The 72,089-nt window shown below is 45.6% G+C and overlaps 2 protein-coding genes across 2 annotated transcripts; one reads left to right on the plus strand and one right to left on the minus strand.

The window, feature by feature from the left end:
• The first annotated feature begins 17,379 nt into the window (after window positions 1-17,379).
• Window positions 17,380-20,507, plus strand: LOC127189381 (macrophage-expressed gene 1 protein). The gene has a single exon (XM_051146177.1). It carries the CDS (start codon window positions 17,383-17,385, stop codon window positions 19,522-19,524), a length of 2,142 nt encoding a protein of 713 aa, XP_051002134.1. The 5' UTR covers window positions 17,380-17,382; the 3' UTR covers window positions 19,525-20,507.
• A 3,941-nt stretch (window positions 20,508-24,448) lies between these two features.
• Window positions 24,449-57,237, minus strand: Dtx4 (deltex E3 ubiquitin ligase 4). Its single transcript, XM_051146179.1, has 9 exons — window positions 56,906-57,237; window positions 47,947-48,670; window positions 42,055-42,116; window positions 41,530-41,691; window positions 39,407-39,468; window positions 38,420-38,572; window positions 33,838-33,999; window positions 29,082-29,171; window positions 24,449-25,704 (listed from the first exon to the last, which is right to left on the minus strand). The coding sequence occupies exons 1-9, from the start codon at window positions 57,114-57,116 to the stop codon at window positions 25,471-25,473; spliced, it is 1,860 nt and encodes a 619-aa protein (XP_051002136.1). The 5' UTR covers window positions 57,117-57,237; the 3' UTR covers window positions 24,449-25,470.
• Window positions 57,238-72,089: the final 14,852 nt, after the last annotated feature.

Genomic DNA, 72,089 nt, shown 5'->3' on the forward strand with positions numbered 1-72,089 from the left:
AGGCATCAACATCTCACAAGGCGTGGCTCCAATCCCATTTGTCATCCCTGGAGTCTCAGGGAGGGAGAACATGGCTGCTGCTGTTGAGACTGTGATAGGAGAAGCGCAGAGTCCCCTGCTTGCCCCAGGAGAGCACATCAGGGCTTCTCTTGGGGGGAAAAAGTAGTTAGTGCCCAGTGTTTGACCTTCTTAAAAATCTGTGACTTCACTTTTATGGGTTGGCATAAGAGAAGGGGCAAGAGATTTCCTCCTGACCCCAAGTGGCTTTCTTAGCCAGGTTAGGATACCCGGAGCCTTAAAAGATGTGGGAGGGACACAGATCACTGATCTTGTGTTCAGTGTTCCAGGGGTTAAGAATTGTCCCAGCAGTCAAGAAGCTGAACCAACACAGATGTGAGTCTAGTTCCTGTTAACTCAAACCAAGAAATTAGCATAAGCACAGTGTGAGTGTCTTAGGTCTCTCAGCAAGAAGCAAAGATACAAGCTCAAGGACCAAGGATGGATGCCACCGCCAGATGACACCGCCAGATGGGCAAACCACTTCACCACAAACTGTTCTGGTGGAAATAAACTTCAACGTTTAGTAAACCACACAGCACACATGGGGACCAGTTACCAAGAGGAAGTGTTAGAAGATGCACTAAAGGGGATGTCCCTGGCACAAATAAGAGTAAGTTAAGAATATCCTTAAACTGACTGAGAAGAACCTCTCAGCTACAAGTTTAGTGTCAAGAAGATTGATGTAACTGGCTTGCAGGTCCTAGCCCATGTACCATGGAGACACTGGAAAGGACCTCAGAAGACTCAGCCCATAGGCCGTAGGCAAACAGAGACTCAAAGACAGAACTGACTTCCTTAAAACCACCAGCAGCTTAGCGGCAGTAGGGGGCAGGGTGGTATTCAAATGTATATGAATGTGCATGCCTGTATACACACATGTGGAGGCCAAGCTAGAGATCTCCCCTGCTCTCTCTTCCTCCCTCCCTGCTCCACACCTTCCCTCCTCCTCCGGTGGCCCTGCCCCCCCCCACTCCCCCTCCCCTACCCAGGGCTCTTTCTGAGTCAAAGTCCCTCACTGAATCTGCAACTAACCATTTTAGATAGGCTGGCTGTCCACTGAGCACCTGGGATCCACCTGGATCCCTTCTCCTCAGCCAGCACTGAGATTAAATGGGTCAGAACGGATTTGTCCTGGAATCTGTTGCTTACTGACTCCTTATTAAGAATAACAGGATTCTAAATTGTCAAGATTTGAGCATGGAACAACATGTTCAATTTCACTCACTTATCATGAGAGAAATGAAATGAGCAGAGGTCTCACTGTGCCCCAGTTATCATTAAAAGGCAGGAAATAAATGCTTGTGTCTCTATGCTAACCAGTCTGGCTTGTATACTAATGAGTGCTGTGAAGCCAAATTCAGGTCAGCATACTTACATGGCAGGCGCTTTACTGACAGTGATCTTCCTCACCTACTGGGATATTTTTCTATATGCATATATTGAGCATTGGTCAAACCTTCCCACTCTTTCCTACTTTCCCTCACTCTGGACCATCTCCCACTTCTAAATTTCCCTCTTGTAGAGGTAAGAACATAAGAGCTCAAGGGCAGAAAGGAGGGCCTTGAAACATTGGCTTATGGCCATGACATGATCAAGGCAGGCACCCATGAACTCATGACAGCTGCATTTGCTAGCACATGGGGCAGCACAAGGCAGAGACAGTAAACACTTAGCCACGGATGGGGAAGGAGATCACGGGGCCCCACTCGGACTCACTCAAGGGCCAGAGGGCAGCTAAGGTTGCTGGAAGAGAGGAAGCAGTTGTCTTTAGTGAAGTGACCACTGGTGAATTACTGTGCTGCCGTAGAGATTTTCACACCCAGGTTCACATAAAACTCCCTGGTTAATGCACAAAACTCAAGTCCAAGTGGATTAAAGACCTCAACATAAAACCAGAGACACTAAATTGGTTAGAAGAAAAAGTGGGGAAGAGCTGGAACACATTGGAACAGGAGACAACTTCCTGAACAGAACACCAACAGCCCAGGCCTAAATGTCAACAATTAATAAATGGGACCTCATGAGGCTGAGAAGCTTCTGTAAGGCAGAAGACACTGTCAACAGAACAAAGCGACAGCCTACAGACTGGGAAAAGATCTTCACCAACCCTACATCTGACGAAGGTCTAATATCCAAAATATATAAAGAACTCGAGAAGTTAAACACCACCAAACCAAATAATACAACTGAGAAATGGGGCTCAGAATTAAGCAGAGAATTCTCAACGGAGGAATATCAAATGGCTGAGAAACACTTAAGGAAATGCTCAATGTCCTTAGTCATCAGAGAAATGCAAATAAAAACAACTCTGAGATTCCATCTTACACCCATCAGAATGGCTAAAATAAAAAATTCAAGTGACACCACATGCTGGTGAGGATGTGGAGAGAGAGGAACACTCCTTCATTGCTGGTGGGAATGTAGACTAGTGCCACCACTTTGGAAATCTGTCTGGCGCTATCTCAGAAAACTGGGAATAGGGCTTCCTCACGACCCAGCTATTCCACTCCTTGGAATATACCCAGAAGATGCTCCAGCACACAACAGTGACATATGCTCAACCCTGTTCATAGCGGCCTTATTCATAATAGGCAGAACATGGAAACAGCCTAAGTGTCCCTCAGTCGAAGAATGGATAAAGAAACTGTGGTACATTTACACTATGGAATACTACTCAGCTATTAAAAACGAGGAATTCCCGAAATTTGTGGACAAATGGATTGAACTAGGAATTATCATAATGAGTGAGTTCACCCAGAAGCAAAAATAGCCAAATGGTATATACTCACTTATATCTGGACACTGGCCCAAAAGGCATGTCCCATGAAAGTCTTCATGTACCAGGAAAGTGGGTCAGAGGTGAGGACATCCTATTGGGACTTTAGGTGAGAGGAGCATGGGAGAATGGGGAAATAGAAGGATCCAGAGGGTCCTAGAAACCTACAAGAAGAACACTATGATGGGCTGATCTGGGCCCAGGGATTCTGTTTGAGCTATGGCACCAGCCAAGGATAATATGTGCAGTAAGCATCAAACCCCTATCCAGATCTAGCCAAGGAACAGAACAGTCTCCACAGTTAAGTGGAGAGTGGGGACTGACTTTCACACGAACTCTGGTGCCATATTTGGCCATGTGCCTTTGATGGGGAGGCCCGATGACACTCAGAGGAAGAATAGCAGACTACTAAGACGAGACTTGATACCCTAACATCATATTCAGGGGGAGGAGGTCCACCTCAGTCACAATCATAAGGAAGGGGGAAGGGGGAAAGCGGGAGGGAGGGAGGAATGGGAGGATTCACGGGATGGGATAGCAATTGAGATATAATATGAATGATTTTATTTATAATGAAAACAAAAACAAAAACTCCCTGGTTAAGCTTGGCAGCTCACAAAGCAAAATAAGACATGAAAATGGGATGGAGACTTGACAGGGGTCAGGGAAGGACTGGTGGAAGATGGGAGAAGATGGAGGGATGACTATGACCAGAATGTGCTATGTACAAGTATGAGATTGTCAAAGAATAAAACTTTTAAATAAAATAAAGATCCCTCTCCATCTCTTCCTGCTCTGCTTACCTTCTACTCTTGCCATCCCTAGTGTCTACTGTTCCATTCTGCACATCGGCAAGCTTGCTGGTTTTCATGAATGACTGACAACTTATACTGTTCCTTCTGCGTTCTTTCTGTGTCCTTCTAGATCCATCTACTATAGTGTTCTCTAGTCTATTCATATTGCTGCAAAAGGCATTTGATTTTCCTCACTCATTGGGTGGAAGGTATCAGGATTGGTTCCATATTTTTGGCTACTGTGGATAGTGCTGCAGCAAACATGGGGGTATAGGCATCTTTTTGGTATAAAGATTTCATTTTGGGGGGTTATATACCTTGCATTCTAGAAGATAACAGAAGTTTACCTTGAGGCTCTTGAGAAGTGTCCATACCGTTTTTCATATGGCCATACTAACTTCCATTCTTGTCAACAGTGCTTAAGAATCTCCATTTCTCTGAGCCCTCGTAAGTGTGTATTTCTTGTCTTTTAATGATAACCTTCTTGCTGGGGTGAAATGAGACCTCTGCTTATTTCATTTCTCTCAGGATAAATGAGTGAAATGGGGCATTTTTCTATGCTTAAAACTTGACAATTTATAATCCTGTTATTCTTAATAAGGAGTCAGTGAGCAACAGATTCCAGGACAAGTCCATTCTGACCCATTTTCATAAGAAATAACTTACTATAACGCAGTCAATACTGTTTACAAATCACCTACCTTTGCACAAAAATGCAAAGTGGAAGAGACCATTCTAGGTAAAGCCTAAAATACAAGTTTCAAACTTGTCTTGTAAAACTTCCATTCTAAAAGGAGTATAGAATGAATTATTTGATAAAGCAAGCAATCAATCACTTCTTGGCCTGTGTATTTATCCAAATGGCACTACAACCTCACCGTTTCCCTTTGTTTAGGATATTAATAAAATATTCAGGCATCCCCTTGAGTTAGTTAATATGGCTTCCCACACTGTCATAAATTATCAGAGGAAAGGCAGGCTCCTCAGGCCTTTCTTGGGAGAAATGAGCTATAAAAGCAATCTTCAGATTTCCCAGCAAGCTCAGAAAGCTGATATCCATCAAGTTCCTGCCTACACCATGTGGAACGCTCCATCAGTGCCTGAAGCCAGCCCTCTAAGCAGCTTCATCTATTACTTGCAAGTAGGCGCTATCATTTGCTTCACTGCTGTGGAGGTGAAAGTTTAGGGGAAACCCAGAACGCGTCTCATTATCAATTATAGCACTAGAATATATTAATGTTATGTCAGTCCTTAAAATCTCCTTTTTCACATCCTTATCTGTCACAATAGCAGTTAAGAAACCTGAGTGACTATGAAAAACATAACAAAATCTAGGAACTGAATAAACCCACAACCCAGCACACACTGTTAACCTCATTTTCAAGCCTCTCTCTCTCTCTCTCTCTCTCTCTCTCTCTCTCTCTCTCTCTCTCTCTCAATAGAGGACTCAAAGGTCCCAACTACACCTATCTTGGGATGGAAGAACTACCCAAGCTAATGATCTTGTTTTACTTTTGATGTATTCATGAATAGTGTGGGTAGAAAGAAAAATGGTTGTGACTCTTTGTTTCATCTGAACGTCCATTGGAAGATGATGATAAAAGAAAGGAACATTGAAGAAAATGGTACCTTCTCCCACAGGAACCATTAATAGGCATTAATAGTCCTTGGAGAGGGTTTGGATCTCATGATGTCTTTACCCATGATGAAATGTTGAAGGGCCCCAATCTTATGCAGGCATGTGCCACTGCTGTGTGTCATATTGGGATGGTAGCATTTCATGGCCCCTTCCCTACCCTTTGGCTCTTACATCCTTCCTGCCTACTCTTTCACAATGTTCCTTGGCCTGGAGGGGGTAGTGGTGATGCTGATAGAAATGTCTCATTAGGACTCAGTGCTCAAAACAAAAACAACACCCAACCAACCAAACAAACAAATGAAAACAGAGAGAAATTAACTCAGTAAAATGCAATGAATTACAATCCTATAGCAATAAGTGAACAAAACAGGTTTTCTAAGGTTCAGAATATTTCAATCAATATATTTAACAAAAATGGTTTCATACATTTCAAAACCTACTGATTATAATAAATGATAAATTTTCACCGAAGAGAAGCACTGACTGTTATTCCGAATTTTGTTTTGTATTGCTTGACAATGAAGCAAACATGCAAATATGAAATCTGACAGCAATTAACTCGGAGAAACCCGAAGTTACTCAATTGCTTCTTTTGCCCAAGCATTCCGCAAACAAGAAGTCACATGGCCTGAAATGTGTGAGTATTACGAAAGGAAGACAGAATGAAAATCTGTGCTGAGCTCTCCACACCAGAGTCCTCTTTCCAGCTGAAGAAAGATACACAAGAGGCTTCTCACAGCGGGCTCTCAGGACACTCAGGAGCCTGAAGGGAGGTAAAGGAGCCAGCTGTGTTTCCTCAAGCTGTGTGGAGTTGAGTTCTGCGGGGGAAGACAAGCAAGAGGGCTGGGGAGAAAGAGCACAGAGTAAAGTGCTTGCAATTGTGAGGACTGGAGCGAGTCGTCCAGGCTCAGATCATCTCACTGGAGTCCTCACAAAAACAAAAAGCCAAAAACAAAACAAAACAAAAACAAAAAACTTGTGTTAAAGATGCTAATTGGCTGTTTCAGAGTATCTGTGATATAGATAGGTAAAATGTGCGTCCAGATACAAGTTACTTTGAGTTATCTTTAGCCTTCTTATAAGCTATTTATTGCCCACCTCTGGGTTTGGCCTAACATTCTCATGGCTATTGGGTAAGGCACTTTCTGGAATGGACACACAGATTACTAGTTTCTACTGACCCAGTATCTGAAGTTCATAGGAAAACTTTCACTTCTCTATCATAACCCCCTCTCTCTCCATCTGATGTTCCTACCAATGCATCTGAAAAATAGCTTTAATTATGGCTTTCTTAGTTCTGTCATTATAAAAAGTTAATGAAATCATTATCATAACAGAACTTAGGTACTTAATGTAACCTGAACATGGTAACTTGTATTTGGCTTCAGAATAAACTCTTGTGTTATCTTTCAAGTAAGAGCTCTGTTTTTGTTTGGGTAGTTTTAGCATGTGAACTCAAGGATGACCCATTTTAATTGGATGAGTCACCCAAACCAGCACCAGGTATAATGATGGGCCTTTGTGCCCAAATGTCATTGTCTCTTCTGGTAGATTTTGGTAAGTTCTTTGTGCCTGGACCTCCACTTCTTTTGGTCAACAGCCCATTAGATTTACTCTCAGCTTGTTGTTAGGATTCTATTTAGACACTCAGGGATGGGGTTGAAAGGTGTATTTCCTTTGTCTTATTTTGTTTGTTTCAGAACATTCTGTTTCGGGGTATCAATTTTGGTTTTACATTTGGTTGTCAGTTTGACAGCCTTTGCCCTTTTCTTCCACCATGACACCAATAAATAACTAGCAAATTTCTGCCACCTATCCTGCTTAGTATCACCCCTGTCTTTAGCTTGGGCAGCATATAAGCCTAAACCAAAACTCAGATACCCTAGCTGGCTTAGGGAAGCTGGTAGCTTTCAGGAGTAAGTGGGAGTCTGAGACTCAAAGAGGAACTGCTAAACAAAACCTGCCTTTGTATTTGGTAACTGATCATTTAGCTCATAAATATTTGGAAGTGGAGGGTATACAAGAAAGGATAATTTGGCTTTATGGTTGTTTTGATGGGAATTTTTTTTTTTATCTCAAATTGTTGTTGTGGGTTTTCCTTTGTTTTGCACTAAATGGGAAGTCCTAGGTGGACAGTAGAATTAAAGATGGGCAGCTTACTTTAATTAGAATTTTAATACATCTAAAGAAATGATAAAATTTGTAGTGTGTGTGTGTGCACGCGCACGCTCGCTTCTGAAATGGTAAGCTCAAAAGTGATGTTAAAACCAGGTTGGAAATTAAGAAAATCTTAGAGGTTCTGTCAAAGCCAAAGGTAAATTCTGAGGTGTCTACTGTTAGCTCCCTACTCTCACGCATCCTTGAATGTGGCCTCTTCGTTATCTCCAAGTAGAACAAATTCTGTATCAAGGGAAAAGCTTATTATGGCTTCTAAGATCAAACTGAGAGGGGAACATTCCATGTTACGTTAACAATGTCTGTCTGTGGAGCTGTCTTTTGGCTTGATGGTAAAGAGAGAAAGACAGGAATCTGACTTTATACACTTCCCCTTTGGCCTTTTTCGTTTTGGAAGGCTTTTCTTCTGTATGATGTAGAGGGGTGAACTATTTTGTTTTGCCAAGAGGTACACACTGGCTGTATTATATATGTTCATGATAATGTAATTGTCTTTAAGTGGGACAAAACTCTCTGCTCCTAAAAATCTTTAAACATAGCTTTAAAAAAAAGCCACGCCCACCTCATCTTACATTTTAAAATTTATTGTGGACTAGAGTTGCTATTTTTTGGCGTATCTGATTTAAGAAGCACGCGAATGCTTGTGAAGGTAGACTTCTCAGGGCGAGTCTTGACTGCTACTGCTTCACTTAAAAAAAAATTAGAAGAAGAGGTTTTTCAAGTTCCTTATCTTAGTCAAACCTAGTTAAGATATGACTCTAAAATTTGACAACTAAAGAAAAAAAAAACTGGCCATTTAAAACCCTACTTAACCTACATAAAATCTTACAAGTGTATTTTAAGGTTTACAGTTAATCCTAACATGTTTCAATAGATCATAAGTGTAATTATCTTTTATAATGTATTTGGGACAATAACTAATCTCTGTGCCTTCAGCTTTAAGAAAGAAAGAAAGAAAACAGGTAAGTAGAATTCCTGTTAAATGATTTATATGCTTATTACAAAGATAAAGGACAACAACTGACCTAAACATGAAAGAGATGAAACAGGCTGGAGACAGAAATGCCCCATTCAAATGAAAAGGTCCATGCCATTCTCTCTCTCTCTTCAACATATTTTAATTTATTCTTTGGAAAATTCATTCCACACACCTCATCACACTCATTTTTCAGTCCTTCCATGTTCACCCTTCCCACCCTTGAGACTTTCCCCCAACCCCAGCCAAGAAAACAAAACAACCAAGTCCAATTTGTCATATGTACACACTATAGCATGGTCAAACTCTCAGTGGTCTGCCCCTTAAGTAGAACCGCCACCCGCCTGCACCCTCACCAGAAGCCAGCCATCGTGGAGAGCTACACTTCAGCATCCTGGCCACACATTTTAAAGTGCTATCTTCGATGGCTTTCTGTTTAGGCTGTTACGTTTTTTTCGGGGCTGAGGGCTCAGTGAGGAGTAAGGGTTGTCACAGAAGCCTTCTATGTCCCTCTTTCTCAACTGTGTGTCTCCAGTCATCGATACCACTGCACAAGTAGCTTCCTACCTACGTTTACAGTCAGCAGAAGCACGAATCATGGGTTTCCTCATGGTTTCTGGAGAGAGCACAGATCACAAACATGCCCCCCCTCCGACTGTAGTAGGACCACAGGCCAGACACAGCCCTCAGCGACAGCGCAGACTAGGACATCACTATGGTGTCAGTGGCCATGCAGGCCACTTACATCAATATGACCCCTGGTGGCAGGATAGCCCAGAGTGATCCACTTGCCTCTGCCTCCCAAGTGCTGGGATTAAAGGCACCATGCCTGGCATCTGAAATCTTCTGTATTAGTGGGTAAATAAACAAAAGTCATTAAATGTCCAAATTAACTAAAGCTCTCAGCTTCCTTATTTGAAGACACTTCTGTGAGTTCTGATGAAGCTAAGACTTAACTCCCCTTTGAAAGATATCCGTGTCTCCTCATAAAATAGGTACCAAGTGAACTATACATTAAAAAAAAAATCACGAGTCACCTCTATTAAAAGGAGACATATAATTTTATAAGGGTCTTCAAGATGATCCCTTAAAATTCAATCCACTTGGAACTCTTGAAAGATAAGGAACTTGGAAAATGAACTAACCAAGAGTGTTAACAATCTGCTTAAAATATAAACAAACAAACAAACAAACAAATCAATAAATAACATCAAGACCCCCTTTAGCCTGGACAGGGAGGACTGTATCAGGTACTTCTAACTTTTGTGCTATAAAGCCTTAGTAGACAAATTCTTAGACTCACATTCTCACCTCCAACGTGTGCCAGCTTCTGAGGACACATCTACACGGACTTCAGAAAAGCAGAGTGACACCTGCTTTGAGTTATGGTGGCCACTGAGCTCTCCAAGTGACTGCACTAGAAACTCCTCTGACAGTATTTTTATTAATCTTCATTTTTTTTATATTTTTCAAACTTTATCTTATTTAGATATTTTTGAATTATCTAAAACAGTTGGAATTTGCTTGCTATAACCCTCAGTGATGGAATTAATAATTAGTAATCTTGGTTTTAGTGAGGCTATGCATAAGGACGCCGTGTTTTTACATGAATCATGGCCATGTTACAACTGATTGTTTACCTGGGCACCCTACCTTACTGAGCAAAAGTCATCAGGTTTGAAAAGACTCAAGTATTCTCACTACATTTATAAAGTAGTGCCTCTCATTATCAGTATAATTTGGATGTATAATTTTAGTTATTTTTCATTGATATGTTTATTTTAAATCTTCCAAAGGAACCTTACCTGGGGATGTACTGTTTTGACTTAAAAACTCTTAAGTGAAGTTCTTCCTTCTTAAAAAAAAATTAACTGGAACCAACTAATTAGATTATCAGTTCATATTAAAATTTCAAACATTAAGGCAAATTGAAAGCTCTAAAAGCCCTACAGCATATTCAGATATTTGACTGCCTTAAAACGGCTTCAATTTTAAAACCTGACTCTGTTAGGCATATTTGGATTCCAGTTAACACTTCTGAACCAAATTATACAAAAAGTAATCAGTGTCCAATGGCACAGTATTCATGGTATTTCATATGTCAAAAGCTCATTTTTAAAAAGATGTAATATTTTTATTAATTCTTTGAAAACTTCATATAGTGTTTTTAAATCGTACTCAACTCCTAATCGTCCCCCTCAAGTTCTCTGACGTTCCCATCCCAGTTCTTAGACTCCTCCACTTCCTGTTCTCTTTTTGGTTCCTTTTTGGACAACAGTATCTCACAACAATATCCTGACCCTCTGGCTCTTACAACACCCTCCCTGCCCCACCCCTCCCACCCCATCTTGTGCAATGTCAACTGGGGCCGGGCGCCCCACAATCAGTTGTTCTCTGTGTTTCGGTCAACTCTGGTTTTCCGTGATGGTCTCTATCTGACTCTGGTTTTCCGTGATAGTCTCTATCTGACTCTGGTTTTCCGTGATGGTCTCTATCTATCTGCTGCAAAATGAAGCTTCCCTGATGAGGGGTGAGTGCTACACTTACCTGTGGGTATAAGGAAAAGTATTTACAACTCAGTTAGAAATTAGAAATTGTGGCTTTCCGTTTCTTTTCCCAAACGAAAATCTGTCACAATACCAAAATAATGAATTCTCCTTTATGTTCCACGGCTTCACCAGGCATGGGTCGTTGGCTACATTTACAGCATCTGATGTGGATTCTCTCCTACTGAGTGAGCCTTAAGTTCAGTTTAGGTGGCGTTGATTGCCTCCATGACATAAGTGTTACTATTGGAATTTTCAGAATATCTTACAATGATGAACATTGTGGTTTGTGGTTGTTAGAAGTAGATAAGATAATCGGACGCTTTCTTGGCAGTTTTTAATAGTTTCTTCTGATGCTATAAAGACCTATTCCTCAGGGATATTTCAGGTCAGAGCCATATTGATTCCTCCAAGTTTTGTGTCCAATGTGTGTGGTATCTTTAGCAACAGTGTCTTACCTTCCTTTTTCTGGAATACAACTGAGGGCAATGGCAGTAATATATATCATTTGGGGTGTCTCCTTGGACCCCCCCAACAACACACATCTGAAGAGATAAATATTTAAGGCATACTGTAGTATAACAAAAAAGGAACTTTTAGCACCTAAACAATATTTTTATATTTTTTAAATATTATGGGGCCTTTGCCTGTATGTATGTAAATGTGCCACATGCTTGCAGTAGTCATTGAGGTTAGTATCCAACTGAAGCTGGACTTGCAGCCAGCTATGAATGGTCATGTGGGTGCTGAGATTAGAACCTGGGTCCTCTGAAAGAGTAATTAGTACTCATAACCACTAAGCCATCTCTTCAGCCCTCCAAAATTAAACACTATTATAGTAATAAAACATAAGAGCTATTACAAAGTGACTTCAATACTTTTTTTTTTCTAATTATTAAATAAGAAACGTGTTTTGGTTATGACTACAGACCCTGTGGAATCCTCATGTCTGACATGTCTGGCCTCTAGTTTCTACGCCTGTCACTAATAATACTTAGCATGTGGAATGACAACTTGTTAAAAAGAATATTTAAAGCAAAACTAAGTTCTTACTAATTTCTTTTATGATGTAACTTTTTATTTCTTTTCCCAAACTAAAATCTGGCACAATAGCAAGAAATTTGATAGGTCCTATTGTAATACACAAGGTACAAGTATAATAACTCAGATATTAAAGATCAATATTTCTAAAAATTAAAACAGCTACCCCTTATGAGATTATAGCTATAAAATCAAGTTTGCCAACAGAAAACTAAAATTGAAAGAAAAAAATCAGGTCCAGTATTGCAAGAATCAAATAAAATACTGTACAGACACAAGATGAGTAGTCAATTTAGTTTAAAAAAAGATTTTAGGGGCAGGAGAGATGGCTTAGCAGTTAAAGCCACTTACTGCTGCTCTTTTGGAGGGCCTGGGTTCAAATCTCAGCACCCACATAACAGCTCACAACTGTCTGTAGCTCAAAATCTGACACTCTCACATAGACATACGTGAAGGCAAAATACCAATGCACATAAAATAAAGGTTTTTTAAAAAGATTTTGAGGGGCTGGAAAGATTAAGATGATTAAGAGCACTTGGTGTTCTTGCATAAGACCATGTTCCGCCCTCAGTGCATATGTCAGTCAGGGAATCCAACACTCTCTGCTTGACTCCATGGGCACCTACACACACAGTGCACATAAAAACAAACGAAATCTTTTAAAATGAAGGTTTTTGATTGGTTAAAATAACTGTTTCCTTCTACTGCCTTTATATTCTTAGACTATCTGGTATTCCTAAGTATTTTAATGTTAGGTATAGTATGTCTATTATTTGCGACATATAAATGTTGTATCAGATACACAAAGCAAAAAGGAGAGAAAAAAAAATTTGGATCATGCTGGCTAGATTTGCTATGACCAGGGTGTTTTTCCCTTTATGGGGACTGATACAACCTTGCTCATTGTGAGCTGCAATGAGCCAGATGATCTTGAGACAACTCAGGTCTCAGCAACGGCCATTCATTGTCTATCTCCATGTCTGACTTCATCGCTGTGACTATCAGAGAAAATCCTTTGTGGAATGTAGAAACAAGGCCCTGGCTTTCACCAATCCAAAGACTGAGAATGTTACCAGATGGCTCCTGAGACTTGACAGGCAAGGCTTTGCAGCTGTGTTCAGTCCCACCACCTTGTGTTCCCACCAATCCATTTTAAAAACACCTTCATTTATGAATGTCTTTGTTCTTTCTCTATAAATTAATTTCATAAAACTTCTCCCATGTTGAGGTGGCCTGAGTGTGTTCGCAGGTCCCTCATATTTGAACCCAGAATAAACGCTGCCCCTTTCTCTTTGAGATGAGAGCTGTGTTTTGTTTCAGCAGGACCACCACAGTGAGATTCTGTCTCCAGAAAAGAACAGAATAAAGTGTCTGGTGCTGCCAAATTTTGGCCTCGCATTTAGTATGACTACGCAGAATTTCCCATGTGCTTTTTGTTTTTTATTCTCCAGAATAAAGGGGGGACATGAACCCACTTAACTTTTTTTTTTTTTTTTTTTTTTTTTGTGCTTAGTAGACAAACAATCTGGGTGCAAAGAATTTCTTCTGAGCTGACTAAGCAACTCTCAGAGTATCAGGTTAGAAGTCAACTGCTCAGAAGCTTCAAAAATAATGTCACCATGCTCTGTGTCACACAGGTCCTCCATTTTTATTTAAAAAAAAAAAAGTCTACAAAAGTCACGGCTCTCAGTTCCACTTAGCCATGGTCTCCTAGATCCCTGACAAACCAAGGGGGCTGACGCTGCCTAGTTCACCAGCTCAGATCACTGGTGATATGTACATGTGGGAAACACCTCAGCAGGCTCCAGGCCCACAGGGAAGTGAACCTCAGAAATGAATCACGGCATAACTCCTCATGACACAGTGTCAGCAGTGCAGCACATGTTCAGACCGAGAAGGAAAGCAGACTTGTGATGTGTGCGGCTTCCTTCTTGCTGCTTGTCGGAGGAAGTGAAATTGCTTTTCTGCACCAGAGACGCACACCTTTTGTGGAAGAATTGCCTCTCTCTCTCTGTCTGCTAAAGGTCAGAGCTCAGTGGTTAGCCTCCGTCCTTCACTCTTCCACGGAGCCATTGGAGAGACTACGTGTTTGCAGGCTTATTTCAGTACAAGAAAAAGCAGAGAAAACTGTTGGAAGGAGTAAAACAGGAAAAATGGGAATGAAACATGCTAGTCAAATCCTGCACCCACGTCCTGGCATCTGTGCATTCTGAGCTCTACTTTCCTGTCCTGGCTTGCAAATGGAGACTGTGCCCTAAATTCTCACCACTTTCACTTCTCTTTTCATTGTTTCCCATCAGCTGAAAAGAGAACTTCCTTCAGCAAAGGAATTATAAAATCCCAGTGTTCATCTGCCTAGGTACATGGAAATGCCAAAAGTAATTTGTTGTTTTGAAAAAATTAAGAGCACATGAATTGGTTGTCCAGTGCCAGATGGTCATTCCTGAAAACATAGATACAAGTAACATTATATGGACTGAAAAGGTCATATTCAGGACTATGTATGTTCATAAACACACACCAATGCATACAGTAGCAATTGGTTGGAAAAAAAAAAGAGACCACAAATTTGAAGGAGAATGGAGAATTGTATTTGAGATAGTTTATAGGAAGGAAAGAAAATGGAGATGTGTTGTGATTACATTAATCTCAAAAGTAAAATTTAAAAACATATCTGTATTTTTAAAAATTGTTTCACAGGGTACAAAGTGATACCCATTGTTATTTGGTATTTAATAAATGTTCACTAAAAAGTAAACAACTCATATAGGTAAGACATTCTCATTGTTGACAAAGGAAGAAAACCAAAGAATCTCTGAAAAATTAAGAGTAAAAAAAATGATTCAATAAACTCCACTGATCAGATATAATCACTGTCAATGGGTTAGTATGCAAGCCTCTAAGTTTGTATCTCTGACCATATCTAGAATCATGTTGAAGGCTTTTTGTTGTTTTTACACATGACAGCCCAAAGATTTCCCATTCCTAAAGCTGTTTGAAAACTCATGTTGGTTGTAGAGTATTTTGTCATATAATTTCTTCAGTTTCATGTACTATTAGAGTGGAAAACTGTACTAAGAGTAAAAAGAATGAACAGGAAAAAAAAGCGAGAGAATGTTAGCAATTTACAAATTTGAATCTAGAACTGACTGCTTACTTTTCCTGTTCTCTCACTTCAGGCTATCAAAGTCTCAACGGGATCTATTGCTTGTTTTCACTATTCTTGTGTGTGAGCATGGTGTGTGTGTGCATGTATGCATGTGTGTGTGTGTGTGTGTGTGTGTGTGTGTGTGTGTGTGAGATGCAGGTGCATGTGCCGACAAGCTCACCCACGCAGGCACATGTGGAGGCCAGAGGTTGACATCAGGATCTTTCCTGAATTTCTTCCCCGTTTTATGTATGTACTTATTTATTTGAAACAGGGTCTCTCGCTGGACCTGAAGCTTACCGTCTTGGCTAGGCTCACCAGCTAGCAGGCTCGTGGGATCCTCCAGCACTGGAGATTCAGGCATGCACTGCTGTGTACACATTTTAGGTGGGCTCTGAGGCCCTCACACCTGCACAATAAACACTGCACCCACAGAACCACATCCCCAGCCCTCAATGGGCTCTAGAAAAGAGAGAACAAGGAGAAATTGCTAGCCTATCTTCAGATGAGTGTGCCCAGACCAGCTCAAAAAGAGGAGTGCAAATATTGAGTCTCCGAGCATTCAGGGTGTTCAGCTCAGCCTTTTAACTCTGGGCTCTCTCTGCTGAGGTATAAATATGTATATATAACCCCTGGCTATCTATGAATTATAGTACCCTCCGCAGTGGCTGGGCGGGGTTCTCCAACTTAATACAGCTTGGAGACTGTTCACAAATTCATTCCTCTTTGGAGGCTGGCATGAGTTGGTTTCCCCAAACACCTTGGCGTGAACAGACCCACAGCAAGGCCCTCTGGACTTAACAGAACGCCACTGTGGCCTGAACAGTGACTAGGGAAACTCAAAGTCTGTCAACGGCAGACTTGTTCCTTCTGCAAATGCTTCTCTGCTGCCTCAGTGACAGCCTGAGAGAATTCAGTTCCTTGGGGTCTTCACAGTCCGAACGCAGGTGATAGTCCTAACCTGTGGCTGAGATTCTGCTTTTTTAACTCCTGTGTCTGCATCTTGCTCATAGAATGATCTGGGTCATTATGAGGGTGCCGTGTGAGGCTTTGTTATCTGCTGTAGAGCCCCCGGCTGCTAACAAATGTACCACTCCCATTGTTCCAATGCTGTATTTTGCCTAAGCCTCCCTTAATCATAACACCTGATTACTAACACAAAATACACCTCTCCAAATTACAGGTCTCAAGGAGCTACAGTCACTGCCTACATCTGTGGAGAAAAGAACACACATAAGACTGCGTTCTCCTGACGCTATAAGAAATGAATTTTAATACCTTTAACCTGAGTAATAAGGAGCAGCTTTCTTTTTTATGTGCCTATGATGATTATGTATGCTCAACAATGGAATGGAAAAGTTAAAGATATGGTCAGTTACTGCTTTTAATTTAAAAGTGCACATGGAGCTGGCCAGAGGCGTGGACACATGCGCACATACGCTCCTAGGCCACTGCATGCTTTGAGTAAATCAAAATTTATAGCGTGGCTTTTGTCTTCTGTAGAATATTTCTATCTGATAGGAGAAAAACAGCACAGTGTGGGAGCCCTCGCCCTCACTCAGGATGCTCAAGAGAACTCCGGCTAAGGTTTCCGAGCATACGGCAAATGGAAAGCTTGTCTAGGCTGCTGTGCTCAGGCCCAGACAACTCCAGGACTGTTAAGAGTTTGCAACAATGAAACCTCACAAAGCAGGCCTCAGAGGACAGCCCCCAACGTTCAGTGTGCCAATGAGATATCTAAAATTTGTCCTTGAGTCCGAGTAACCTGTCTAGTGGAGGCGGGCTATGCAAATAAGTGCAAAGTTGCTACTCACGCCTGCATTTCCAGTAAAAAGAAACAAGACAAGAGGCAGGCAGATTCTGAAGTCAGTTAAACGGAGTGAACAGATAGAGAAGAGGTAAGGTGCTGAATTCATGCTTTTACTGGGGCCCCACCACTCCGGTAGAAGAAAGACAGGGTGTAGGACCCCGGGGAGTGATGGGTAAAGAATGTGTGTTTGCATATCCAGTGCAGAACAAGTTTTGCAAGGTCCCTAATGGTCTCCGATATTCCAAGCAGCTTTCATTTCTCTATATTGTAACTAGAGCAGCAGAAGGAGGAACTGATGGTTTTGGGAGAAGTGTAGAAATTTCTGTTTCAGCAACTGCTTTCTTTTCCACCTTTCTGTTTGCCCCAGTCTTGTCGGTGAATGCTTGGGGCTGGTAGACGGCTGGAACTGTCGGCACTATGAACAGCTTCATGGCCGTGATCCTCCTCTGGACCGTGATAGCACGTGCTGCAGCAGACGAGCCTCTTGGAGAGACAGATAAGACTGGATTTCAAATATGCAAAGATGCCTTGAAACTACCGGTCTTGGAGGTCCTACCAGGAGGAGGCTGGGATAACCTGAGGAACGTAGACATGGGGCGGGTGATGGAATTGACATACGCCAACTGTAAGACCACGGAAGATGGACAGTACATCATCCCCGATGAAGTCTTTACTATTCCTCAGAAAGAGAGCAACCTGGAGATGAACTCAGAAATCCTGGAATCCTGGATGAACTACCAAAGTACCACGTCATTTTCCATCAACACTGAACTCTCCCTTTTCTCCAAAGTCAATGGCAAGTTCTCCACTGAGTTCCAAAGGATGAAGACCCTTCAAGTAAAGGACCAAGCTGTAACTACTAGAGTTCAGGTGAGAAACCGAGTCTACACAGTCAAAACCAGCCCAACTTCAGAACTCAGCTTGGGCTTTATGAAGGCACTTATGGACATCTGTGACCAACTAGAGAAAAACCAGACAAAGATGGCCACCTACCTGGCAGAACTCTTGGTCCTCAACTATGGCACACACGTGATTACTAGTGTGGATGCCGGAGCTGCTCTGGTTCAGGAGGATCACATAAGGTCCTCCTTCCTCCTGGACAACCAGAACAGCCAGAACACTGTGACTGCCTCTGCTGGGATTTCCTTCTTAAACATTGTGAACTTCAAAGTTGAGGCCGACTACACATCCCAGAATGCTTTGACCAAGAGCTACCTTGCTAACAGAACCAACTCCAGGGTGCAGAGCATTGGAGGGATTCCATTCTACCCAGGCATCACCTTAGAAACCTGGCAGAAGGGCATCACTAATCACCTGGTGGCAATAGACCGTGCTGGCCTGCCTCTGCATTTCTTCATCAAGCCGGACATGCTCCCTGGTTTGCCTGGTCCCTTGGTGAAGAAACTGTCCAAGACAGTGGAAACGGCTGTGAGACACTATTACACGTTTAACACCCACCCTGGCTGCACAGATGTCGACTCTCCCAACTTCAATTTTCAAGCCAATATGGACGACAGCTCCTGTGATGAGAAAGTAACCAATTTCACCTTTGGCGGAGTTTATCAGGAATGCACTGAACTGTCTGGGGACGCTCTTTGCCAAAACCTACAGCAGAAGAATCTGCTCACTGGTGACTTCTCTTGTCCTTCTGGCTACACCCCTGTCCACCTGCTTTCTCAGACCCATGAGGAGGGTTACAGTCGTCTGGAATGTAAAAAGAAATGCACCCTCAAGATCTTCTGTAAAACAGTATGTGAAGATGTATTCCGAGTGGCCAGGGCTGAATTTAGGGGTTATTGGTGCGCAGCCACTGGCCAAGTACCTGAAAACTCAGGACTTCTCTTTGGGGGAGTCTTCACTGACAAGAGCATCAACCCCATGACAAATGCCCAGTCATGCCCAGCCGGATACATCCCACTGAGCCTGTTTGAGAGCCTCAAGGTATGTGTTTCTCTGGATTATGAGTTGGGGTACAGGTTTTCAGTCCCTTTTGGTGGGTTCTTCAGCTGTATAATGGGGAACCCCTTGGTTGCTTCTGATCCATCCAAAGACACAGGGGCACCATCTCTGAAAAAGTGTCCTGGGGGTTTCAGCCAACACCTAGCCATTATCAGCGACGGATGCCAAGTGTCCTACTGTGTCAAGGCTGGAGTCTTTACAGGAGGGTCCCTGCTTCCTGTCAGGCTCCCACCTTATACCAAACCACCCCTCATGAGCCAAGCTGCCACCAACACCGTCATAGTGACCAGCAGTGAGACTGCCAGATCCTGGATCAAGGATCCCCAGACCAACCAGTGGAGGCTGGGAGAGCCTCTGGAACTTCGCAGAGCCATGACGGTTATCCACGGGGACAGCAGTGGTATGCCAGGAGGGGAAGCTGCTGGAATCACTTTGGGAGTCATGATGGCACTAGGGCTTCTCACTGTCTTGGCTATCTATGGTACTCGGAAGTACAAGAAAAAGGAATACCGGGCAATCGAGGAGCGGGAAAGTTTGGTTGGAAGTTTAACAACAGATGCCTCGGCCTCTAATGGAGAACAGGATCCAAGTCCAGCTTAATCGTCTCCAAAGGAAGCAGTTTCTGTCATTTCCAGCCACAGCTTCAGGCACAGCTTTCACTCGGCTTTTCTCTCCTCCTGCCTTCCCACTGAAGTGACAGTTGCAATAGAAAGCAGGTGTTACAACTGTGACAGTTGCAGGTGTCACAACCGCAGGACTTCTTGTTTAGGCCTCTGCACCAGGAAATTAACGGAGCTGTTTTAACAAGGTGTGGGGAGGGTAATGATTCTTCAGAAAAGGCTGCACTGGGATTAAACCATGGTGAGGGGTGGGTGGGGCGGGGTCCACTCTCATGCTTGTTTTTACATGAATGCATTTGTGTGGAAAGAGGAGGTGTGGAGAGATTGGATTTGGAAATTATGCATTTAATCTGAATTCGAAGGGCTTTCCAATTTGTGTGCTGAAGGGGCTTGTGCTGTAAGTACGTTATTTCTTCTATTTTGTTTTTAAAGGTGCTCTCTGGGTTTCATAAATCTAGAGGCAAATGTGACCCTGAAATGCCACAGGAGGTCTTCATGGCCACTACGCTTTAGCTTTAGGGACTCGGTGTTGATTTACACCATGCTTTCCCAGAGTCATCTACCAGGCATGTGAAAAGAAAGGCAGAACTTACACAAATTCATTTCCCCCACTTCCCCATAGCTAGGACTTAACTTCAGTCTAGATCAGTCTGAACAGTCTTAAAAAGACCTTGGAAAATATTTTAATTTATCATTTCCTGTTGCGGGATGAAGGACAAAGAAACAGTAGGGAAATAAATGATAAATTAAGGATAAAAACCAGGGTTCTGAAAATGACGCCAGTATTCCAGGAAACTGAATTGTGAGATGCCAACTAACGCTATAGTGAGGAACTGAATGGTGCTCTACTTTGGATAGAAGCATTATGTTTTCATGTTCATGTATTTAAAAACTTTATATATAAGCCCTGCCTCTCTATGGATGGCATTTTGTCCTTCCTGTCTTCTCAGTATAGGTGTGGGGAGGGGGTGCAGACAGATTCACGTGAATGCCCCCCCTATATTCCAACAAGAAGCATTTAGTTTTCTAGGAGTTAAAAAGGTAAATAAGCCTCCACATACATACTTTTTCCTCCCTAAAACTAACCTTATAGAGGAAGAAACCTCTTCTGTCCCTTTAGGTTTTGCTTTTTCATAGTGCTAGGAAGAGGGCTGATGGGATTAAAAACAAAACAAGACTTATGTCATCAAAGTACCTGTAAAAGGCACTCAGAACCGTCTGTGACATGCATTTCAGTCCCAGGATGGCTCCCATGGGGCATCTGGCAGGATGCATGGGTGACACCTGGCAGTAGTTGGGGATTTGCTCCATTTTAATATCATATTTAATTCTCTACAACGTGGAAATTCCTCCACAGCTGCTTTAGTAAGTAGTCCCCCACAGCACATCATCAGTGAGCGATGTTCTAGGAAAGATGATGTGTCCTCTCCTTAATGCTTCCAATCAAGGACGCGCGCACACAGTAGGCCCTCCTTAAGGGCTCCAAGTCTCAGCCTCCGCGGATAGGGGGAAACTCACTCACTCTTTTCCAGCTGAGATACAGAGAGGAGTGAAGAGCTGAATTTGAACTCTGCCCTCCCAACTGCCCAACCACGGGGGCCGATTAAGTAACCTCTCCACCAAACCTGCCTCTTAAGCATTAAAATGTCTTCTTTAACTTCTGTGTGCTTTGTGGGTTTGGGGTATTTTTGTTCTTGTTTGTTTCATCCAAGCCAATCAGCTTTCTGAAGATGCTGGCTTCCCTCTGTAAATTCTTTAAGGATTGCTGAGTCTGCAGAGCAAGGCACAGCAGAAGACTCCCAGACCTTTAATGCACATACTTCCTGTTGAAGTTTTTTTTTTTAATAGTTCTTCCATAAACATGTAAGTCTACTAACAAAAATGTGTGTGACTATGCATTAAAATGTGTACTCAGCACGATCCTGTCTGGGTGTTCGTCTGTACGAAGTTAGAATAGAGGGGATTCCGGTTATATTCAAGCCAAATCACTAAGTCCCGGGTGGGGCTCCTGGGCTCTGTGGAGTTATGGCCTTCTAAGGTTGGGGTCTGCAGAGCGACCAGGGGTGGTTTCTGAGGAAGCCACACTTCGTGGGATATCAGAGATGGAGACAGTTTGTTAACAAAGAAGGCTGGAGACTTGCTTCTTGTTCTCGTGGTCCTTGGATTACTGGGATGGTTAATAATACATATTTACTTGAAAAAATAAGAAGTGCCTAAAAATAAAGGGCTGGGATCATGGTTCAGTAAAGTGCTTGCAATTTAAGTGTGAGACTGTGAGTGTGAATCCCCAACACTTATTGTAAAAGCATGCATGGTGGCATGAACCTGTCACCCCGGCAGCAGCAGGAAGGGACAGGTGGCTCTTGGGACTCACTGGCTCATCAGCCTACCCCAGCCAAAATGATAATTTTCAGGGTCATTGAGAGAACCCTGGTTCGTGGAAGATACTTGATGTCAGCCTTTGGCCTCAGTATGTGTGTACAAAGACCAGCAGACCTACACATACACACATACACCCCACCTCACTCCCACATGCATCCCCTCACATACAATGCAACACACACACACACACACACACACACACACACTTCACCCACATGCAAGAAGCCAATGTTTATGTTTTTTCAAGATAACTTCCTCCCGGCCTCAAGTTCACACACTCATTTCCCTTGCCATGTGGTCTGTCTCTTTGGGAGGAATCTATGGGTTGAAGGGCTGTGGAAGTTTTTAGAAAATAAAGAAACGGGGAGTTTCCCTTTATCTTGCTAGATGGGTTGAGGTTGCCCACAGATAGTGGAAGTAGTGCACATGCTTCTGAGACAGGTGCCAAAAACGCTTCTTCAAAAGCAGGCCCTTGGGAGTAACAACAATTTGTGCTTGCTCATTTTTGCAGTTTACTGTTCTGCACATACACCTTATGAGCACCAGGGGGCGATGTCCTCCCACAGAACAACACCAAGAACTTCAAATCACAGCAGTTACAAACAGAACACCTGACATCTGGACATTCACCAACCCTCTCCCAGAAACCCCCACTGAGATATAAAGTGAACGCCAGGAGCAAAGGGGGCAGTGGTTGTTTCTTGAGCCACACCAGCCTTCTCCCAATCCTCTCATGCACACAACAGTGTGATACCAGACAAGAATTTTTGACCAAGTATAAAACTACACAAAAGTCTGAATCTTACAAAAAGGAGAGGGGATGAAAACACAAAAGCACAACAACCACAGATATAGCTTTTCAATGGATCAACATCTCACAAGGCGTGGCTCCAATCCCATTTGTCATCCCCGGAGTCTCAGGGAGGGAGAACATGGCTGCTGGTGTTGAGACCGTGATAGGAGAAGCGCAGAGTCCCCTGCTTGGCCCAGGAGAGCACATCAGGGCTTCTCTTGGGAAAACACTCTAGGCCAAACTAGTTGGCATCCAGGTCCTCAAATCACTGAAATCAATTCTGTAAGATTTTGGGTTGGCCAAAAGAAAGAGCAAGTCCCAAAGCTATTGCTTTGGCTGACACACTGTTGAGATTTCCAAGGGGGTGAGGTGGCCCCCCTCAAGAGCATCCTCAGAGAAGGAGATGAGGCATAGGCATTTCAAAGTCCTCTGGGGGGAAATTCCTGAAGGCGTGAAGTCTAACCTTCAAAATGGAATTTCTTCTAGAACCACCGCCCCCTTAGATGTCCTCTTGGGTCCTCTTCCTTCTGCCTTGGGCTACCCATTTCCTGCTTACACCTCCTCTGCCTCGTGAAAATGTCCCCCACTGCCCACCCCACGTCTCAGAACCTCTTTTCATTTCTTCACTTCCCACCACTTCATTTTCCTACCCACGGACTCCTGATCTATCATCTCATCCCCGTTGCCAAGAAGCAGGGCAGGCAGTAAGAAGGGAACCGAAGTAGAATGATTATAAGCCCTCACTGGGGCTCTGACAATCTTCTGAAATGAAGTAATCTGATCAAAGGCATGGGTGTGACTTTAAATTCCACAGGTGTGAGCCTTCCATTTAGTTCTGAAGGTTCTTTCTCTACTGTGGCAGAAGCTTCCCCCCGCAAGGGGCAGTGAACTCAGCAGTCTCATTTTCTGCTAGTGAGACAAAATGGCCTCCCATTGATAGAAGGGGTTGGACCTAAGATGGCAGACCATTATCTCCTACCACAGTAGCTCCCCCTAATGGAAGGTGATTAAAGCGCCACTAGCCATTTGTAGAGTGAAAGACAACTCAGCACCAGGGAACTGGGTTGGAGACACTTGGGTGAGTCTCCTGGCCACAGCGAGGACATCAACAATGCTGGAGGCCCAGTAGAGGCATCTCCGGGCAGGGTGCCATGAAAGTGTGGACTCCAGCTCTAACTTAAGTACCATTTCAGAAGGCTGTTTTATTTCTCCTCTCTCTCTCTCTTTTTATCAAGCATCAAAACTTTCAAGCCTTATGAACTGTGTGTGTGTTGTGTGTGTGTGTGTGTGTGTGTGTGTGTGTGTGTGTGTGTGTGTAAAACGCTCAAAACACGAGGTATATAAATTCAAATTACTACCCAGAGGAATTTTCCCCAGACACACAGTTCAAATAACCCCACTTCCAAAGGGGAAATTGGTTTCCCTTCTTGATTCGTCACTCTCTTACCCCAAACCTCTCCAATCCACTCTTTAATGGAGCCAAAACGTGAGGAGATATTGGGGATAGATTGGATCTTGGGATACCCAGATGCAAGGTAGAGAAGATCAGAATGTGTTCCTAACTGTGTTAGGAATGAACTAAAGAGGCTCCTGGTACCATGCTTTTGGTCAATCTGCGTGGAAGTTAACTGAGCTGTGACATCGACAAGGGATAGAGGCTGGCTCTGATCTAATATTAATGAGAGAAGGGTCAATCCAGCTCTTGCATCAGCACATCTTCCCAAGTATAGTTCTGTGCCCATCAGGGTCCAAGTTTACCATGAGATGGGCTGGCAAAGGGTGAGAAGAGTCAAAGGGCCACACCTTCACTATTGGATCCTCAAAAGAACTGGGATTTGGCACGTGAGACAGAATTCAGAGACATGATGGGCCTCCTACAACAACCTGGCCCAGTAACGCACACACACCCACATAAACATATGCACATACACAGATGATAAAGAGCCCACTGCGGGCTCCCAACTCACAGTGACTTGATGAAACTGAGCTGGCTTGAAATGCATTGGGAAGAAGACTATGGGCTCCTCTCCCTGAGGACAGTGCAGATGCTCAGTGGGACTCAGGCTCTGATTTGACCAGAGAGGGGGCTAGAAACAGCTTCAAGGGATGCCACCCCAGAGAGGAATCCCTGAGTCCCTCTGTCCATTTGTGAGAACCAGATGTCAATGGTGTGTGCAGGACGGGAGGGCCCAGAGAAGCCAGTGACTCTAGGAGAGCTGGTCATGTTCCCTCTTAGCATGAACTGTTTCCTTCCACCAAGGCATCTAGTTTCTGATGTCGCAGCAGTCCACACCTCTCTCCCCAGTCTGGCACAGTGAGAGCTCCCTGACTCCAGTGGAGGGGAAGAAAGCAGAAACTCTGCTTTCAAAGCAGAGTAGAAGCAGCAAGAAGCCAGCCGAGGTGAGAGATATCAGCTCTACAAGGCCAGGGTATGGGGTGCCTCAACACTGCCCATACGTTAAGTGTGCTGACCATACCCCCAACTCAGGGGTGGGGAGAGGTGCAGGTTCTTGCCTACCTAGCACTGGAAACTCCATGGAGACAGAAAGAGGGTGGCCCCCATCCCTTGTCCTGTTTGCACTGGATGAGGTTTAGGGATGACATCACCTTAATTTAGCTTCCTCTGTGACTGAGAGGCATGAGAAGTGGGGATAGCACAAGAAGCAGACTGGGGGAGTCAGGGGCCATGGCCTCAGCTTCCACCTTGACTCTTTCCACTTCCTGCCTTATGGTCCCCAGTACCCTCCCACCTCAGTCTTTTTCCTGGGCAGTGCTATCTTCAGAGATACCCTGGGCAGCCAGTTCAGCCAGCACATTGTCCAGGTAATTGGCATCTGGGTAGCCATGGCCAGTGAGATTAGAGCCAAATTCCGTCTTGTGATGCACCTCATTCCAGATGACAGTATCAGACTCGCCCGTGGTGCTGGAGGTTCCAATGGCAAAGATGAGACGGCGATCCCAGGCCACTAGAAGCAGCTTCAGAACCTAGGGCAAGCATGGTGAGAGACCACAGACAGTTGCTCAGTATTGCTCACACACAGGTCTTCAGGGGCTGGTTGTGTCCTGCTGTCCCTCGGCCCTTCCTTTTGTCATGATGCTCTGAGCAACCCAGAAATAAAGATGTGAGATTGGAATCTGATCACTATAGATTGAATCTCAGCTCTGTCGCCGAGTAACTGTGACTTCCGACTACTGCAGGCCTCTTTTTGGGCTCTGTTTATTTATAAAATGGCAGTGGCATTACCCACTGCAACGGTCGTGTACATGTGTAAGAAACGCATGTGGATGTACATGAGTGCACACAACTGTATGTGTAGGCAGTTGGAGGCCACTGGATAAAGCTGTATAGTTTACTGGAGTGGTCTCTACCCATATTTTTTTTTTTTTTTTTTTTTTTTTTGACAAGGTCTCTCAGTGAACATTAGGAAAAAAGAACTAACAGTATGACCCAGCCTCAGAGCTCTCGCTGTTATACCAAACCTGCAACGAAGCCAAAGGTCATGGTCACGGACCGGTAGGCAGGACGAACACTTACAGTAATGCTATTGCTAAGGGTATTGGTGAGAGGAGATGCCTTAATCCCATACTGCAAGGAGGGTTTTCTTAATGCCAAGCTAAGACAAGTTCACTTGGCAAAGGAGAAAGAGACCTGCCACGGAAACATCTATGCGTTACTTTAATTTTTAATTCCCTTTAAACAGATGAATTCGGTGCCAGAAACTGTGTCTGAGATGACTGACTGACGTGGGTGCAGGAGAAAGAAGCAGCGGCTTTCAGTAGCATCATCCCAGGGTCACGTGGCTTGAAAGGCAACGCAGGAAGGGATGAGCTGAGTGTATCTGGTCACTGAAGCAAGAGTCCAAGACTGAGTGTGCACAGCCTGGGCCCCCAGGACTGGGGTCTGCCATTAGATAAACAGGAAGCTTTGGAAGGAGGGTAGCCCTCAGCAGTGTGAGTGCAGTCTTGTGCTTGTTTGAGACAGTCTCATGTACCCCAGCCTGGCCTCAAACTTAACAGGTAGCAAAGGGTGACCCTGAACATTGGTGCTGGGATTACAGGCGCGTGTAAGGTGCTCGGCCATAAGCGCTGGGGATGGAAGCCAGGGTTGCCTGCATTCTAGGCCAGTGTTTACCAACTGTGCCACGACCTTGGTCTAAACAGCAGACTTTACAGTGGGGACATTCAGCTGTAAGCCTTGGGCTGAGACACAGAATTTTTTTTTTTTTTTTGGTGGCAAACAGTTGCCTGCCTCAATTCTGACTCTTGAGAACCAGGCAGTACTCCATCTTTTCTTTTCTTTTCTTTTTTTTTTATATTACTGAATCTCTGTTACAAAGTATCCTCTTCCTCCTTGGAAGGACAGAACAGAGCCACGCCCCTTGATACTGAAGCAGGATAGCAAGATAGGGCATGTTATGAGATTCAGGAAGGGAATGGAAACCCCCACTCATGTGGTTGAACACTGAGAATCGAAAATTCCAGAACAATTTAAGATTTTGTGTACAGGCCGCTGACACAAAGCTATTTCCTTTAGACTGATATATTTTCAATGAAAAGTTAAAATGGCGACAAGGCGGGCATAAGGGCTAGATGTATAGGACCTTACGTAGGAATGTTTTCCTATTTCCTGGAAATCCCTAACTGTTGGCTTTCTTTACCATGAAGATCCCTTACCTTCCTCCATTCCTGCGGTCTAGAGTTTTCCTTATCAATTGTAATCCTCTCAGATGTCCCTTAAGACCTCCCTAGGGTCTCACGTAAGTTTCTTGGACCCTTCAGCCTGGCTTTCAAAGGCAGAGAACACATGGGGAGTCTGGGGATGAATGCTCTGTGCACCCCCTAAGTTCATGGGAACTTCTCACCACCACTTCCAAGGCGAGTGCTAGAATATGGATTTGCTGGGGCCCATCAGGTCATGAGAACAAAAGTCTGTGAGTGAGATTTTCATGCTCATAAACAGGGGCTGGGAAGACAGCTCTTGCCCTTTCTCCCTGAGGAGGACACAGAGAGAAGAGGCTTTGTCTACAAGCAGGAAGTGAATCCTTGCCAGATTCTGACTTTGCCAGTACCTTGATCTTGGACCTCCTAACCCTCAGGACTGTAAGAAATAAAAACTTGATGTTTATGAACCACTCTGTCTATGGTTTGTAGTAGTTTTCTACAACAACTCAAATACGCTCACATATGCTTGACCCTTGACACACAGCAGCTATATAGCCACTAACACTCAGTGCGGAGAGACACACGTTTGCTGAGTCAGCTTCTAAGCTCTGGGAAGGAAGCTGACTGAAAGCATGCATCTTGCATTTCCCCAGCACTTCCCTGAGACTAGTGGTTCTTAGCCCTCTTGACATCAATCAAAATTCTGAACTCCTGTCATTTCAGTTAGATCAAAAATTAACAGCAATCCAGAAAGATCTCAGAACATTTCTCTCATGGTTTGGCACATGTCCAGATCAGATCAACCCAGGACCCTAAGAAGATGACATGTGGTCCAGTTCTGAGTTTCTATTAAACTCTCAGAAGTTAACGTTGGTGTTTCCCCAGGACCAGCTTTAAACATCAGGGCTCTAGATAAGGATCCTAAAATAGATAAATTACTGCCAGTATTTTTCTGAGGAGGAAAAAAAAAAAGCCTTTTCACTCCCAACCACCTGGAAAGCATTCTAATCAGGCTGGTGAGAAGGCTCGGTGGCTGGAAGCACCAGCTAAGCAAGCCTGACGGCCTGAGTTCAGATCCCCAGAACCCACATTAAAAGCTGGGTGCAGCCGGGCGTGGTGGTGCACGCCTTTAATCCCAGCACTTGGGAGGCAGAGGCAGGCAGATCACTGTGAGTTCGAGGCCAGCCTGGTCTACAAAGCGAGTCCAGGACAGTCAAGGCTACTCAGAGAGGCCCTGTCTTGGGAAAAAAAAAAAAAAGCCGCGTGCAGTGGTACACATCTGTAATCCCAGCACGCCTGTGGGGAGGGGCCAGGAAGAGGCTGAAGAATCACGGGGAAGCTCTCAGGCCAGCTAGCCTGGAGTAGGCAGTGCAGCAGCAAGAAGCAAGAGAGGCTCTGCCTCAGAACTAAAGGTGAGAACCAACTCCTGAACGTTGTCCTTGGACTTCCGTATGCATACTGAGGCATGTAAGTACCTGTAATCCCACAGATGTCAAACACATGTCACACACACACACACACACACACACACACACACACACACACACACACACACACACGGGAAAAAAATCAGGCAAAACAACATTGTAATGATATCCATTCTTACCTATGGTTGACTCAAATATGACCTCATTCCTGCATGTAAAGAGAGTTAAAAGAAACCAAATGCCCCATCCCTACTATAGGACATGTGCTCTTACTTTTCTCCCTTTCTCGCTGTCTGGAAGGTAGCAATGTCGAGGGAAGCCACGGGCACTGAAGCTCTTCCCAGGATTCGGGTGCTCTGGTCCCTGAAAGCAGAAAAAAAAAAACAAAAACAAAAACAAAGGCATCTTGCAAAACATTTCTGATGAGAAGTTAGTACATGCTCAGTGGGACAATAACATGAGCCATAGAGTTCAGACAGAGGACAAACCAAAAAAAAAAAAAAAAAAAAAAAAAAAAAGTAAGAAAAATGCAGCCTAAGTTGTCATACAGCATGTGAGCTCAGCATATGAGCTGAGTTTGGACCGCAGCTGCTAGCTCCCTGCTTGGACCATATGGAATACCCCTCTTTGACTTGGTACACTCACCTTATGGGATGTTACTGACACCCAGGGAGCTTGGTGCACTGAGCTCTTCCTGAGAAGAGCTCAATGCATTTTATTATCACAGTACCAACATCGTACTGTTTTCTGAATGATGACATGTACAGCCCATAGAAGCTAACTGGCTGCAAAATGTTACTTAAGCCCAGGTTTCCTGAAGCGTGTGCATTGGGCTTTTACGCCGACTACTCAGAATAGTAAAGTTCTCAGCATGATTCTTGTTGGTCTTCTGCTGTTTTCACGGGTTCTGCTTCCTTATTCAACAGCATAGACTGCAATGGTCTGGACAGGAAATCTTGTGACACCCAATACTTTATGACACATGCTGTCTCAGGACACCGAGTGGGAAAGACATCAGAGTAGAATTGAGTCAGAACCCAGATGCTGTGGTTATGGGCATTGCTTGTTCCCTCCAAAGCTCTTGCCGGAATTTGGCATCCATTGCAGCCTTGAGGGCAGCTGGGGCATGTAAGCGGCGACACGGCTGTCAGATGCCTTCTTCTGAGAGTCCTCATCTTGGTCTCAAGGGGATGGATTCATGTTGTAAAAGCGTGCTGCTTACAAAGCAAGGTTGCTCTGTGGTCCCCCTCTTCTGAACACATCTGCATGTCTATTTGTGGCCCTGAGCGCAGGTACCAGGAGATCCCTGCCCAGTGCAACCAGACACAACTGCTGGATTTCCCATACTTCAGAACCACAAGCCACATCAACCTCTTTTCTTTGTAAATTACTCAGCTCAGAGATTCAGTTATAGCAACAACAACAACAACAGAAGAATGAGATGTGAGGCTTCCCAATTGATGTCTGTCTTAGTCTCATTTCTTGTTATTACGGCAAAACACCCCAACAAAAGAACTTAAGGGAAAAGGGGTTTATTTGGCTCAGGGAAGTCCATCCTTGCAGGGGAAGTCAAAACAGTAGGACCTTAAGCAGACAGTCCCATTACATCCACAGTCAAGAGCATAAAACAGTGACTTGCTTTCTCCCCTCTTATACATTACAGACCCCTTGTTCTTAGGAAATGATGTCACTCGCAGTGGACAGATCTTCCCACCTCAATTAATGTAATCAAGAAAATTCCCCAGTCAAACCCATGAGCCAACCTAATCTATACAACCCGTCACTGGCATTACCTTTCTGGCTGTTTCTAAATGGTGTCACGTTGGCAGAGCTATCACAGGCCCCGTCAGGCTCACTGGTCCCTTTGAACTTTCCATCTATACAAATGCTTGCCTGTAATTTCTGACTATTCCTGCTCCCTTGGGAGTAGAACCTTGTTTAAAACCCTTTGTAAGGGCAAGCCATGTAATACTGACAGTTCTATGTCGCTGTTGATACAAGCTCTCCCACAGATCAATAAATGCATCCTGGCTGTGTAGTAAGTAAGCAAATAAATGAATTAATGAAATTAAACTCACTGGCTTAAAAGAAAAATAAACAAAGACGGATTGTTGGGAAGAAAGGGCTTTGGAAGGAAAGAGAGAGGGGAGTGAGGACAAAAAAAGTTAAAAATGTTCAAACTCGGTGTACCCGTGTATAAAATTGCCAGAATAAAAGTATTTAAAAATGTTTAAAGTGTATTTTTTTTTTACTTATTCTTTGAGAATTCTGTACATGTATACAGTATGTTTTGATCGTAGAGAAACATTAAAAGACATTTAAGAGTCACTGTGAGCTAAAAGAAGCACTGATGTTCTCCGGGAGGAAAGTAATCTGACAGCTACAACTTCACACTCAGACTGGATCTCCACAAGTGTGCAAGACTCCCACGGCCACAAGTGTGCAAGACTCCCACGGCCACACTCTTCTGAGCCAGACGTCCTCACTGAGGGACCAAGGCCGGCCACAGCTTCAAATGCTTCTCTGGTGCCCTGGGCTGCTGGGTGTGTGTCCAACTCAGCCCTTCTGGCACCAGCCCAGTCAAGGCTGTGGGTTCTGGGCCTGTTGCCAGGTAGAGCAGTCACGACTCTGCCTCGGTCTGGCTCAGAGCTTCTCCCCGCAGGGACTCACTTTCTGCAGTGAAAGTGCAGCCTGAAGGTCTCAGCACCTCACTGAAGCCCAGGCCTGTGGTCCTTGGAGCTTCGTGGGACACAGCATTGACGATCTCAGTACTGACTCACAGTAGGGAGTCTGCAGAGCGTGGGACTATTTAGAGATGCATTTCTTTCTCCCGAGCCAGGGTGCCACTGGAGGTGCAAGAGCCCTGCATAGGCAGCACTGGCCCCCTTGGCATGCTTACAAAGGCTCTCTCTGTTCCGTAACTCAGGAGCCTAAAAAAATGTGGCCTTCTTCTCAGTGGATGCCCTGCCTTGACGTTTGGTTCTACTTTGACCTCTGCTGAACTTTTTTTCGTGCTTTTTAATTTTTTATTTTTTCAATTGAGGGGGGGGGGGGGGAAGAGAGAGAGCGCGAGAGCACACACACACCACGGTACATGTGTGGAGGTCAGAGGACAACCTGCAGGGGTCAGTTGTTCCCTTCCACTATGTGGGTATCGGGGATTGAACTCAGTTCAGCTGTCAGGGGTGGCAGCAGGCACCCCGGCCAGTGAGCCACACCGCCAGCCTGCTCCCACATTTCCATTCTTCCCCCCATCCCGGCCAGCTGCCCCAGAATCATTTTACAAGCCTCTCCTGAGCAACAGGCAACCACGTCTTACTTTCTTACCCTGGGCCTCCCCTTATTCGGGAGCCTGAAATACTGCAGTGGTCTTACTTCCTCCCACTCATCTCCCGTTCTTAAGTCACAGTGGCCTTTTACAGCATATTGACAAGTTCATGGTGTTTTATAATCCTAGTCAGACAAGCAGTCTTCAGGGGCTCCCCATAGCTTAAGAAAAGTCCCCATCCCTGGCCCTGGCATTGATGGCCTTCTGTGATCTGTCCCCCACATCCTCATCACATTCCCCTCTTCAATGCCTTTTGCAAGTCTCAGCCCCTAACCTCCTAACTGGTTTATTTTTCTGTCCTTAAACATGCATTTTTTTCCCCTCCACAGCTGTTAACTCTTCCAGCTAAATAGGTTCTCATTTCTTCCAGGGCTTCACTAGAGAGCCCTGCACCAGACAGTCTCCTCCCACATTCCAACAGGCTACACATAAGTACCTCCTCCTCACCTCAAAGGCTCAGCCAATCAGATAGCAGGAAGCAAGGTCCTAAACACCTTAGTAGTGGGCCCTGAGACATGCACAGATGGATGCTCCTACCCCTTGGCCCTCAGTCTAGCAGATTCCCAGCAATTCAGATGAATTAAAAAAAAACCATGAAGCTAGCAGGAAGTAGGCTGAAGGCAGCCAGGAAGTGGAACTTAAGGTCATAAGACTTTGAAGCCCTGCACGTCCCTTTGTCTGTGTAACTTTCATCAGTGCTGCATATCCGTCTCTGCCCTCCAGATTAGGAGTGAGAGGTACTTACCTTGCTCGTCCTGGTTACCAAGTGGCCCAGGGAAGAAGACTCGTGCTTTATGAACTGTCACACCTTTCTGTTTTATTTCCTCACAACTTGCCACTATATGAAAGTACACTGTCTATTTATTTGTTTATTTTATCATCGTCCCGGCCCCACAAGAATGGGGACTTCGGGGATCAAAGATCGAACCATTTTGAATACTGCTTCACCAGTACCTAGCACATACCTAGGCACAACCCACATGCAAACATGTGTCAGACACAAGACAAGCAGGAAGATATCGGTGGGAGGGAAAGAGAGTGAACTAACCAATGTTTGCCAGGGGATGAATCCAGTCTGCGCGGTATGAGGGAAAGGGCTACACTGTTTAGTCATGGAATTATTATTCATATTTGTTCGCGGGGCTGACTGTCTTCCAAAAGCCAGAGAGGGAAGAAATGCCACCAAAGAAAAAGCCAAGTGTGACGATCAATTTTTTTTTAAATGCAAATAACTGTTTAGTCAAGAAACTCTACTTCCAGGAAGTTGTTCTACAGATGTGCTCACATGTGTACCAGGCTATGGGTGCTAACATCATGTGCTGCAGCCAAAGATTACAAATGATCTGAACAGACAGCTAATGGAGATGTTGAATGAAACTGTGTATACAATGGATTATTACACAGACGTAAGGGAAAATGGGGACATTCCCTAGTGAAAAGAAAAAAAAAATTCTAAGGCCCATATTGTTAGCTGAAAAATGCAGAGTGTGAAACAATGTGCCTATATGTGGCTCTTTGTGCAAACATGGGAAGGGACAATGCAGCCTCCAGCAAGTATGTACAAGGAATGCTGGAAGCGCACGGAGAAATAAGAGCAACGGCAGTGAAGTGGGAGGCGAAGGCAGTGAGACACAGGACGGGGACATTTCACCTACAGTCTAAGTTGGAATGATAAATGGCCCCATCCGAGGGTGGGCTCACCTGAATGCCAGGGGGGATGCTGTAGATAATCCGGATGGTCTTGCAGTCCGGATGGCCAGGCAAGGAGTGGGGGATGAGGTGGTACTCCATCTTCCCCGGAGGCTGGGTGCCTGTCTTGACCCCATAAATGGTCTTACATGTTGGACACTGCAAACTCCCATCCTGAGGAGACAAGTCCAGTACAGCCAGATTAGGAAAACTGCTTTGGTCATAACCTTCCCCTAAAGTACCAGAGACAAAGGTCTCAAGGGACAAAACTCACCCAATGGACAACAGACCCTCAAACCCTCTCTAGCTAACTAAGCATTTCAGCTTTCTCTAAAATAAAAGGAAGAAAATGACGTGAGTGCCCATGTTCCACGCTCAGGTACATAGACGAGACACCTCTGTCCTTGAGGGGAAGAACTAGGGCAGGAAGCCTGCAGGGGGGTTGAGATTTACCCAGTACCCACATGGATGGAACGCACAGTAACTGCTCACAAGCAACAACTTACCAATTGCTAAGACCCAGACTCACCCAGGGCATTTTCTAAAATTAAAGACATCTGGACCCCCACATCAGGCTGAGTCTGAACTGGGAACCCAAGAGTGAGAGGCTCAGAGTGTGAACTCTAAAGTATAGCTGTCTAGATTTGAGTCTCACCCTTGCCTTGTAGCCTTGGACAAAGTAACATCTCTTAGTGTCTTGTAAAACATGAAATATAATCCTCCTCTCTCACTGGGCTAATGAAAGTTAAGTGAGATATATAAAGGATGTTTTTAGTAGCATGTGTCATACCTAACTGACATGAGTGTGCTTATGATTATCTGTGGAGAGATGAATGGTTGGGTCCCGTGTTGGAAAAGAACAAAAGTGGCTTTAAGAAAATGGTTCATAAAATGTTATGGCCTGAGGTGGGAAGGAACTGAGTGGCCCTTTTCAGGAAAAGGGCGCTGAGGGGCATAAGGACTGAAGGACTTGCCACCAGCGAGGGCTGGAATTCCAGGGAAGTCCCAAATATCCCCAGTCTGCTCTGCTCCACATAGCAGGTCATTACAGGTTTGAATCAGAATTGTCCCCCAAGGCCCATGAATTAAAGGCTTGGCTGTGCTTTTGTAGAGTGTCTGGATAATGAGGACTTGAACCTCACTGGTAGATCAAGCTACCGGCATAGCGACCTGAAGGCAGCCAGGAGGTGTGAAGGACAGGACGAAAAGGAGGAGACAGAGGAGGGAGGGGGAAAGGAGGCTACTGGGCAGGAGCTGTGTGACACACCCACGCAGGGCTTGCCCTCAGGACTTCCTCCTTTCACTTCATGTGCTTGTTGCCATGGTCTGCCTCGTCGTAAGCCCACAACACAGAAGTCTGTCAACCAAAGACTAAACCCCTGAAATGTTGTGCCAAAACCAAAAACACAACAACAACAAATCAGTCCTTCCTTTTCCTATGTGCTTTGTCATAGCTACAAACACTGGTGTGGGTGTGGGTTGCGGAGACAATAATGTTAAAGCTTGTAGTTTTACAGCAGGATCTGGTAAAGTGTCACCTGGTAGGGCAGACAAGCACCTGCAAAGGGTCCCAGACAGCAAAGGTAAATCTTAGGTTCATAGAAAAGGGAAGGGCAGAGTAGGGCGGGAAGCACGCCCGGGCAGCAGACATGTGTGTAGGACGGGATACTGTTCAGCTAGGACCAAGGTCCTGGCAGACCCTGGGAGTCTCTGGGAAGGAGCTGCGATGCTCTCAGAGCTATTCCAGGCCTGATCCCACCCCACGCTCTGTTCATTTTCAATAAGAGCGTGTATTCACGGTCACTGCTTTCTGAAACCACGGTCCTGCTTTCGGCTCTGGCCTTCATTTGCTCCAAGACCTGGAGTAAGCGAGTCCATCCTCCCCCAAGCTTTCCTTCACCGTGCTCAGGAGGACAGACATGCCTCGGAGCACTGCTGGAAGGGAGGACAAAGGAGAGTGGCCCGAGAAGCGTGTCTGGAGCCCTGCAGACACAAACCCGGAGCTTCTGGGCAGTCTTGAAGAGAGGCATCCAAAGGGGAGTAAATTTGGTAAGACGTCTGAAAAAATCCCCCCAAGTAACCTCTGAAAAGGTGAGGTTCTAATGAAGTATTCCAGTCCGGGGATGTGAACAAACATGGTATCTTTCACCAATGATGAAGGGCATCTCCAGAGATTCTGGGACACCAAGGAAGATGGCAGGGTTAGCATTCAACCCTACTGGCTATGTCAGGATGAGAGGGGGAAGTGAGAGCCATAGTTAGAAGGAAATGACATTCTGGATAACAACAGTCGTAACAGTGTGTGAAGTGGCCATCAGTATGGAAGGGTGAGGCAGACACGAAGCAGCTTGCTTACAAACATGAAGACGAGTTTGATCCCTAGAATGACAGAAGTGGTGGTATTGCTTGCAGCCCCAGCGCTGAGGGGGATGGAGCAGGGTGAACCCTGGCGCTTGGCAGCCACCCTGGTCTAATGGGTGTGCAATGAGTCACCCTCGTCTCAAAAGAGGCAGGCAGTGTTCTAAGGATGACACCAGGGGTTGTCCTTCAGACCCCTCATGCGCTTGCATACACAGACACACACACACATACACACATACAGAGAGACACACACACAGACACACACACACACAGACACACACATACATACACACAGAGACACACACACATACATACACACACAGACACACAAATATACTCACACAGACACACAGATACACACACACACACACACACACACGGGGAACATCAGTTGTCCTTCAGTGTCCTCATGCACATGCACTTGCACAAAAATGAACCGAACTCCCCTCATACAGACACACAAACACACACACACACATACACACACACACACACAAACACACACACAAACACACACAGAGATGGCAGCAGGGCAGCGGCTACCATTTCATCTGTACATTTGACATGGAAAGTAAAATCTTGAGGGGTTGAAGGTCATTCAGCTCATGAGCCTAGATTTCCTTTCAGGCGCACTTCCTGTCCTTCCTCCTCCACTCTTCCCCTCTACACAAGACATAAGGAGCAACCCTACAATCCAGGCATGTTCTTGGGTGAGTAAGAAGTTGAGAGATATAGACACCTCAGACTTGGATGCAAAGTGAGCTGGGTCCAGAAAAGGAGGGTACAGGTGGTTTCAGCCACAGGCAACAATGCAAGTCAATGACTTCGAAATGCTCAGACACTCAAGAGGGAACACTGTCACTTAGGGAGACACTCAGATTTCTGAAACCAACTGCAGTAGGGGGAGGGGATCACCCTCTGTCAGGTAATAGAGAGAAGCCTAGTCTCACCCTCCAACAGTGGATGCTAGGGCAGGGATCATCGGGTATTTTGACAATTGAGGTGTTTTGACATTATCCTAGAAGATGGATTTCAACTTAAGCCACAGGCATGAAGAATAAAAGCTACTGGGAACCCATTTAGTGTGCCATGAACAAACACATTCTCATCACTATGAGGAAGGCCTTCTTCACTGGTGGGAAGGAACCCACTTCACTCAGTGGTGAGTGGGCCGCTTCTCTCGGAAGCTTCATGGACAAAGCTCAGCTCTGGTAGACCACCATACATATCCAAACTAGAGATCAGGGGAAGCTTGGCCCAAAGGGAAAATGAAGACAGATTTTTGCAATGTGGATGCTAGTAAATCCTAAAACCAGCAAAGAGGCCCATTCCTGCTGCCCCAGTGCAAGGGTCAATCCTGATCGTCAAACTGATAGGATTTAGATTTACAAATAGACCTCTGGGCATGCCTGTAAGGGGCTTACTAGACTGGGCTGTAGCAGCCAAAATGTGAGTGTTGGCTCTGTTTTTTAACAATTAAACTTTATTATACAACCCAACTAGCTTACACAAGAAGGAAAAAAGGTTAAAGGGACAAAAGAGTGAACCTTTCGGTATCCGTTTCACGGGACGGGTCCTTTAGGTGTCTCTCTGGCCCGCGTGCTGGGCCGGCCTATTCGCTGCTCCACACCAGCCCGGGGTGAACCTGTTGTTCTCTCCTCCCTACCTGCCTGAGTCACAAGGGAAGGGTGGTCTCTTTCTCCGGTTGAGGGTCAATTAGAAAAACAATAGCCCAGTTGGGGTTCCCAGGTCTGCTTCCTAAATTCCAGGCCCAAGATGGCTCCACTCAGTCTGTCACAAGGTATTCGTGGGGTGCCTCAAGGGTAAAGCCCGCCAAGACTGTTTCCACCTGTGACAAAGCTTAATCTTTCCCACATGTGAGCAACTCCATTCTATGGGCTGACATCCTAGACTAAAGGAAGGGAAGAGTGTGATCTGAGCACCAGTGTTTATCAGTCGATGCCTCCTAACCATGCATAAATATGGCCAGCTACTTCAAGCTCCCGCCTAGACCACCACACCTTCCTCACCACGACAAGCCATCTTAAATTGTGACCCAAAATCAACCGTGCCTTCTTCAAGTTGCTTTCGACAGTATTTTGCCATAGCAATAAGTAAAGTAGCAAGTATACCTGGAGTGTCTGTCATGTGTTCCAACCCACTTGTGGAGAACAAGGACACCCAGGAAACAGGTCGTGACTGAACCCCCCTCACCCCCATGGCTGACACTAACCTTGTTCCCGTTGTTGTACATGGCCACCAGGCAGTAGATGTGGTAGATGTGGCCACACCGAGACAGCTTCCCCACCAGGTCAGGCTTGACTGTAGGCTGTGGGCCCTTGTAGCCAGAGGGGGCTGTGAGGCGCTCCATACAGATGGTGCAATCCTGGCGGATGAGGAAGAATAGAGAGGTGTCAACTCTCAGTCGGCCCAGGCAGGTATCAGATAAGTGATTTACCCCTCTTCTAGAAAGTCAACAAATCAGTGCTGCCATGTTTTGGGGCGAGTCTAAATATAGTGTTGTCTTGCTTTACAGGGCAGAGAAGTTCCTCAAACAATCCCCATACAGGTCAATTTAGACTCCTTGTATATTATAATCTTGATGTGATATTTCCCTTCCTTGGTGTCTTCCAGTGGCCTGTCAACAGATACCATGACAAGCTTATGCTGCACTTCTGTAGAGGTATTGTATTTGAAATGTATTGGAGGCTTATAATATAAATAAATCTATGGCCTGTTCCCAACATAGACACTGTTAGCATGTAGCAGGGCAATTCTCTGCTGGGGGCTACTGTTCCGGGCTTCATAGTGTCCTCTGGTGTTTTTCTGGGTCCTACCAACTAGATGTTAGTAGCATACTCCCTTGTCAGTCACCACAACCCAGGGAGTCTCCACACAAGGCCACATGCTCCCTCAGGGGCAAATCATTGAAAATCACTGGTCCATATCAAATCCATTCTAAAGGGAGTTCACATGGCTGCGCACACTGTTCTGCTTAAGTCCAGACAGGCACGGAAGGTAGCTTAGAATCATTTAGAATTCTGCTAAATGAAGCAAGTTAAACCATGACCGCAGCTCAAAACCTTAAACCTTGAAGCAAACATCAGCTAAATCTGCTCTGTGCCAGCTGGGACTTAGAAAGCATCCTGCAGAACATGGGGACAGAGGACACGCACTCAAGGATGAAAGTGAACCCCGCCCACACCTCCCGAACTCTTACCTCTTCTGGGGGGTGCCGGACCTTCTGCAGATACTTCTTGAGCACCTCCTCTGGGGTTTTACCTATGGGGACAGGAGGGTCACTAGGTCACCAATGCAGAGGAGATAGGTCAAGTAACCTTGCCATTCTAAGTGCTTCGCAAAAGAGAGTGAGAATCAAGCTCAAAGAGAAAAGGGGCTGGGAGATCGCTGAGATGGGAAAGTGCTTGCCTTGCAAGAATAAAGACCTAAATTTGATCCCCAGAAACCAGTGTAGTGGAGTAATTCCAGAGAGACGGAGTTGAAGACAGGCAGATCTCTGGGGTTTGCTGACAGCCAGTCTAGCCTAATTGGTAAGCCCCAAGCAAATAAGAGGCCCTGTCTCAAAACCACAAGGTAGTTGACACCTAAGAAATGATACTTAAGGGTCTTCATATGCATGCAAACACAAACACACACACACACACACACACACACACACACACACACACACACACACGAGAAAAAGAGGCATGAATGAGAATAGAGGTTGTCCCAGATCACAGTCAAAGAGGCTTGAGGAAGGATGAGATGTTCCTGTCTGCCTTGACCTCTTCCTGCCCACTCTCTGAGATGCCTGCCTATTTCAGCAAATCTGCATTTTTAGCTGAGTCTCTCTTCCTGATAATCAAAGAGCCTAGACTTGCCCCTATGATCCCTTGAGAAAATAGAAATGGAAAACACTTTGCCGGGCTCCACAACCACCAGTCAGTGGGGCTGCATTCCTTTTACAACCCCTAAAGCCCTATCTTGGTTTTGCAACATGGCGTCCTGGTCAAATCATTTCTATGGGAAAGCAGGAAGTTGTGACCCCCAGTTTCAGGACAATCCTCTCTGGCTTCAGACAGTACTGTTGCTGCCAGCAGACGCAGCCCAGCAGTGGGGAAAGGGAAAGGCCCTGGGAAGCATACGAAGAGCCACGGCAATGAAGTATCTTCAGGAGCTGAATTTTTGTGGAAATAAGCTAAGCTGAAGGCAGAGGACAGGACCACACAGGTTTACAAGAAGCCACAGAGCAGAGACCTGTGGAACCTTGGGCCACGCCCCTAACTTCTCCAACCTGTTTTCTTACGCCTAAAATAGGGAAGATTGGTAGTACCTACACAGTGAGTGCTTTGACCATTAGTGAACTGGTGGATGCACAGCCCGATATAGCACTTTGCCAGGTAAGAAGACAGTAGGTGCTATTAATAGTACCAGGAAGAGGACAGAAATGTGAACCCCTGTCCTGACCTATCGGACAAGAACAAGGCATGTGAGTTCACTGAAGCAAGGAACTTTAAACAGAGTGGAAAAGGAGGACAGGGGTTTGAGGAAGTTTAGCAGACAACAGTCAAAAGCTGAGATGCAGCCCGTTCCCTCCCACTGCCCTGCTTCTAGTGAAAGAATTGGGCTTCTATTAATGGAGAGCCTATTACCTACTGCCAGGTGTTGGGCCAAGTGCTACACACAGACCTTCTGACTCAAACTTCACAAGAAGCTTGTAAGATGAAGGCTTACGAGGAGAAACAGATCATTCCATAACCAATAGCAGCAAGCAGGATGACCAGCCACAGAGCCAACCCAGACTCTTTGGGGTCAAGGAAGATGCTCTTGACCTTAGCGGCTGGATTACTGATAGGTACACCGTGATTTGTGAAGGAGGGCTCTTGGCGCCATAGGTCAGAGGCTCCAGAGGGACATGATAAGACAGTGGCTACTTCCCAATTGTCATGGGGTACACTTCAGGGTACACCTGCTGGTTGTGGGCATTATAGAGACAGGAAGGCAGATGCTCCACCCAACCAGCTGGTGACAAAGGTAGCTGGTTGACTGAATCAATCAAGGAACACTTGATTCAGTGTTTCTGTCCTGACTCCAAAGTTATGTTTCTTTTGTAGCATACTATCTTTGTATGGCACTTAATATTTTTATGCTTCTGCTATTGTTTCTTTGCATGTTTATGTTTCTTCAGGGAGTTCTTTCTGACCTATACCCAACTCACTTTGGGAGACTCATCAAAATCAGATGCGGAACTGACAGCACAGGGGGCTAAGCCGTGGCTGTGACCTCGGTGCAAGAAGAGCCAGAGCTGGAAGGCCAACTTTTTACTCCAGGCATCTGTACCTTTCTTGGCCTGCTTTTTGGTGGTCTTGCGGCTCATGTTAGAGACCCCTGGGATGGACTTTATCTCGCTCTTGCTGACAGGAGGCGGGTGGAGGACCAGCTTTGGCGGCCGAGTGAGGCACACAGGCAATCCAGCTGCACTCATGAGGATCCCGGTGATTCCTGGAAGGGGCAGGGCACGGGTGAGGAAGGACTGAAGAGTGTGCTCCCAAGACACCCCGCACCCTTCCTCCCATTCACCCACTCTGCTCCTCTGCGGCGGACAGTTTCCGTAGCTCATGCATTCCCAGTGCGCACATATGCAGCTGCGTGCTTGGGCGTGTGGGTGGGTGAAGGGCCAGAAGCAGACAACTTTGCCAGCTGTTCCTCAGAGGCCAACCACCTCACTTAAAAATAAATGAACTAAATGTGCTTTTGTTCTAACCCCTGCTCTCTTATCTCCCTCTCTCCTTTTAGGAACAAGTCTCTGTCCCACAGTCTGATTTTTAGCCTAGGCCAGTCCAGCCCCGGTTAGTTAGCTCTTACCTGCCAAGGCAGGATTGACAGGGCTGGACCCATTCAAGTTTTTCACAGGCACAGTGGGGACCCTGCGGAAGGAAAGGGCAGATAGATGTATTATGGCTTTGACAAACAGAACCAAATGAACCACTGTTTAAACCTAGCAAAGTGCTGCAGTTCTTACTGTATCAGTGGGAGGGGAGAGGCTCACACTGAACTCAGATCCCGAGAATGCGGAGTGGGTGCAGAATACCCAGGGTCAAAGCAAGGAGTTCCCAGCTCTGCGTTATCTGCCAATACCTGCCCCTCAATATCCTTAGCCTCCTACCAGCCTCTTCCCATCACTTTTTAACTCTCTGCAATTGCTGGTCCTCCCTCCTGTCGGTCATGTGCCTGCCTAAGCACCTTCATCAATGCTGTCTTCTCTACCTAAGATGTTCTTCCAGGTTGCCACCCATTTCCACCACCTACATTAACTTAGTGTTGGCTAAAACACAGATCTTCAGCTAAGACCAGAGTCTCACCCTTCCCCACAAATCTATGCACCACAGGAATCTGCACCCGCCCCTCACCCCCACCCGCCAAAGCTCCCCAGAGAGTAGATATGTTGCAATCCCTGGTCCAGCATTTGGAAACCACTGCCTGAACAGCTGTCACTTCTCCTTGTCCCAGAAACTTATAAACACAAGCCCCGTTTCCTCCCCTCCCTGTCCTCCTAAGCTCTGGAGAGGAGCCCACACAGCTGCCTGGGAAAGGCCATGCCGCCCACGGCGAAAGCATCGACAGAGCAAATACAGGACACGAAGAGATGGAGCTTGTGCCATTCCCCTCTGCCACCCAGGCTTCCACAGCTGGCTTGGAGAAGCCAGTGGGGCTGGTGATAGATGCCTCTGGGAGCTGGGAAGCCTGAGAATCCAGATGGGGAAAGGGCTGTGCTGGGAAGTCAGAAGGAAGAAAGCAATATTTATTTATTTCTCTACTTGGAAAAGAACTCAGTTGAACCGTACTTTGGGACAATTATGCTTAATGCTGGGGGCGCAGCTGTGAGCATGAGACCCCCCACGGCTCTTCCTCTATGGGCTGTGACTCACAGAGCTCCTATCTGGCTAGGGGCAATCCAAACGGCTCACGACAGACAAACCCACTCAGTCTTGCCAACAACCTGTGTAAGAGGTGTTCCTGCCCATCTCACTGCATAAGCAACAAAGCTGGGGTGGGTGCACAGAGGTTAGGTCAACTAGACCAGGATTGCAACTGAGAGTCCAACACACAATAACCGGCTCCAGAGTCCTTTCGCTGGGCTTCCCATGATGTCAAGCTGTGCGTTGCCCAGTGCGGTATTGAACACAGCCATCATTAGGACAGGAGAGAGGCCTAATGGCCAGCTCTCTCTATCCCACACGGATCCAGCATGATGGCATTCTTCTATTGCTTTTCCATGAAGACAGAAACAGTGAAACATACTCATAAAAGGATATGATGTGTACGTATCTGGCCAAACCAAAAACTAAGTTTCTTTCAGAACTGGCCCCTGAATAAAGCAAGACCGGATGTGGGGAGGGGAGAACTGTCTTTAAAACAAAAGTCACTAGACCAAGGAAAGAGGAACAGACTTGATTCTGGGTTCTGGAAGTGGCCAAACACTGCAAATAACATGAAGTCAGCCAGCTGCTTGAGCCTCAGTGGTCTGGGGTTAGAATATACCCCCTTGGCAACTTCCCGATGCACTATTTGAGAGGTAGGTGACTCAGAAGCCCTGGACCCCTTCCAGGGCAGATTCACCTCCCCACTAGACCTGAAGAGGGTAGAAGAGCCGGCCTCTGGTTAGGTATGTCCCCTGGCTGCCCACCAGGGGACAGCATGTGCAGCAAAACCCTGCACTTGCCCCCTTTCACCACCTCCATGGGCCCTACCTCAACTAATTAAAAAAAAAAAGTGATCTGGGTGACAAAGGCCACCTTTGTTTCCACAAACTGGACTGGCAGGTTTCCACATGCTATCTGGTCAACCAGGAAGTACTCCAATCTTCAGAGCAGCCCAAGAATTGTGGAGGAGTGTGTGTGTGTGTGTGTGTGTGTGTGTGTGTGTGTGTGTGTGTGTGTGTGAGAGAGAGAGAGAGAGAGAGAGAGAGAGAGAGAGATACAGGGGAAGCCTGTTTGTGGAACCCCTGAACACCTGAACACTCAGGAAGACTTTGTGATCAACCTATGGGGCCCACCTGCCTCTGTGTGCCAGGAAGGGGGCAATCTGGTCCCTAGTCTGTGGGCAGCAGTAGGGCTCAGTGGAGTACAGGGCTGTGTGCTTTACCAAACACCTACACCTAACAAACATGGAGGGAGAAGTGGAAAGTGACTGCCCCACGCCACCCCAGCCTGCTTTGCCTTTAGCAGCGCTGGCCAGCTCCTCTGTATTCTGTAATGGCATCTGCCTGCCTTTACCCAGCTGTAAAGAGGACCCAATAATGTCTGCTCCCTTGGGGTCCCTGTGAAACACTAGGATCCCAGTCAAGTAACTGGTAAAGAGCTGAACCTTGTGCAAATTTAGGCAACTGTTTTACACTTCTATTTTCCAGTCGTCGAAGGGCTTGATTTCTGCCACTTCCTGCTTTAAGGATCCAGTTTTCTCACATTCTTTAGCACAGGGTATCAGGTGTAAGGGGCAGAGTTGAAAGCACAGCAGTCCTGGGGACTGACTGCAAGCAGGCAACACCTGCATACCTTCCCCCATGGCTGCTGGTTAAAACGAAAACCCCAGAAAAACCTGTCCTCTGCCCTAGGAGCCTCAGCCATCTGAGCCCAAGCCCCTCCTTCTAGAAAGCAGCAGTCCAACAACAACCTTGCTGCTTCTCACTTTCCCCCAGGGCAACTCAGCCAAAGCCCTAGGACCTAGCCATATATTGGCCAATCAGAAGACAGCCCTTCCCCCATCCTCTATGGCTGTTACCAGTTATGGAGGGTCCAGTTCCCCGCCCCCCCCCACTGATAAAATAACCTGAGGCGAGAGAAGAGCTGACACAGTGAAGGGAAGGGGGCTTGAATGAGGCGGGTATACCCCTGCAGACCCCAGGGCAAAAAGGCTAGTGTTTTCTGAGTTATTCACCAACCCAGGAAGTTTCTTGAAGGACAATGGCCTTGTCTCTAAGGCAACCAGCAACCATGCCTAGCAGGAGGTACAGAAGCCTGGAATCTGGGGGGTTGGGGGGTAGGAGAGGGGTGACTGCTGCCCTGCCTAGACCTCCCCCACCCCTTTTAAGAACCTCCTGCTTGTGTCTCTGAATAATTCACTGCCTCTTTTGTTCCCTGCCAAGACTTTTCTCTTCATCCCACATTGATCCCTCCCTGATCTTCCTCTTCTTTTTTGTCTTTCCTGTGGGAAAGTTGCTTAAAGAGGTCATGGGCAGAGAGGATGGGGACTGGCTTGTGTGATGACAGAAGGCTGATGGCAGTGCCAGACAAAGAGGGTAACACACGCTCATTAGTGGCCAAGAAAAGCTGGAAGAGAAGATGGCAGTGGGGTGTGGGTGGTGGGAAAAGGTGAGAAGAAAGGGCGGGAAGACAGAGAGAGGTAGGAGGGGGCTCCCTTTCAGAAAAACAGAGCAAGAACAGCTCCTTTCTATAGCCCTTTTGAAACTGCACTGGCCTGGACTACACTCCTTCTTCCAACGTGCTTGGTGAACAAAGAAAAGAAATGAAGCCTGCTGAATTCCTTAGACTCATTGTAGTTCAAGGTGATCTTGGGATATCTGTCTCCATGAGGGCATGGGGGTCACTGGGGCATTTGTCAAGGGGGATAGAAATGAGGTGTAAGTTGGATCAGCTCAGCTTTGACTTCAGTTCAGGAACACAAGTGGATAGCAGCTGCATCATCATCATCATCATCATCATCATCATCATCACCACCACCATCATCACCACCACCATCATCATCACCATCACCACCACCATCATCACCACCACCACCACCATCACCATCATCACCACCACCACCATCACCACCATCATCATCAACACCATCACCACCACCATCACCATCATCATCACCACCACTACCACCATCACCATCATCACCACCACCACCATCACCATCATCACCACCACCACCACCATCATCACCACCACCACCATCATCACCACCACCATCAACACCATCACCACCACCATCACCACCACTACCACCATCATCACCACTACCACCATCACCATCATCACCACCACCATCACCATCATCACCACCACCACCATCACCATCATCATCACCACCATCAGCAGCAGCAGCAGCAGCTAACAGCCCCTGGACTCTGTGCAGTCTCTAAACTGGAGGCTTCATTTAACCCATGTGACAACCCTAGAACGTAAGTAATATTATAATGTCACTCAGCAGCTAACAGCACCTAAGATGGAGGATTCAAAACTTACCCCAAGTGGCACAGGAAGGAAGCTGGGTTCAAAGCCTTCACTCAAGGGATACCATATGCACACAGAGCCTCCTCCCCTGTGCCCGCAGTTACCCTGGAGCTCTACTAGAGCAGCCAGCATTATGCTGCAGTACTTTCTAGAGAAGCAGAGCAGCAGCGGGATCCAGGGGCCTCCTCCCCTCAGTCCCACACTTCACCATGGAGGAAGCCATGAGCGTCCCAGGACTCCGACTAGCACTGTAAGCCACCTCCACTTCTCCACTTTCACTGAGGCCTTAGCCAAAACAATGATGGAACAGGGTACCAAATCTTGTGTCCCAACTTCTCTGCACCATATCAATTTGGTGAGCCTCTAAGGAAAGATAAATCTGAGCCAAGTGCCCATGCCTAAAAGTACATCAGTGAAAGTAATGGGATAATATGAGGAAGCACATCTGGGACTGGTCAAGGAGTCAGGCCCATCCATGGAGGGCTTCACAATGATTCCATGAGGTTATGAAAACTTGGACTTATCACTTGATACCAAGGATGCTGACCCTTGGGCTTACACAAGTGAGAGGCAGAAACAGAGGCTGTCCCAGCCCAGGGCTCCTCCACTCAGCTGCGCATCTTTCACTTCCCTTCCCTAGGCTAAGGCTCTGTGGTTCGGAGACCCAGCTGCACGGCTATGACATTGTCTCAGGGCAGCCTGGATTTTCAGTGTAGGGTCTCGTTCCCGCTCTAAAGCCATCTCAACCATCAGGGCCACATGAGGAACAGCAGGGCCAGGCCTCTGGAGAGAAAGGGGAGGCATCTGGCTGTGATGAGATGACAAGAAGCCGGCATGTCAGGCAAAGGCTGCTGTGGGCACTGCAGGGGTCTGGGCATTGCCATTTGGTGGATGAGAGAGATGAAGAACATTAGAAACACTACCAGCACCAGCGCGTCATGAGAATGCAAAGATGGGGAATGGAAGAAGCAGCGGTCCTGGCTTGGCACCTACTGTATGCCTGTACTGAGGTAAAGGCCTGGAATGGAAGGGGGAGGGGCTTACAAAGCCAGACTCCTACAACATACCCAATTTTATTCATCTGAGGAATGGGATAATGCCTCCGGACTCATATAAAGATCACAAGTGAGATGATAAAACCGTCAAGCCAGAACACAATGAGCTGAACTAACTGCTATAATCAACTGTGCGCCCCCCCCCCCCACTGAGACTGTAACAGGGTTTGCCTGCACTGTTCACTAGTGATGATGTCACAGCTCCACGTGTGGACCTTGCTTCAGACCTCATGGCAAATAAGAGCAAAAACGTCAGTCAGACCCAGACCTCTTGGTGCCCTAATGTGAAAGGCCTCCTTTTCCATACCATGCTGGCTTCCACCTCTCAGGGGCACCTCAGCCTGAAAAGCGCAGGTGTACCTGTCTTGGCCAGTCCCTCTCACTGTCTGACCGAGAGGTGAGTCATGTGCTATCTCTGAGTAAGTGGGTAAGTGCTCTGTGGCAGCCATAGAAACACCTACCCCGAGGCGATCAGCACCCGGGACTGGGCAATGGCCAGTCGCTGTAGGCTGGACCGATTCAAAGTGGCCAGTGCCACCCTTCCAGTCTTCCTGTTGCTTCCTTGTGGGCTGGTGGGGGAGGCTACAGTCGCCCCAGCTGGTGTATTAGAGACTTGTCTCCGGATCACCTGCGATGGGGTGGTCTTCCCTGGGCCCCGGATGGTGCCTGCAGTGTCTACTGGCTTTGTCCCAGGACCAGGTGGCGGAGGCAGCTTGCCCACTCCAGGGGGAGCCATGTTCTTGCGTGCTGCAGGAGGCTGAAGGGGCCCAGTGCTCCCATGGGCCACAGCAGCCTTGACGCTCATCACCAAAACACACTGTGGACAGGAGCAGGGTGGTGCAGGCGGGGAGGCGGCTGTTCCAGGACTGGCTGGCCAGGACTGAGCCTTTGGCATGGTGCCGGTGACCATGGGGTAGATGAGGTCTAGTCGGCGGCGGACACGGCGCTGGCGCTGGGTCTGCCTGTTGATCTGGCCCATGGTGCTGAAGTCTATGATGTAGCTGAAGCCGATGGAAGTGAGATCGATCCACGGGTGCTGCTTCTCATAGGCATGCTGAATAGTGATGCCGACTTCCATGTCGTAGGGCGTCCAGGAACCATTGTCGTTCTCCCACTCCCACACCACGCCCTTCCCGGGGGCTGAGGATGGGTCGTAGTAGTTGCGGCGAACTGGACGGAGGGTCCCTGTCAAAGCAGGAGAGAAGGGTCAGAGTCGGCATAGAACCCCACCGATTTGTGTTAGATTCACTGGTAAACAGAACAGGAGTCCTACTGTGTGGCAGGCCCCGTGCTGCCTAGTAGGGTGTCAGTTTTGAATAAGACTCATTCAGAAGCCTCCAAACAATCCAGGGTAGAAGTAGAAGGGACCACATGGAGGGCAGCAGCAGCTCTGCCAAGCAGCAGAATGCACCTCCCAGCTTGGGGTTCAGGTAGATTGGTTTTCAGACAAATCCATTCAGTTTCCGGCTATTACCCAATACCTCAGCCAACTCCTGTTAAGAGAAAACATGTAAACTCCTCCCCGGAAGTTTTTGTAAAACAAACAAACAAACAAACAAACAAACACTAAAGATGATTCACTGACAGTTAATGAATATAAATTCACACATGCCAGGATTTCTTGTGAATGTCTGATAACGCTCACTTAGGAGGGAAATGCCCTCGTGCATAGAAACGCTCACGGGGGCCATCTCTCTCTGACCCTCTGAATATCCCAGTACCCAGGGCTATGGAGGAAAAGAATACAGAGCCATGGGAGTGCAGAGAAAGGGGGACAATGTGGCTTCCATCTAGAAGGCCAGCAGCTGCTGGCAATGAAGCTGACCATGGCTCGCTGAAAGCACATTAATAAAAAGCAAGAGAAAAAAATAAAATAAAAAAAGGAAGGAAGCACTGAATCAGATGACCTGAATTTGGTCCCTGAGACCCACATGGTGGAAGGAGAAAACCGACTCCCACAAATTGTTCTCTGATCTCCACACACGTTACGGCTCAACACTACTCCACCCCACATCCTACCAAAAAAAAAAAAAGTTAAATAAAAAATTGAGACCAAAATGTGTTATTGGGAGAAGAGGCATCATCTGGAGAGAACTTTCACCCGTTTCCCAGAATTAAGTCTTTTGTCAGCAACAATAACATTCTCAATGGTCACAAGGGTTATTTAATAATTAAGATTTTTCATCCAAGAAACTCAACCCTTCTAAATATAGCATCCTCTTCATTTGATGGTCCTCCCTGTGGGTTTGGAGAGGCCAGGGTGATTACAAGATAATGCGAGAGCACAGATGATCCAGCAGGACCTCAAGAGGACTGGTCTACAGAGGCGCTGCCTCTTTTCCCTCTCCCTACACTAATCCCGATTCCAAGACTCATTTCATGGCATCAACATCAAGTCTCAGGCTGAAGAGGCCTCTGAGATGTTGAGGGTCCTGCATTCAGCTCTATCAGAGGACGTGGTGGGAAAAGGCTCCCCTTCCCTGGCCCCTGACCCACCTCCTCTTTCAACCCAGAGGGAGACACCATGACTGGGACAGAATGCCATTCAAGGGGGAAAGAAAGGAACAATGGTTATTCAAGCCTTTGCCAGGGTCATAACCCACTCCCCACCCCATCTCCAAGCCCCTTAATGACCCAAAACATCAACATCCAGAGAAACAGAACAATCCTCTATTCAGTGCCCAGAGACCTCTGCTGGGGGCCCTGGGGTATCAGAATGGGGGGGCTGGTTCCTGGGTTAGACTTCATTTCCTTCCTCAGCAGCAGGTCAGCTTTCTGGGGAACAAAGCAGAGGGTCCACAGAGGAGGTTCCATCGCTTCCTGCTGTGGGTGGAAGTCTTTCCTCATCTCTTAGGTTTCCCCGTAGCTACCTCAACAGGTGTATTTGAAGAGTAAATGAAGAAGCTAGTATAAAACTGTAAATAGGGACCTGTCACCCAAGCGCTTGTTCAAGGAGATGGTGATTATTATCGTAGTTCATCCTGGAGATGTTACAGGGAAAGGGCAGTTTAGAGGACGTGTGTGTGTGTGTGTGTGTGTGTGTGTGTGTGTGTGTGTGTGTGTGTAAGATGGGGGCAGAGAATACAAAATCACCCTGCAGTTTAGAGGACGTGTGTGTGTGTGTGTGTGTGTGTGTGTGTGTGTGTGTGTGTGTGTGTGTGTGTGTAAGATGGGGGCAGAGAATACAAAATCACCCTGCCCTTCTTTGTACAATCTTTACACTTAGACAATCCTCCACAGGTACCCACTCTGAACAAATTCCATGGCAACCCTATAAAAACATCCTTTGTTTGTTTGTTTGTTTTAATTTATTTAGATTACAACTCAATTGTTATCCTATCACTTGTATCCTCCTGTTCCTCCTTCCCTCCTGCTTTCACCCTATTCCCCTCCCCTAGGTCTAAGACAGAGGGAAAAACATCTTTTACAGATAGAAAATTAAGCTCTGAGAGTTTAACGACACTTTTTAAAATTTCCTCTAGAGAATAGGGGCAACACACCTGACTAGTTATCACAAATGCACTTCAAAGGCGTTCTTTTGTTTGTTTGTTTTTGTTTTTCATTGTTGCATTGGCTTGTAGGCATAAAGTTATCAACCCTGAAAAAGTCTGAACATTGAACTATCTAGACCATGTCCTGGCTCCATACCCAGCTTCCTAGTTTATCTCCTTCTATGCTCCATATTTTCTACTACTTCTGTCCAATGGAGACCCCCTTAATTCTCCTGCATCCCACGGCAGCTCCCCAACTATTCACAGCCTCCCCACCTCCTTGCCATTTTCAGCTCCTGAGATTCTCCTCTCTTTCAGTTCTTAGTTGTTATGCTCACTCAGTCTTGCAATCCCTTAGTCCAGGCCCCACCCTTCGGGAAGTTTGAGGTGCAGGACTTCGCTACTTGTTTTCAGATGGCAAAGTTTACTCTTCTTGTAGGTGCTGTGTGGGGGCAGGGACATGGGGCTCTATAGTCCTTTGTATTCCACTCCCTAGCGCAATGCCTGGCAGTTATAAAAGCACCATAAGCCGCGGCGCGATTGCTTGAACACTCTGGCTCCTATCATATTTACTCATTGATCGCGTATTGCTCGGCATCCCATTAGTTGCTATGGAGAATGCAAAACCCAAGCATTCCTCAAGTAGAATGCAGTCTCAAAAGGCGTTAGGAGACAAATGTGTGAGTGGATGTTTATGATACAGAACGAGCCAAAGGACATCAAGGAAATGCAAGTTGGCAAAAAACAAAAACAAAACAAAACAAAAACATGACTAGAGCCACTGCTCGGCTTAAATCATCCCATAATATTTTCTTAGGCCAGGACCAAAGTCCCCTTCCTCACAGGCCTCTACGGCTCCTTCTCCCCACGTACTCTGCACACATTTCTTTACACTCGCCTCCAGGCTATTCTTTTCCTACTCTGGGACTCTTCATGGTGCTAGGTCCTCCCTCTGAATCACTCATCAAGTTCTTTGTTTGCTCTTTCAGGTTAAATAACGCTCATTTCACCATAAGGAAATTTCTACGACCTAGTCAAAAACCCTGTTCCTACTTTTTAACAGCACTGACCTCAATTGAAGTTTACACATTTATCTGTGTGGCTAACTAGAGGGGGACCTGCCTCCCTCCTTAGATCCTCAATCTGAAGACAGCAGGCATAAAACTGCTTCCCTAGTCAGTTCAGAGTGAGTGACAGGTGCTGGAGAAAGAAAAAAAAAAAAAAAAAAATGGAGGTAGGAGACCCCACAGAGAGGACTGGGAAGGACCCGAGGACAGTCAGGCAGCTGGATGCTCTGTAAATGAGGTTTCAAGGCCACTTGTTCATAATCCACAGGGGTCCAGCAATGACCTCAAGACCCAAGATCCTTGGTCTGGGAATCCAGTTCTGTTCTCGCACATTAAAATTAGAGCCAACAACTACACATTTTGCATTCCAGGATGTATGAGCCACTTGGGCTCTGGATAAGAGAATGAGTCAAAGAATCCTGAGGCTGCGAAATGGTAGCAAACAGAGGAATGCGAAGACAAGCTAATTTCTGGAGAGGAAGTCACAAATTCAGTTCAGCCCTACAGGGTAGTCATCGAAAATGCACAACCTCAAAACCAAAAACTTTGGGAGATGAGAGAAGGTGAGATCTCATCTCCTGGAGCAGCGGTTCTCAAACCCTCCTGATGCTGCAACCCTTTAATACAGTTCCTCATGCTGTGGTGACCCCCAACCATAAAATTATTTTCATTGCTACTTCATAACTGTAACTTTGCTACATTATGAATCATAACGTAAACATCTACTACGCAGGATGTCTGATATGTGACCCCTGTGGGGATCGTGACCCACAGGTTGAGAACCACTGCTCTAGACTGCTCTATTTGGAATGTCCTAGCCCCGGGCTGTTCTAAATCAGGACCACGAATCAGGTAGTCTGAAGAAGTTCCATCTTGTCCTATGGTGTGATGATCCAGGCAGAAGGTCTCCAGGGTGGTAGGAACACAGGATGCTCACAAACTAGAGAGGAAGGAAGTGAAGGAAAAGTTTCTTTCTCCCAGGCACCCAGACATAAGCATCCAAGAGGTTTTTTTGTCTCTTGGGAAACAGAAGACAGTGCTCCAGGCACAGGCTGGGGTCTCTAAGATATGCAAACCACAGCTGTGTTTTTACAGGAATACACTGTCCAAGCCCTAAGCTTCTTTTACTAGCACTACCTCACCTCCTCCTCAGTGGAGAATGCTCCCTAAGGGCAAAGCCTTGGATCTTCTGTTACTGCTACGTTCCACACGCGTTCAACTGCGCATGCAACAAGTCCACAATGTTCCCAAATGCAGGAAAGGGACATGGGACATGTCATTACACTCTTAGCTCTGTCACTGACAAAGGAATTTGAACTCCTGAGCAATTTAAGCCCTTTCAACTTGTTCCTTTTTCTATATAACGGGGGTGACAAGTCTTCATTCAGTCCTTGAGAAGATTAGACAAGACACGCATGCGACTTGCTTGGCACATCACAGTCACATCTCCCTTACACTGCAGCATCCCCGTGACAATGCCTACCTCCTCCATTCCTGTACCCACACTAGGTAGGAAGCAATAGGAGAGGTTTTGTCGAATCTTGTTACCCCACTCACTCCACTGGACCCTTCTCATTGCGTTAATGGCAACAAGGAGATAGGCTAGTACTAAAAACTTGGAGCTGGGAAGAATTTAGTCTTCCATCAACCTACTTTCATTAGCATCATCGGTTGGTGCAGGAGGTCTGGCCCACGGGCCTGCAGATATCTACACTAGCAGGTCTCAAAAGGCTTCTCTCCAATCAACAAAGGAAAAGAGCTGAGCAGTTAGGGAAAGGCCTCACCACAAAAGAAAGGGGAAAAGGAGGACTTTGGATGGAGAGGACTCCACCAGCCCTCACAGAAATAGCCAAGGCTGGTCCCTACCCACTTCTCTCCTTACCTTCTTCAGTATTCTCCAGCCCAAAAGCCTAGAGCAAACTAGCCTAGAATGTAAATCAGGCCCCATCGGCAGGAGTCCGGGGAAGGAGAATCCAGGGCAAACCGAAGCAGGCACATGGGTGTCTGCAACCTCCCAGCAATCTCCCTGGAGACAGTCTGGATGCAGTCGAGAGCTCAGAGGAATGGAGAGACCCAAGGCTCACGAGGTATCCAAGCACACAAGTTCTGAAAAGAGAAAGCTCTCATGTCGAATGCCTATCAAGCAAGACAACCAAAGAGAGGAATTGCCGCTGGGCAGGGAACTCCAAGCTTGTCTGTCTTTGCAGGGGTTTTTCTGGTTCCCAGTTTTAAAGTGTGGCTTGGGGACAGTGGGTCATTTAATTAAACATTGCCAGGGCTTGCCTGAGGTTGCCAGGGAGCTAGTGGCTTACAGTTCCTACCATGCCACAGTCCCGTCAATGCTCTATACCGAGATGAACTGAATTCTTGTGTTGACGAAGAAGGGAGAAGAAGCGGGTTAGAGCTGACATGAAGGAAATCCAATGTGCACCGACAAGCTCCCCGGCAGGCCTAGCCTTTCTAGGAAGTCGCCCCATGCCTTCAGCACCCCAGCCTAGGACTTGGCACGGAGGAGAGGGGTGCCTAGGAAAGTGATCTTGATGCAGGGAAAGAGAAGATGAAACGAAAGCAGTGTGGATGTGAAACACACACACACACACACACACACACACACACACACACACGGGCATCTTTAAAAGGACTCAGGCTGGAGGAGATGGTGCACACCTGGAATCCAGCACTTGGGAGCCTGAGACAGGCAGCTGGCTGGTTTGAGACCAGCCTGGATAAATACCTAGACCATATTTTTAAAAGAGAGTGCAGAGGCAGAAGAAACAGCTCAGTGGTGGAGTACCTGCCTAGGGTCATGGCTACTTCTCAGCCTCAGACATAAAACAGAAGCAGCTCTAGCGCCTGAGCGAGCGACCTGCTGTAACCACGAGGCAATAGGTAACTGCCCCTGAGAAGAGCCAGCAGCAGCCAGAGCGTGGGGAGGGGCTTCTGTTCCTCATTCCAGGTTCTCCAGAAGTTAGTTCACTTTTGTCTAGAGCAACTTCTGCGCCATGAACGCTCCTAGAGAGAGCCCCAGTAAATCGAAGATTAACACTCTCCCCTCACCTCACCACCCCCCCCGCCCCGCTGCCGCCCAATTACAACAGGCAGGGGTGGGGTGGGGTGGGGGCCTGTCCATCACTAGTGTGGCTGTCCATATGTTGCGCAGATTTCGTCTGAAATAGAAAAGCTAAACATGCTGTTTTATTTTGAGCAGGCCTGGAACTCCCTGTCAGGTGGCCTGCTGATCCCACCTCTGGGGCTCAGCTGCTCCCTACACACACCTACATACACACACACACACAGACACACACACACACACACACACACACACACACACACACACACGTGCCCTCCAACTGAGGCCTCCCTTTTTACTTCCACACCCTCCCTCCACCTGAAAGCAAATGACATCTTCCTATTCTCGGGCCACACTTAATCCTTTCTCCCCATGTCCCAACATTCCTCTTTATTTTCTCTTCCTCTCACTCTCCCAGTTCTTCTTCCCCGCTTTCTTTATCAACGTGCAAGCCAGCCAGATGCTAAAACTTCTGGAATTCTTTGCCCCAGAAAGTTTTCCTCCATCGGCCGGGGTCACACAGCTCTTGGCAAAGAGGCTGCTTGGAGTTATGATTGTGGATTACAAGAGGGAGGAACTACACCTCTTTCCCATGACATCGCCATTAGCACAGGATGTGAGGGCTTTCCTAGGAAGCTGGGCCAACCCATCCAACAGCTGTTCCCTGAGCCACACCACACCTGCTTCTCCATGCTCTGCAGTTACACCCTTGGGAAAGACCAAACAGAGTTCCAGAAACAACCGCCAGTTGAAGAGATTACCCTCTGGAGACCGAAACTTGTTCCAAGTCATCAGTTAAGCCTGGACACCCTAGACCCAAAGAAGAGAGCTTTTCCTCTCCTGGCACTAACGCCCAACCGGCACTCTAACCTCGGCAGCTCCCTTCCTGGCTAGGCACTAGAAAGGCTGCACCGGCTGGGAGATTTGTGGCAGTCTTGGTGGCAACTTGGCTTTATGGAAAGACTAGAGTTTGAAGCTTGGGGAGGCCAGAGTGGTGGCTCTTGTGCACTACTTTAGGGAAAAACCTGGGGACAGTTCCTTCTTAACCTTCCTCCCCCCTCCCTCCTTCTCTTTCTCAGTGGACAAAGAAAGCAGCTTCCCTGCCAGGCATTCCACAGCCCAGTTCTTGCCCCTCCTCTCTCCATCCACTCTGGCCTGTTGCTTCAGAGCTTAGAGTTTACAGGCAGAGAGGCACTGTGGAGGCCACCACATCCAGGATGCTCCAGGCCCGGAACCTCTGGTCCACTCTCTCAGGCCAGCACTTTCACACACTAGACTGCAATCAGAGAGGCAGGGGGGGGGGGCATAATGGGGGGTGGGGTCCCTATGCCTCTGCAAGTCTCATACCCACGAGTTGACAGGGAGAAGGCTGTGTCCAGGCCCATAGAATAGGGCCAGGGGTTGAAGGGTGGTGGTGGGGTATGGCAGGCCCCAAAGTGCTTGAGGCAAAGCAGGGTAGTAGTGTCTTGCTGACAGTCAGCATTGATAAGGGGCTGCAAAGTCTCACAAAGTCTCAGAGTTTCCGCACAAAGGGCCCACCAGGGCTTAAGGGGCAAGAGGCATCCTGCAGCTAGGCTGAAGCTGGGTTTGCATAATCGAGACACTTTATAAACTACTTACAAGGACGTTTACTTGTATGTGGTCTTGGGATCCTGAGAGGATCTAAGGAAGGGAAGCACCTGCCCTCAACACCAACCGCTGACACCAGTAAGCAAAGCTGCCCGCTGGGTGGGTCACAGCAGACCCACGAGGCTGGAGCTCTGGGGACAGAAAAGGGATGTAGGCGGCTCACCCGTGTCTTGGCGGAACTGGTTCATGGACTGCAGGTCGATGATGTAGGGCGCGAGCCGGCTGTCCACCTGGCCCAGCACCACGCTGCCCCCGGCGCGGGGACCCGCGCGCACCACCGCCTCGATGTGGTGGCTTACGGCCGGGCTGTAGGGACGCCAGCGGCCGTGCTCGTTCAGCCATTCCCACACCACCACTGCCGAGGCCAGGAGCATGGCGAGCCCGGGGTTGCGGCGCGGGGCTGCCCGCTTCCCGGGCCCGGCCTCCTGCGCTTCCTCCGGCGCCGCCGCCTCCGGGTCTCAACCGCGCCCCTCGCCCCGCGCCCCACCGCTGCGGGAAGCCTCAGCTGCGGCCCATGGGGGAGCCCGCAGCCGCGTAGGCAGCAGGACGCGGACTCCGGGGCCGCCCGCCTCCGACTGCGCGCCGCTGGGCTCCGCCGCTGCTGCCGCTGCTCGGAGGGGTCCAGCGGCTTCATGCAAAGGCCCGGCCCCGCGCACTCGCCGCCCCGCCTTGCAAAGCCACCGGGGGGCGCGCGGCCGAAGCGCGACGCCGCACCCTCCTCGCACCAGTTGCGCCTCCGGCTCCGCGGGCGCTGGCGTGGATCGCGCCGCTCGGTCACGCCCTCCGCCCTCTCTCCGCACCGAGCGCGGCGACCGCGGCAACACAGCGGCCCCTCCCTGCGGCTCTGCTCAGTGGTTTGCAGAAGGAGTCGCCCCTCCCCGGCAGCGCGCCAAGGCGAGCTCGCGCCCGCGGACGATTCTCTAGTCCCCGGGTGTCGAGAGCACGCGCGCCATCCTGGTCTCAGCGGCCACGGCCGGGCCCCAACTTTGCTGTCTCTTTAAAAAAAAAAAAAAAATGGAACTTTCTGTCTGTCTGTTTTCAGCGCAGCACGGGCCGTGTCTGCGGCGTGAACTCGGAGGTTCGCATCTCCCCCTAGCTCGTGCACGCACGGGCACACTCACACTCTCTCACACATACACACATGCACGAACGGCCCCCACGCCCTCCTGTTCTGCCTGCTATTACCTCATTCTCACCAGCGTCCTTCCCTAGCTGTCCATCAAGGATGCTGAAGCCACGCCCCCTGGCCTCTCGCACCAGCACCCTAGAGCTTCCATGCCCCCTGCTGGTCCAAAACCTCAAGTGCAGGGCAAAGGCCACACATTTGTGACCAGTGAGAGCCAGTGGCGAGGGTTGCCAGCATTCATATATGCCATCTCTGTAGAGAGCAGAGGAGTCCTTGTAGGTCCATTTCTCTATTGTTAGAGTTATAAGGCACAGGCAAAACTGATTCATCCGGCAGTGTCTACGTGAATAAAGCCATGACATAGCAGAACAAGCACAGGTTAGACTCGCTCATTTTGATCATCAGTGGCTAAAGAGGAACATAATATAAAGTGCATCCCGACTAAAGGGGATTGAAGCCTGGATTGCACATTATTGCTTTTCATGGTACCTACAGTTTCAGCTTCCGCGCTTGAGAAGCTGAGGCAAGAAGATGGAGACATTTGGGCCACATATCCAGACCAGGCCTCCGAAAGACTTAAGTTAAACATTTTAAAGAGAATTACGTATTAACCTGGTCAGTGAACACACTTTGGACCGTCACAATGGACCCAATCTGACAAAGTGACAATGGAATGTTGAGTGATTTTATATTGGTAATGAGATTATGAACATTTTTCTGGAATAGCTTTTTCAGAGTTTCATATGCTTTTTTATTTTTTATAATGTTTGAGGAGACAATCAGAAAACTTTTCCTAAGCAGTTCCCAAACTAGGAACTCCCAGGTAAAGGAAGCTTAAGCTAAGCACGGGGGGGGGGGGGGGGTGTTAAGAAATATTTAACTGTTTGAAAGACAAACAGTAAACAGGAAGAAATAAACGTTTACTTTTTGTCCATCCTGATCTTGCGTGTCATCTTGTTTTTTTCTGCCATGATAACACGGCAGGGTATCATAGCAGAATTAAAATGAGTGACAGCACAGGAGAGCATTTGCAGCCTGGATAATTTGCTAGAGGAAGTGAATCTGCAGATGCGTTTACACTAGTAATTGGTCATAATAGTTACCATCACAGGCTTGCCAGCGTATCTGTCAGGTCCTCCTAGACCAGTCACTAAGGTGGGAGTACCTAACTTAAATGGTGTGGTCAGCACCATTCCGTGGACCGCAGTTCTGGACTGAATACAGGGGAGAGTGAGAGCGGGCTGCCAGCATCCATCCATCACTCTCTTTCACTACTTGTCACACTGTGACCAGCTCCCTCAATTACTTCCCTGAGAGCATGAATGGTACCCTTGAACTATGAGTCAAACAGCAGTGTCTCCCTTCCTTCAGATATTTTATCACAGTAACAAGACTAGCAACTCACACAGCAACTGTAGTTGGAAAAATACGTCCATGAAAGGTGATTTGCAAATAACAATTTCTAATTATAAGTTTATAATAACTCTGTGCGTATCAACATCTTAAATATTTCAGATATATCCCAACCTCAGCTAATCTGAACCACAAAACCCTAAAATTCAAACAACATTCCATTTGGCTGTCCAAACTGTATCACCAAGACAGTGTCTTATGCCATAAGTGGTATAAAACTCCGTTGCCAAATGACGTCCTCAGTATGCAATGTGGTGGTTATAACGAAACCTCCCCGAGGTTTAATGGAACGAAGTCAGGCTTGAATTGCTCAATTTGGTGCTGCTTTTTTAAATGCCGCCATTGCTCCCACAAGCTTTAATGAAGATATACTTTTCCTTTTCCATGGAGTATTCATAGCCATGTGTCGCTGTGTAATAAAGCACCCTGAAATCAGCGGCTAAAAGCAGCAGCAAGCATTTCCTTTGCACCAAATGTGCAGCTTGAGGAAGGCTTCTGAGCGCACTTAGTCTGGCTCACACAACGGTTGCTCCAGGCAGCTGGAAATAACATGGCTGGGGCTGGAGTCATCTAGGCTTGCTTACTTACAGACACTGTCATCTGACAACCCAGGTAAGGCATCCTGACCAAGGACTTGAGCAACACTGATGGCCTCTTCACTGCAAAGAAGCTGGCTTCCTGCTCAGTGAGACCCTCCAGACAAAAAGCCAAAAAGAAGCTAAATTACCCATTGTTGTTTAAAATTTGTTTGAGAATCATTGTAACTAACCCTTGGTTGAAAAGACAGGTTCCACGTATCTCTTACTATCCAATTATAAATATCCAATGCTTACAAAACTATAATATACATGATTACTGATATCAACACAACTAAAATTCAGGAGTTACTATCATGATCCCTTATTGACCTATACTTGTGTTATACATTGTGTATTTTATATTTTCCAAGCAATGTTCACATATAGCAAAACAGAGATCCCTTGTGCTGCACTTCTTCCATGTTGCAGTCTTCTACCCACTCTACGTCTTTTCCACTGTTAGCCTATGATGACTGTCACCAACAGTCTCCGTATGTGTTTTGTGATTTTAAAAAATATTTCATGTGTTAAAGTGTGTATGTGTGTGTGTGTGTGTGTGTGTGTGTGTGTGTGTGTACATGAGTAGTGCAGGTGCCTGAGAAGTCCAGAAGTATTTGGTCCCCAGAAGTTGGAGTCATAGACAGCAGTGAACTGCTTGGCACAGGTGCTGGAAACCGAAGTCAGGTCATCCGAGAAAGCAGCAAGTACTCTTAGCCAGAGTCATCTCTCCAGCCCCTGATTTTGTTGTAAATGGAAACATAAACATCTAGTCTATGGAGGTTTGGAGTTTTACACTAAGCACAATGCTCTAAAGATTTACGTGAGTTATGTTTATCAGTTATGCGCTTTTTAAACTGTCAAATACTGTGCAGTGGCACCCATATGTCAGTTTGTTTTTCTGTTTACCCTTCAAAGAACTTGGACTATTATAAATCAAAGTTCTATGAACAGCCTCATTCAGGATTTTGAGTGAACAGTAAGCTCCATTTCTCTGTGATAAATATCCAGGATTATAACTTGGAAGACACTAAAGTAGTTGCACCTTTCATGTTTTAACACTGGCAGTTTTCCATTTTCTATTTTCTCTTAGCATATTTATCATCTTGTCTACACATCCTCACCAGTATCATATATTGCCAACATATTTTGTTATAGTCTTCTGACAGGTTTGTAACTTCTTGTGCGCATGCCCCCGCCTTTGTGTGTGTTTAATGGTAAGGTGTTTAGCAGTTTCCTGTGTGACTATTTGCTATCTGTATATTCTCTTTGATAAAATGTCTGTGTATGTCTTTTGCTTGAAAATAGTTATCAAATTGTAACACATCTTTCACATTCTTTTTGGAGTCTTTCCCAAAGTGAAAGTACCGCTTAGATTTTCAGCACTATGCAGAATACTGCAGTGCAAAGGGGCACTCTTGCCTCCTTCTAAATCTTACAGAGGTAACGCCTGTCTTTCATCATAACTTGATTTCATTATAGTCATCAAATAATTATAGTACCTGTGGGTGCTTCCTTTAGACTCTCTTTGTTGAAGTGAAAAAAGTTTCCTCTAGTCTGAGGGCTTTAAAGCTATAAACAGATAGTAAGTTTTATTGTATACTTTTAGCATTTATTAATAGAATCATGTGATTTTTTTCCTTGATAGGATTGCTTTTCAAATAATAAAGTGTAGATTTGCTACCCTAGGATAAGACCTATTTAGTCACAGTGTGTAATTTTAAAAACTATTGCTGAGTCCTGCTTAGTATTTCACTAAGGATTAGGGGATATGTATTTATAAAATATATTTTTTTTCTAAAAATTTTCATTTCACTTTTTTTTTCTTCTTTGTACTGTCTTTGAATGGGTTTTGGAATCCAGGTAATATGAGCTTCATTACGTACGTTGGGAAATACTCTATGAGGTTCTAATTTCCAGAAGAGGAATATGAACTCTTCTCTAAAATATGTAGGCATGAATATTTCTTTTCAGAAAAACTTAAGTTATGAAATAAATTTTCTTAGTTGTTACAGGGTAATCCAAGGAGTTGTCTTGGTTTGTGTTTTAAGGACTTTGTTCATTTCTTCAAAGTTGTAGAATGTATATGTGTACATTTCTTCACAGCCTTTTGTGTGTGTGTGCGTATGTATGTATGTATGTATGTATGTATGTATGTATGTATGTATGTACGTACGTACGTATTCCTCTATGTCTACCATGATCTTCCATCTCATTCATATTTGTATTATTGGAAATTAACCTACTCTGTTAATCTTTCCCTTTATTACATCATCATCATCATCAGTAGTAGTAGTTTATTCTTTTTATATCCTTTGTGTAATGCCCATTTTCTAAGCTCTTTGTGTGTCTGTTGGTGTGTATGGTTTTGTTCCTGTGTGTGTTTGTGGGTTTCTATGTGTGCATATAATAAGTGTGTGGGTATGTCTGAATGTGGAGGCCACAGGCTGATTTAATCTATCTTCCTAAATATTTTTTTAAACCATTTTTATGGACACAAATTTTCTTACTGGTCCCATAGCCTGGCTATTTGGCTAGGCTGGCTGGTCAATGAGCTTCAAAGACCCAACTGTCTCTGCACCCCACTGTTGCTGCCACCACTGCAGTGCTGGGGTTATGACATGTGTCCTCACGTGTAACTTCGATGTGGGTGCTGGAGATCCCAATTTAGGCCTTCATGCCTGCACAGCAGGCGCTTTACCCACTGAGTTCACTTCCTCGCTACCTTTCCTACATTCTTGAAGTAGAAGCTGTGATGGATTAGGATTCAAATATAAGCATGTGTGTACTCAATTTGCCTCCTAACACTGGTTTAGCTTTTCCTCACAAGAATTGATGTGTTTATATTTGCTTTCACTCAATTCAAAGCATTTATCTTGAAACCTTCTTGTAAGCACCTTTTACAGCTATTTTTTATTTGGGGTTCCTTAATGCCTCTACCCTTCCAGGCCACTGCTGTTGTCCCCCACCCGCTGCCAACGATAGGTAGGACAGAAAGAAGGTTGGAAGGGACAGGGGATGTAGACCTCTTTAGACTTAGTTCTGGTTCTTTTAGGGTCGTCGTCGTCGGGTTCTTTGGTAAAATACCAATCTCAGTTGTCAGGACAGCCAGCAATCCTGGAGAACCAGCCACCTTCTTCTTTCTTCATCCATCTCCTCTAAGCCTCCTTCCTTTCTCTTGGCCCTGGTATTTATACCCTCTCAGAATCCTCAGAATTAAACCAACTGCAGCTGGAAAAGATCACGCCCCTCTTCAAGCCACATGAGGCTGTTATCAGCTGTGGATAAACTGAAAGCAATTCCATATCCTTCACTTGGGATTAAGACAAAGGCCTGTTTGCATAACATAACCGAGCTTTTTAAAGAAGCCAGAACTTCCACCACACTTCCTCTTTGACACATGTATTTTGCTAGTATCCCAACACTGAGGAGATTGACCTGGTGTCTCTCCGTATTTTCTAACTTGATTTCATTGTAGTCATCAAATAAAGTAATGCAATTCAACTTTTCAAATTTATTGAGGTGTGTTTTGTAATTCAAGATGTGTTCTTTGTTCATGTGCAATGGTTGCTCATTAAAAAAAAAAAAGTAGGTGCTATTGTTGGTTGTAGATGTGTCCATTGAATTGTATTGCATTATGGCATTTGTTTCATTCTTCTGCACCTATTCCTAGGCTAGTTTTCAATGTAACTGTCCTACAAATTTCTGAGAAAGACTGTTGACTTTTTCAGTCATAACCATAGGTTTTTCTCTTTCTCTTCTTAGATTTAATAGGTTTCACCTCACATTTCCTATCACCCTGCTCTTTTGTGTGTCCCTGTTTAAGATTACTGTCTTCCAGGTGAAAAAAGTTTTAAAGATTTATTTATTGTTTATACAGTATTCTGCCTGCATGTGTAGTTGCATGCCCCAAGAGAGCCCCAGATCTCATTACAGATGGTTGTGAGCCACCATGTGGTTGCTGGGAATTGAACTAAGGACCTTTGGAAGAACAGCCAGAGCTCTTAACCTCTGAGCCATCTCTCCAGCCCCCCAGGTGAAATATTTTTATTATCAAATAATAGTTTTGCCCCTCATAATTTTCTTTGACTGGAGATATGTTTTATCTGATATCCATGGGGTAAGTTTGAGGCACACATTATCAGATCTGACTCTGCAGCATCTGGAGACTAAGATCAGCTATTTCTACATGACCCTCAAGTAAAACCTCTGACGCTTCAGCAAGCTTCCCCGGTGGACAATCCTTTGTGTGCACTGTCATCCATTCTTGCTGAAAGAAATAGCACTGGCCATCCAGCTCACTGGCAGAAGGCAACGGATACATAAATATAAAAATACTGCAAGATTTTTGGCATGTGTGTGAAGAAAGCCATGAAGCCAAATCACCAAATAACCAAATAATTTGGAAATACAAATCACAGGAAGACTCAATAACCTTGATCAACAGATTTAGTGAAATCCCTATAGAAATCCTACCAAGGTAATTTTGAAGGTATTTGCTGAAGTAAATATGGTGGCTTAAATATGAAATTCCAGTTGTTCACTGTCAATATATAAGAAGGTAACCTTTGTTTAATCACCTGTTAATTCTACATCTGTTGTAATTATGGCTGTGGGTTGAATGTAAGGTCCCCTAGAATGTTATGTTCAAATGTAAGACCCACCATGCACCATTGAGAGGGAGAGGTGCTGAAAGTGAGATAAGTAGAACGAGTTACCTTCCATCTTTGCCTTCCCACATTTTGCTATTCAGGGATGCATCCAAAGGTACCATCTTGGAAACTGAGAGTGCTTTGATCTTTTAAACCTCAGCTTCCACAGCCATAAGTGACAAATAGCCCCGTTTATAAATAACCTGCCGGATGGTATTTTGTTGTCACAGCAAGAATGAACTAAGGTAATAGTTATTTTTATGCCTTCATGTTTTTGTAATATCACCTACACAATTGTGTCATCTGTAAAGATAGCTTTATTTCTTCCTTCCTAGTACACACAGTATTCATTTCTCTTTTCTTGTCTTATTACATTGGCCAGGACATGTAGTGTGATATTGAATAGGAGTGGTGAGAATAGCTATCACTGCCTTGTGTCTGGTCTTGGCAGGAATGCCTTTAGATTTTTAATTACAACACCTACAGAGATTTCTTCATAAGTGTGCTTTTCAGTTTAAGAACTTGTATCTATTTCTAGTTTGCTGAGAGTTCCTGAGAACTTGTGTTGGATTTTGCCAAATGCTTTTTCTATACCCAGTTATATATTTTAAAATTTTTTATTAATTTATTCATATTACATCTCAATTGTTAGCCCATCCCTTGTATTCTCCTATTCCTCCCTCCCTCCCACTTCCCCCCTACTCCCCTCCCCTATGTCTGTGACTGAGGGGGGACCTCCTCCCCCTATATATACTCTTATTATACCCAGTTATATTATCACATGTTTTTTCCCCCTCAGTTGCATCTCTGCTGCCGTCCATTCCATTCTCCTCACTTCTGTCTAGCAATTCTCCTAGGATTGTCATCTTTCATGGTATTGTGATCCAAGTCTTCCTTTCTTGGCTGAGACTCTATATGTTATGCTTTTCTCAGGCTGGAACTGACCTGCTCTGTCGATTCATTATCAAATCTGGGCAAGGAAGATCCCTGAGAAGCTCATGTCCATCCCCTGAATTGTAGTCACATTTCTCTCCCTTCTCCTTCCTCCCTCTCTCTATCACTGCAGCTCTGCATCCTCCTTATGAGTGAGCGGGGCAGATAACATTTTGGTCCTTAGATGCTAGTTTTGTGAAATGACAGACAGGGGCTACAGCTCCTAGAGTTCAGCAACATCTTTGTGTGTTTCTTGGCAGATGTGTTTTCATCCACAGGGGGCCAGGACCTGGCAGCCTGCAGAACTCGCATTGGGGGAACAGGAAGAAGGGCCAAAAGTAAGCTCCAAACAAAGGGAAGTGGGCCTTTTCTGTCTTTATCTCTTGTTTCTCAGGGATATGTCAGAAATCTGATACGAGCCTCCCTGGGCTAAAATCAAGATATTTGACAATTACATTCCCTTCTGGAAGCTCCACTGTGCTTATATGATGCCCACCCAGCTATCCAAGACTATCTGTCTTAAAGTCCACTAACACTTGCAACCTTATTTCTTCTCTATAAAGCCCAACAGACTCACATGTTCTAGGGATTAGGGTGTGTGTGTGCCTTTGTGCATCTGCTCCCATAGTCATTGTGCAAGTCACTTAGAGTCTCTTGGGATACTCACGTTCAGGGCTGAGAGTTCATTGTCCATCTTCTAAGAGATTATGTTTTGGCCACTCTTGACATTATGACTTGGTAAATCCTGCCACAAATTTGTAAGTGCATAGTCCCCTGATTTCTCATGGTTGGATCTTCAAATCAAGACTAAATACCCACAGATGCTGTTTACAGCAGGTTTGGTTCTCTCCTGCAGGAAAAAAAAAATAGCCTTGCTTTAAAAATCCTAGGGATCTGTGCTGTGATTCTTTCCACTTCATGGTACTCTTGCTGAATCTAATAGTTTTAGTGTGTACAGAGCAGCCAGGCTGCATGACTAAAGCAGGGTTGCTGTCCCAACCAATGGCTCCTCTGAAGATCCCTCTTCTAATGTAGGACTAGCTTACAGCTGACAGCCTGTGTGTGAGCCTGCAGATGAGTGAGGTAGGACATCCATGTGAGCTATGCGGTCTCTGGATCCAATGAAAGAAGCCAGAGGGCATACCTCCTTCTTCCAATGGGGTACATACTTCTCTCTTCCGGGTGGGGTGTGCAAGACTTGCTAGTTTGCACTTCACTGTGTTTAGGAGGTCCCAAAATGCCTCTGACTTATAGAATTTCTGATTATTCTTGGGATTTTCTTTTCTCTTCCTGAGATGGATCATGCTTGGGTCTCCTGCATTCTGCTAACAACATCTGAGTAAAATAAAGAACAATTTTCTTTCAGAAAGACGGGGTTTTTTGTTTATTTGTTTGTTAAACAAGTGGCATCACAAGCACATTAACTAATGCTTGAGCACAGCATCACTTGCAGTTATAACTACCAAGGCCTTTTGCTAGTTGGCGAGTCTCAGTTAAGTCGTATCGAGAAGCTAACACATGGAAGAGAAGGTTTCCTGGGATTTAGGCCTCAGTTTCAAGAGATGGTTTCACAGAATGGAGGCTCTGTCTGTCTGTCTGTCTGTCTGTCTATCTGTCTGCCTGTCTGTTTGTCTCTGTCTGTGTGCCTCTGCCTGCCTGCCTGCCTGCCTGCCTGTCTCTCTCTCTCTCTCTCTCTCTCTCTCTCTCTCTCTCTCTCTCTCTCTCTCAGGGTGTACTTGCTGGTTATCTCCCGCAGGGGGAGATATGCCATAAGTAACTCGTCAGTGAACTCGCAGCCTTTCATTCTAAGCCAATCAGTTGGTTTTAGTGCTTTCTCCCAACTGGATCACTAGGAAAATCAGAAGCTTAGAACAGTAGCCTTGCACAGGAGCCTGGGGAATACAGAGATGCTGCAAAACACAGCTTGAGCTCAGAAGGAAGGACATTGGTGAGTTTGTCCCCTACTAACTAACCTTACTACACCCTCCCACACCCCTCACCTATCTCTACTTTCTCTGATTTTAAAAACATAACTTCCCCCAGTGTGAACAAATGCTCTATCTGATGCATTACTATAGATGTGAGATTGCTTTCTGATCACCCACCCTTCCTTTCTCCTCAAGAAAGCCAGACTTCTGAGGAGCACACACATGAGGACTTTAAGTTGCAACCTGTGAAGTACTTTTTTTTTTTTTTAAGTGCCTACACTAGAAACATGCTTCATGGATCATCTTTTTTAGTTTGTTCTTGTTGATATTGTTTGTAAATTAAGTTTTAAGTAATAAAGTTTAAGTAAATAAAGTTTTAAGTCATGTGGGGTATGCACATTAGGATTGTTTCCAAAATCTGAAATTCAATTTTTTTCTGGTTATCTTAAAAATGTATACGGATAAGGAAATTTGGCAGAACAAGTAAGCTTGTGACTCAGTATGAAGTACTGAGGGTAAAAGGACAGGTGGTGAGAGCAAATATTTTGGAAAGAATTAATGGCAGAAATGACAAATGAGAGGAAAAACTGCATTTAAAGCATTTGTCTGCACACTTAGGTGGGAATAAGTATGGGAGAGGTCTGGAAACCAGAAAGGCTCATTAAGAAGGGTGAGCTTTAAGGAAAGAAGGTGGGTAGAAAAATTAAAAATGTGATCTAAAGAACTGTTCTCAGAGCTGGGTGTGGTGGCACACACCTTTAAACCCGGCACTCAGGAGGCAGAGGCAGGCAGATCACTGTGAGTTCAAGGCCAGCCTACTCTACAAAGCATCCAGGACAGCCAGGGCTACGCAGAGCAAAACAACAACAACAACAACCACCACAACAACACCACCTGTGCTCAGCAGGTAAAAGCACTAGCCACCAAGCCTGAAGACCCAGGTTCAACCCCTGGAATGCATGTGTTAGACGAAGAGAATCAACCACTGCCCCAAAGTTGTCCTCTGAACCCCACACTCCCATCATGGTATCGTATGGTCACACGCACACACGTATGTGTGTATAATGAAAATATGTTTCAAAGAAAATATAAAAGCAAAATGGGAGACACTGTGGGCAAAGAGAAGAAAGGGGGGGCGTGGAAGTATTAAACGTCACTAGAAAAGTTGTTATGTAGTAAAAGAACGGAAAGAAGGAAGAAAAGGGAAATGGAAGAGAAGTGGGGAGGGGAGGGGAGGGGAAGGGAGGAGAGGGAAGGGGAGGGGAGGGGAAGGGAGGGGAGGGGAGGGGAGGGGAGGAGAGGGAAGAAAACAGGCCTTTGGAGATAGTTGGGGTTATAGCTCAGTTGGCAGAGTGCCTGACTAGCATGCATGAAGCCCTGGATTTGATAAAAAAATACACTGTATGTTTGTATGGACCCTTCAAAAAATAAATTAAACATTACATTTTTCCAAAGGAAAGAAACACAGAAAGTCGATACCCACTGTTTCTTGGAAGATTATGGAAGGAGGTCAGATAGGAGTCTGCAATATCTGGCTTACAAGTTGGATCGAATTTGGTTGCTTGGCAATTTCTCCATAAATTACTAGTAGTGTCATGGTGACAAGACACAGCACCCTCTTAGACATCTTCATCTCTCTCAAGAACTTTTCTCCCTGCTCTCCTGCTTTGGGTTCTCTAGCTGCAGGGTTTTTGTTTGTTTGTTTGCTTTGTTTCTGTTTTTAAGACATGTTTATTTCTTTAATCCCAGTACTCAGGAGGCAGAGACAAGCAGATCGCTGTGAGTTCAAGGACAGGCTGGACTACAAAAGGAGTCCAGGACAGCCAAGGCTACACAGAGAAATCCCGCCTGGGGTGGGAGTGGGAAGATTTATTTATTTACTTTTTGTATATGAGTGCTTTTTATATGCATGTACATCTGAAAGCCAGAAGAGGGCATCAGATCTCAGTATTGATGGTTATGAACCCCCATGTAGTTGCTGGGAATTGAACTCAGGACCTCTGGGAGAGAAGACAGTGCTCTTACCACTGAGCCATCTCTCCAGCTCTCTAGCTGCAGTTTTACGTAAGATATTTTCTCCTGCTCCTCTTGTACTCAAAGAATACGTTCTTAAGTCTACTACACTCTAACTTCCCTTAGGGACCCTCCACATCCTTAACAGCTCTTGCGATCCTCAGAAGACCTCCAGCTTTGCCAGCAGTATGCTTCAAATCCAAATCAAATCAAACCACAGCACAAAACCAGATGACATTGAATATTGGTGTTGGGGGATAGGGTCTCTCATTTGTTATTGTTGGAATATGCAAAATGGCAATTACTTTGGAAGAATTTTGGCAGATTTTCACGAAGCTAAATATTATCTTAGTATAGACTCCAATTATACACTCTTTGGTTTGTATTTAGCCAACAGTGTTGAAATATATGTCATACAAAAAACAGAAACACAAAGTTTTGTAGCAACTTTATTCATAATTGCTGAACACTGTAAGTAACTAAGATCTCTTTTTTAAAAAAGAGTAAATAAGCAGATTGTAGCAAATCCATAAATCACTATGCAGTAATGAATAGAAATGAACTATTAACCCACAAAGTAGACAAGAAACTTTAATGGGCTGTTGGCATTTTTGACAGGTATATACCATATACCTGAGGACCTTAAGAAGATGGACGGTCGCCAGCTTTCAAGAAGAGAAAAGGACAGAACAGCCAAACCAGTCTGTAGATACTCTAATAGATGTGAGACATTACACATCTGTTAAATCTAGTTAATGTCATACTGTGGGCTTTAAATTATACAGATCTACAAAGTCATTTAGGAACTCAAAGGCTCAAAAGACTGCATGAATGTGCGATATCCCAAGAGAATTTATTATTTGTGTAACCATTCCAAATATTTAAAGACTCTGACCAAATTGATCTGTGTGTAGGGTGGCTAGAAACCTTGCCTCAACTTTAGAAAGGGATGGCTTATGCCCGATTGAAGCAAAAGAAATTGAGCAGGAACATGCTATTTAGTTGATAAAACATTATTTCTCCTCCAAGTACAGACAAACAATTTTGCCATATATACTACTTCTGTGTATCTATCATCTATATATTTAGGTATATATGCATAGAAATAGAACTATCTATATCTACGTCTTTATAATGCATGTGTCTATGAATCTATGACTCTGTATCTATATCTATGCATTTTTATCTATATCAGCTATTTATTTATGGGCTATATCTATGTATTTATGTAAATATCATTCATGTGTTTATGTCTATCATCATGTGTTCATATACTTATGCATATATCTCTGTACGTATCTATTATCTATGTATCCATGAAGTTATCTATGTAACTGTTATTGATCTATACTTGTATAAACATATGTATGTATATATGTATGTATCTATCCATTTATCTATTTAGCATCTATAGTCTGATCCATCTATCTATTTACAGTCTGATTAATTAATTAACTAAATGACTGAGATAGAGTAAGATTTATATTTCCCAAAGTTGGAATGGAAACTTACAGAGATGCACTGAGAAGAGGCTGAAATGTTCTATATAGTTTACGAATCAGATTTGGTGACATCTGTGATAATTCTGTAATTTACTGAATCTACAAATGGTTATGGATGCAGATATTTATAAATTAATCTATATATCTATCCATCATCTATCCATCTAATCTATGCAGGTTATTTCACATGTATTTCTTTGTCCTATTTTAATTCAGTAAATTTGTTTTTTAGAATAGCCTTGGTTCACCTGGAATGGACAGATGTTAATCCCCTAACATACCTCCCATTATCTCCCAGCTGCTGTCCCATGCCATCTGCTTCTAATAATTCCTATCAGGTCACCTCTTGTCCATATCCCAAAATACTTAATGTTGTCCATCTCCTCCATCCACTCAGATCAGGCCATATGATCTCTGCACCTAACCCATAGCAGTAGTTCTATTTTCTCCTCCAGCGCCTTAATTCAGTATTTTTATGATGGAATGCACTCCTCCCATGAATTCAGGAGACACAGATACAAAAGGAAAGATTGTATTACTTAAAATTGTTGGGGGCCAACAGAGTAGCTCAGAACTAGACATCCTTAGTAACCATAATGCTCTGGGTTCAAATTTCAGCAAAGAGGTTTGGAATTTAGTAAGCATGCATGCGCACAAGTGGGGGCAGATCCAGGGGTAGGAGAAGACACATGTGCATAGGACAGAGGGCACAGTTTTAGTGCCTTTACTGATATTCTGGAACAATTGAGTAAACAAGTGGATAAGAAGAGAGAAATTCCAATTGCAGAATAATCCTAATGAGTTATGTAGATACTCCTGGAAGGAGGAACATACATCCCCACTCCTTAAACAGGGACTGTGCACAGTGACTTCTTCCCGTGGGCATAGTACAGAAACTGGAATGAGAAGAAGAGGTTTAACATTACAATGGAGAAACCTGGCAAATAGCACTTCAGCCAGGTGACACGAATCAATAGTAGTAGGTAGGAATCTCATGTGGCTAAAGGAACCTTTGATGTGACCATGTGAGCGTGACTCCTGACTGTGGTCACCCTCAGAACTCACCCCTCAGTCTAAGCATTGGGCAAACTCGTATAGCCTGAGCAGTTTTTCCTAACTGTCAGTGTCTTCAAAACCAACATCTCCGAAAAGCTGCCACATCATTCAAGGAACCTAAAGGAGACATGATAAGTAAATGTAAATGT

Source organism: Acomys russatus, chromosome 5, assembly GCF_903995435.1.
Source record: "Acomys russatus chromosome 5, mAcoRus1.1, whole genome shotgun sequence".
Lineage (NCBI taxonomy): Eukaryota > Metazoa > Chordata > Mammalia > Rodentia > Muridae > Acomys > Acomys russatus.

Excerpts from the sequence above, each read along its gene's own strand:
- LOC127189381 (XM_051146177.1), top strand. The coding sequence starts at position 17,383 with ATGAACAGCTTCATGGCCGTGATCCTCCTCTGGACCGTGATAGCACGT.
- Dtx4 (XM_051146179.1), bottom strand. The coding sequence starts at position 57,116 with ATGCTCCTGGCCTCGGCAGTGGTGGTGTGGGAATGGCTGAACGAGCAC. Across the intron at positions 34,000-38,419 it reads TGTACAACAACGGGAACAAG|GATGGGAGTTTGCAGTGTCC; the intron begins GTTAGTGTCAGC and ends TTGTCTCCTCAG. Across the intron at positions 29,172-33,837 it reads GCATCCCCCCTGGCATTCAG|GGACCAGAGCACCCGAATCC; the intron begins GTGAGCCCACCC and ends TTCTGCTTTCAG.